Below are 70,493 nucleotides of genomic sequence, written 5' to 3' on the forward strand. Positions count from 1 at the left end.
CACACAGGACGTAGGGTATTACGCCTCCGGGCAGTCTGAACCTGTCTAAATCAACTATCTCAAACTCGTTTCCTTAGGAGAGATTTTTGCGCGGTTTATACCCCTGGCCGAATCTCTAAACGGAGGTTACCAATAATCCCAGCTAGCTGTAATCTTACACCGTCAGGAGGATTTCATGTTCATTTTGAAACACAAATTCGGAGATTCAGATCCAAAATTTCAACTTGAAAGCCTCATTTTTTGAACATTGAAACTTTCAAAGCTCAGATCTTTCGACTTAGAGATGGAAATGTCGAACACAAAAATCTCCAACTTATGACTCAAAGGATGTAAGAATTGCAACATGACTGCTTGGAAAATATTGCATTATTTATTGGTTCTTGGCTGCTAGAAACTAATACTTTAATGGGAACTTGGAGGAAGGACCCAAAGGGATTCTTCATTGATACGGTGCTAGGAGCATGCGACGGAACTGATGTACCAAGAGTATGAATTTGCGTGTCAGCAAGGACTTAAGGGTATTCGCAAAAAAAAAGGGAGTTAAGGGTGTGTTTGGTTGCTCGCGCCTGTTTGCACCGGTTGATCCGTACAAATTAGTAGAGAAAAACATTTGGTTGCCTGCATGATCAGGTGGATACGCCCGAGCTGACCGTCTTCACTCATACAGTCATACATATGTTTCGACTTTCGAGCCAACGCATCAATCTTATGGCCGCACACTCGCACAGCCAACCAAGTGTTTGTTTTCGATTATAATAGGTGTATCGGTGGATATAAACGATAATATCACCAAACATTTCATTTATTTTCATTTATGTGGTAATCCACTTCAGAGATTTGAACTATGAGAACCGAGAAAATCTTCGTTTCTCTCAAACATGCTTAAATTATAAACTAAATGAAAACAAACAAAACAATCATCACAACGACTACCGCATCCGCTGATGCAAGCAACCAACCTACTTTTCACGATTACTGTGTCCACTCAGTTTCCTTCCTCTCATCCACGATATAATGCAGGTCTACAAAATGTTAGGTGAGCATCTAAACACATCCTAAAGGCATGGGCAGATCTAGGGGGTGGGCCGATGTGGTCCAAAGAACTTGGTGTGTTTAGATCTTTTTTTTTTTGAAAAAGAATCTTGCTGCTTCGAAGTAGTACTAAATAAAATTTATTTATAAATTTTTTTTGTACTGATGAGTTGTAAATCGCGAGACGACTCTAATGAGCCTAATTAATTTATTAGTAATATATAATTAGTAGATGGTTACTGTAGCACCACTGTTACAAATCATAAATTAAATAGACTCATTAGATTCATCTCGCAATTTACAATCCATCCGTCCAAACAGTTTTGTAAATAAATTTTATTTAGTACTCCATGTATGTGTCTAAATATTTGATGTGATGTTTTTTTATAAAATTTTGAGATCTAAACAGAACTATATTTTCATCTCAGGTAGTCAGCCCGCACCTCCCACAGTTCATTAATGTTGGACCACCCTAACATCTAGCTCTGGATTCACCACTGAATTAAAGGTACCAAGTGAGGAGGATGGCAAGCGCGGGTTGAAATGCTTCAGCGCCGCAGTACCTGTCACATCGAATTTTCAGACACATACATGCAGTATTAAATATAATTGAAAAATATAATTAATTACACAGTCTAATTGATTAGCACGAGCTAAATCTTTTAAGTCTAATTAGTCCATAATTGAACATTATTTGTCAAATAACAATGAAATATGCTACAATACCAAAACACAAACTTTTTCACCAACTAAACACACCCTGAGATGCGTGCTATCGACTACTATTTAGTATTGACCTATTGTGGACGAGATGCCATCTGCCATGCCTTTCATATGACAATCTTGATACCCACCCCACGTAAATTAGCAGAAATGGAAAATCAAATACGAAAAAAAACTTGCTCAAATAATTGCCGATCTAGACCGCTGCGGAGAACGGTTAAGCTAGCACGACTGCACGAGATGGTGTCTTTCACTGTCCCCTTCACCTCTAGATGCCACTGATCCACTAGGACCACCACCTCCAAGACCACCGAACAAAGTTCTCGTTACATTCCTACTCCCGTCACCGCCCGAACCTGCAAGGCTCGCGAGCCCCAGCAAGCAAGCAAGCATCATCCCCAGACGCAACCTCGCAATTTTGTATTCTATCCGTAGCGGCGGCGGATCAGCGACAGGTGTTTGTTTAGGTGCTCGTTCGTCTACCGAGCCCCCAAATCTCACTTGTTTTCTCCTACCCCAGCAGAGCCCAACAGTTTACTCTTCCGATCCCTGACAGGGCAGTTAGTCTTCAGCAGGCGGGGGGATCAGGACCATGGTGGCCAAGAGCAGGCGACAGGTCGCCAAGCTCGCGTTGCTTGCACTCGCCCTGCTCCTCCTCCTCCTCGCCGCCACCTTGCTGTGCGTCTTCTTGATCCCGCGCCACCACCGGAAGCCGCTGCCGCCGGGCCCGCCGCCGGGGAACGCCTCGAACCCCGACGACAGCATCGTGGCGTTCGACTTCTCCCCGTACCTCATCATGTACAAGAGCGGCCGCGTGCACCGGCTGGACGGCACCGCCCGGTGCGCGGCCGGCGTCGACGGGGACACGGGGGTGGCCTCGAAGGACGTCGTCATCGACGCCGGGACGGGGCTCGCGGCGCGGATGTACCTGCCCCCGGCGCCCAAAGGGAAGAAGGACCTCGGCCGGCTCCCCGTGCTCGTGTTCTACCACGGCGGCGCGTTCGTCATCGAGTCCGCCTTCACGCCGCTGTACCACGCGTACCTGAACGCGGTGGCGGTCAAGGCGCGCGTCGTGGCGGTGTCCGTGGAGTACCGCCTCGCGCCGGAGCACCGGCTGCCGGCGGCGTACGACGACTCGTGGCAGGCGCTCAACTGGGTGGCCAGGAACGCCGGGTCCGGGGGGGCGGAGCCGTGGCTGCGGGACCGGGGCAACCTGTCGCGCCTGTTCGTGGCGGGGGACAGCGCCGGCGCCAACATCGCGCACAACATGGCCATGCGCGCGGGCACGGAAGAAGGGGGCCTGGACGGCGGCGCGGCCATCGCGGGGCTCCTCCTGCTGGACCCGTACTTCTGGGGCAAGAAGCCCGTGGCCGGGGAGACGACGGACCAGGCGACGCGGCGCCAGTACGAGGCGACGTGGTCGTTCATCTGCGGCGGGCGGTACGGCATCGACGACCCGCTGGTGAACCCGCTGTCGGCGGAGCTGCGGAGGCTGGCGTGCTCGCGCGTGGCGGTGACGTCGTCGGGCCTGGACGACTTCCGGCCGCGCGGCCTGGCGTACGCGGCGGCGCTCCGGGACAGCGGGTGGGGCGGGGAGGTCGAGCAGTACGAGACGCCCGGCGAGCGGCACGTCTACTTCCTGGACAGGCCCAAGGACCCCAACTCCGTCAAGGAGCTGGCCTTCGTCACCGGCTTCCTGAGCCGGGAGTAGCCATGAGGGGCCTAGCAGCTAGCGAGGCAGATCAGATCAGGACATCGGCGTAGGTGCGGTCGCCAGGATAGCGCTGCGCTGCGGTATATGATTGATAGTTTGATACTAGTAGATTATTGGCAGAGTAGCATGTTCCTATTGTTTTCTTGCGTTTGGATGTTGAATTTTTGACGGGGATCTCGAGAGGTGATGAACTGATGAGGATCTCGGTAAATTTGGGGATCTCGAAGGTCGGAGCTCCTGCTGTGTCACCGTGACTCCGTGAGCAAAGGTGCCTGCACAGCTGCACTGCGGATGCTTTCCGGAGAATCAGGGGAAGTCGTTGCTGTGCTTGTCTGCTTGGGCAGGAAATGCGCTCCTCCGTGAGGAAATGGAGCTTCACTGCTTCAGTCAGAGCACTGGCCAGAACGGAAAAATCATGTTGTGGGATTTTCATTGGTCAATCTTTGGGTATTCTTTCTGGTACAAGTAGATAGATCCACTGCTACATTTTCCCTCTCAGAAAACCTCGTACCGGGTTAAGGTCAGAAAACCTAGTAGTCAGAGCACTTCGGTTGTTCAATTGTCACCTCTGCCTGTTAAAAACTCGCGACCAACACGAAGTCGGTCAGCTCTTTTGTTTTGGGTCAGCTGGGAACGCGGCCAGCCAGCTGAGAGAGGGGCGAACATTAAGCCCAGCCAGAATCACCCATCCGAACAACATGATTCGCAACCAGACATCTTACTCTTACATCTTCAGACGATCTAGAGAAGCACATTACTAGCACTTCGCTCGGATTATTATGGTATAATTCACTGCACTTCGTGTTCAGGTGCAGAGGACGCGATGGGTAGGGTAGGTAGCTGCCATTGCTTTCGGCTGCAGTAGACGGCGATGCTATGGACTCATACCTTGCAAAGTTGCAAGGTGCTTTTCCTTCACGGCCATGTAATCCAGGATGACAACAGGCGTGAACATGGACTTTTCTGGCACGCGACAGTCGACACACACAAAATTGAACAACTGCCCAGCCAGGCGAAAGTACGACACGAAGACGACATTTCACCACCGTGAAAGATTTTTTTTTTTACCTTTTCCTTTCTTCTTGAGTGGCCTTGCTATCTTAACCAAGAACCTGTCGAGGATAAGGTGCCACACGCACGGCTCTAGAGTGTTTGATGACGAGTACTGCTAGTCTGCCTCTTCGTGATGAGACAATGATTGGCGTATTGGCGACCTGCGAACGCCCGGGCAAGTCCGAATCAGAGACATGTGCCAATAATCGTATGTACTAGAAGCCGGGTCCGTTCAAGTGATTAAAACCCAAGCGGCTAGTGTTCTGAGATCGTACTAAATTATTTTTATTAATCATGCCAAAATAAACGACACCAAACCTCCTCATAGCATGTGAAAACTAAACCACACCACCCATGAAAAACAGAGAGAAAAAGGTGGAGATTCACAAGTAGTGTAGAAATATGCTAGTGGTACCTTTAATCGCTATGTGTTCCTAATGTCTAAGACGATGAGTATGAGTGCATGATTAGTCAAGCAAGCAGAGGACATGCACAACAGCCGCTCAGCGCTATTAGTGTTCCAAACCAAACCAAATCATTTCTCTTGTGAAACCAACCAAACCGGATTAATTGCTAGAGAAACCATTTTCCACCAAATCACCAATGCAAAATCCAAACCGCTGCAACCAGTTTCTATGCAAATCATTAGCAGCTTGAGTTAGAACAATTATTATAGTTTGTGCATATCATCAAGAAGGGTTCTGCTCTTGCGGCTGGAATACCAGCGGAGGACGGCGGCGGCAGACGCTGGTGGACCGGCGGGCGTCGAGCTGCCGCTGCCGGAACCAAGGGCTTTTTTAAAATATTCAATTCAAAATTTTGCAGAAGAACTTTAAATTTGGTCCAAACTAGATGGCATTTTGAAAATATATGAGTGTTTTATAAAAGCACCTTTAAATCGGGTGGTTTTATGGGGCTGTTTGGATTGCAGTCATAACTCGCCACGGCACAAGTTCGACGGCCACATCTACCAAGGCTGATATTTGGTCGACAATTTGTTTTTGGCTGCCACAGCTTTTTCATATTGTGACTCTCGCCAAGCTGTGGCAGCTGATTCGCTCGCCACAACTCCGGTGGCCGTGCCATAGCTCGCGTGGCGAGGTTTACAAACAGCCCCTAAATCGGACGGCGATTCAAACCAGGAGGACTTTTGTAAATATTTAATCCGAAGTTTACAAAAAGATCCCGGATGTGATATGCATCGCGCACGGGGGTGTTCTGCAAATATCCCGGGCGTCGCCAGAGCAGTCGGCGGAGGCTGCGTTGTCGCCGGCGAACTATACTGGCCCCTGCCGCCATGCGTCCTGCGGGAGCCTTCGTCAAGATCTTCTCGCCTACGCCTAGGACTAGCCATTCCAACGGCTCCCCGCGCGCGCTGCTCAGGGTCCAAGCTCCTCCGAAGATGCTGCCCGCGCGGCGGGCGCGCCTGAGGAGCTGGGTGCCCGGAGACAGAGGTCGGCGAGGCGGCTAGCCTGACTCTTCCGTTGTAGCGTTGGCTGCTGGCTGCTTGGATTGGGGGCATCTTACGGCCGAGCGAGCAGAGCAGACCAGGGCCGGGCGGTCAACCTCCACTGGCGCTCGCAACGGAGACGCGCACAAAGGCAGGAGGGGGGTAAGATGGCCATGCGGCCCGTGGCCCGTTGACCCGGTCCAAGCACGGCCAATTTGGTCTGGTCCAAGCACGGCACGGCCCGTTTCCCACCGTGTCCAGGCTAGCCCGGCCCGTGAACAATGCCCGGGCTTGGGCCGCCACCCCAGCCCGTGGGCAGGCACGGCCCGGCACGAGAATAGCAGGCAGGCCCGATGCGGCCCGTTTAACACGGCCCCGCAGCCTGCTAGGCTCCTCCCTCCCTCCGCCCCCTCCTCTCCTCCTCATTTTCCCACCAGCACGGCAGCGCCGCTCACCTCCTCCCCCAACTCCCTCTGCGTCTCCTCCACCGCCGTCCGCCGGTGCCGCTTCCGGCTACCCCTCCTCTCCTCCAGATCTCTACCTCCGGCGCCGCTCCCTCTCCTCTCCTCTACCTCCGACTCCGACGCCGCTCAACCGCTCCACTTGACCGAGCCGCCGCCTCCCTCCCTCGCACTGGTGACCGCCTGACCGGCTCCCTCCCTCTGCGGCTCTGCCCCTTCCTGTGACCGGCGCCGCTCCCCCCCCACTCCTCTCCTCCACCGCCGGTGGCGCTCCCCAAACTCCTCTCCTCCACAGATTTGAGCGGCGGGCGGCTTCACGAGATCTTGCCATCCCGGCAGCGAGCGGGGCCACCAAGCTCGGCCTGCGGGGCGCCGGGGGTGGCGAGCATGGCCAGTGGGTGCAGCATCAGCGGGCATGGATGGGCGGCGGCCGCGGCGTCGGCTGGCGTCGGCAGGCACGAGCACGGTGCCTGCACCGGACCTTTCGGGCCGGCCCGGCACGAAAGTGGCCCGTGGGCAGGCACGGCACGGCCCGCGAAGCAATCGGGCTGGGCTAGGCACGGCCCGTAAAAAATGGGCCAAGGCGGTCCCGGGCGCGGGCCGGGCCGGGCGGCCCGAATGGCCATCTAGGGGGGGCGGAGGACACGAGACAGAAGACCATGCTGGCATGAATTTTCATAAACGAAACTCATGTGCAATCTTGAACGAAATGTAAATATTTTCAAAAAGTTCCTAATATCTGCAAATTCGTGAGTTGTTCAGCATTCGCTTGCGGAAGAAAAAGTTGAGCGAACAAAGTTTGGTTCGTCAAATATTCACAAGAAATTTATACATTTAAAATTTAATTCTCACGTTTGATTGAATTTGACACTCAATCAGTTTGCTTTTTGAAATTTGACATCGGGCAACAAATTCTTTCGATATGGGTGTTTTTTCTCTCTTTGATTTTTTTTAACCCAACCCGGCCCGACCCGATGATTTTTTTTAACCTGACCCGATGATTCCAACGAATGATCAAGTCTACACCATATCATTAAGAGGATTGGACAAGTCTATTGGCTTTTGCGGCAGAAGATAGTTCCACGTACAGACGTCCTCCAGCTTGCAAACTTGCAAGGTGCCCTGTCTTCCCTTCACAAAAGGGAAGATCATGTGATGTAGCAGCCAGCACCTTAGTCATGAAAATGGACCATTTTCTGGCACTCGCTAACAATTGTCCAGCTGGGCCAAAGTACCATACAACAGTTTGCAATTCACCCACCATGGATTCATACTACCAAACTTTTCCTTATTTCTGACTTCTTGGCCTTACCCATCTGAAAAGCAATGGATTCAGTGATAAAAAGAAATGGCGTACCGCAATGACGAGCACCGTTTCCCATCCAATATCCTGAGTCTTTGACCAGCAATCGTGTCTATGCCCGTCAGCCGTGTGTAATCACTTGTGGTGATAGAATTCTGAACGAGCGTTGTTGCAATTTGTGCCTCGTTTTGGTGAGAACACAGAGAATATCCTGATCAAATTTGGTTCATCAAATGTTCAGAAATAGATGCGATTCAACAACAATCAAAGTTTTGAAAGAAAAAAAAAACCGTAGAAGCAAACAACAATAGTGAATTCGCCCTCATGTTTTCAGCCAAATCCGCCGCAAAAGTATTGGAGAATAAATATATCAGGTACAAACCAATCTCTCCATGCAAACTGTGCAAACTCCAATCTGTAATATCATATCAACATTCAAGGGGGCGCAGAAAAGTGTAATTACCCAATTTAAAAGCGGGCGGTTAATTGTAAAATTACCTAATCTCCCTATGATGGATGTTGATTTGGTGGACCAAATTGGAGTTTGCACGATTTGCCCGGAAAGGTGATAGGTTCCAAAGCATTGAGAATACAATTACAAAATCCATGATGATTTACATTTACAGGTTAACAAATCGGGCAATGGTGTCGTCCTGCGCGACGACGGCGTCGGCGCACGCGAAGTCGACGAGGTGGAAGCAGTGGCCCTGCCCGGCCACCTCCAGCACCTCCACCTCCCCGGCCCACCCGCTGGCCCCGAGCCCCTCGGCGTACGCGCGGCCGCGGTCGCGGAGCACGTCCTTCTCCGTGAGGCACATGAGCACGCGCGCGCACGCGAGCCCTTGCATCCCCGGCGCGCCGGCCGCCAGCGGGTTGACCCAGGGGTCGTCCACGCCCGTGGTGCCCGGGCACACCACGCGCCACATGGTCACCACGCTCTGCGCCATCGCGGGATCCGTCTCCTCCGACGCCACCCCGCTGGCGCCCAGGAAGTAAGGGTGGACGATGACGGCGCTGCTGATCCGGGCGCCGCCGGGGAGGGGCTCGGCGCCGGCGCGCATCGCCATGTGGTGCGCGATGTTGGCGCCGGCGCTCTCGCCGCCGACGCTCAGGCGGGAGAAGTCGCCGTGGTCGGCGAGCCAGGGCTCCTCGCCGCCGGATCCGGCGGCGTGGGAGGCCACCCAGCACAGCGCTCGCCAAGAGTCGTCGTAGGCGGCGGGGAGCGGGTGCTCGGGCGCGAGGCGGTACTCGACGGAGACGACGATGGCGCGGGTCCGCGCGGCGAGGGAGGTGAGGTAGGCGTGGAAGACGAAATTGAAGGCGGTGTGGAGGCAGAAGCCGCCGCCGTGGAAGTACACGAGGATTGGGAGCTTCCTCCTGCTCCCACCGTCGGTCTCTTCGGTTGCCGGCGGGAGGTAGAGGCGGACGGCGACGTCGGGGGAGATGGCGCGGTCCTTGGAGGCAACGCCCGTGGCGGCGTCCGTGGAGGCCGGTACGGGGTCGGAGCCGAAGTAGCGCTCCACGCGGCCGCTCTTGTAGACGCGGATGAACTGCGCCATCTCGAAGACGACCTCGTCGTCGCTGGCGCCGGAGCCTGCCATGGTCGGCGGGGTTGTGGTGTCTGGTGTGGGCGCGGCCTAGGCGAGGAGATGGAAGTGCGGTCGCCGCAGGTTACACGTCTTCATTCACCCCAGCGGTTGGTTAGTGTGTGGGTTGAATGCGGAAGGTTTTTGTAGTGCCCCGTCTGGCTATCTGTTTGGACACACGCACGCTCACTCCACACACGCACATCACATACACACCCGTATACAAACAGTCCTACAACTACGTACAGATTTAACACCGTGTCCTTTTTGAGATCACCAGAATCCTTCGACTCCATAGGCGACGGGCACATCACATTCTTTTTTGACTCCACGCGCGAGAGGCAAATACCTGAAATCTATTATATTATTAAAAGAGTGTTAAAAGAAGTCAGCACATTCACCGAGAGAGCCTAGAAATTCCCACATTAATATAAAAAACAGAAAAATTTGCACCGTTGGATTTTATGAAGATCCAATGGTCTATATTATTCACGGTCTGTATTATTCTAAAAATTCATTTCGTATTAAAAATTCATATCACACAAATCCACATTGGATTAGAACTCTATCATGCTACGTATACGGCTAGGATTAAAAAAGTAAGGAAAGGTCACATCATAAACACGTACTAGGACTCTATCATGCATGCTTGGTTTATGGCAAGACGTATATTCTTTATTCTTTTAATATTCTCATAAATATATCCGTTTCTATCATGTATATTCTCACGTTCATCAAAGCTTTGACTCAGGTCCAATACCGACTCTGTCACATAAGTTCGGCGAGAGGGGCTAGAAATTCTCACATTAATCTAAAAAGGAAAAGGATTTGTACCGTTGAATTTTATGAAGATCCAACGGTCTATATTATTCACGGTCTATATTATTCTAAGTATTCATATCGCATTAAAAAATTCATATCACACAAAAAAATCCACATTGGATTAGAACTCTATCATGCTTAGTATACGGCTAGGATTAAAAAAAATAAGGAAAGATCACATCATAAACACGTACTAGGACTCTATCATGCTTAGAATTAGACTTTATTACTTTTTCTAATGTGAAAGGACTCGGACTCCATCTTTCCATAGTCATGTCTCCGGTCAGGTTTAAAGAAAAAAAAAGAAAGTTGACATTATAAAACATGTACGATCCATTCCTAATTAGGCGCAAATAAAAGAGGAAATATTAAAAAAGGACATTCCTGTTTTTTTAGCAAATCAAGGTCAAGTCGATCCGTTCTGATCCCTGACCAACGTTGGACATAAATATGCTCACCCTCATCAATAAATAAATGTTTACTCTATAACTATATTCATTATTTTATACGAAATTATATACAACCAAAGTTGTTTCAGCCGCAGCTGGAGCTTTGCCGAACTAGCTCTAAGTCGATAGCCTACGAATCTACGATACATAACAAATTATTGAAATCAGTCGCTGCAGTTGTTCCTCTTTGCTCAGAAAAAATAGCAAGCTCTGAGGCACAATCTAAACTCAGCAACTGAATTGAACTAAATAGGGAACTTCTCCATTAGGTGCATCGGACGTGAAACACACTAATCGATTCTAAATGTATGGAGGAAAAATTGAAGATGGAGAAATTAGCCGAAATAGCTTGAGAAAATGAAATCAAAGAAAAGAGTTAGAAACAACAGCAGAAGTATCCATGGAACTATAAATCGATGAGAGATCAAAAGTCTAAAGTGGTCCAATTTATGCGGTCAATCAAATAGGCTAAAAATAAATAAGAAATGTACAGTAACCAAAGTGAAAAAATAGCCCTAAATCGATAGCCTACAAATCTGCGATACATAACAAATTATTCAAATCAGTGCCGTTGTTCCTCTTTGCTCAGAAAAAATAGCAAGCTCTGAGGCACAATCTAAACTCAGCAACTGAGTTGAACTAAATAGGGAACTCCATTAGGTGCATCGAACGTGAAACACACTAATCGATTTTAAATATATGGAGGAAAAAATTGAAGATGGAGAAATCAAACGAAATAGCTTGAGAAAATGAAGTCAAAGAAAAGAGTTAGAAACAACAGCAAAGATATGCCCGGAACTATACATCGATGAGAGGACAAAAGTCTGAAGTGGACCAATTTATGCAGGTAATCAAATGTACAATAATCAAAGCGAAAAATACCAATAGGCTCCGCTGAATAAAATATATAGGGGTGCGCTATATAACACGCTGCACGTTGAATTAGTAGTCAATGTGCCCGAGCGTAGCCACTAACCGGAAACGGTGAATCATGACAGAAAACTATTGAAGGGAAAAATATCATGCTACCATGTGCTCCGTCCGAATAAAACTATGTGCTAAAGAAATTTTGGAGCATAGAAAAAAATGGAACTAAGACGAGTAAACCGTGATTTGTATGGTGGCTAGCATCCACTGCACTAAGCGGAAATTGCAAGAGTCGACAAGAATCTATAATAATTTAATGGATATCAACTAATGATTTACCATAATAATTTTGTTAGGCTAGCAACAATATGGTACTAGAATGCATTTGCAAGACTTGGCTGACAATACTGACCTACAAAACTATCCTCAACCAAACTTTCATTGGTTGAGAGAAAACTTGTCTCTAGGATGACTTCCAACCATTTTTGCCATAGAGCATATTCTCATGGAAGTTAACACAAGTAAGGGTGGTGGATAGCCTCAAAATTTAATCTAGATAATCTAGGTGTTAGGCTCAAAAAGGGCCGAGCTCTTATCTTATATAATTTGAGCTCAAAATATAAGGATCATGTTAGACTGTGAAGAGACCACTAGGGCTATAATCTCTTACCACCCACAAGTCCTACTTACCAGTGTACAAACTAACTTATTATACAGATAGCTACAGTGCAGATCACCATTGTGTAATGATGGTCATATACTCGAGTTCTAACCCTAAATAATGATATAAGTATATATGTTCCATTGATAAAAAAGATTTAATTGCAGACTTTTTCATCCTCACACATTAGTAAGTAGCGACTGACCTAGGGTAAAATTTAGAGGGAGCACACCTCATTAAGGGCAGCTAAATTTTAGAATTAAGGATTAAACATTGTAAAAATTTATTTATTACCATAACTTTAAATTAAAATTTTCAAAATAATTTAGTACGCTCATTGTATTGTGGATGCGCAATGGAAGAGAACATTTGCAAAGTTGGACAAAGTGTGTTATGAAAACTTTTTTGGAGGTATGACAACATTGCTAGGGCATAAATGGAGAAGCACAACTTAGAGCAACTCCAAGAGACTCTCTATATTCATTCTAATTGTTAGAAATAGAAATTTTGATGGAAAAATAGCCTCCAAGAGCTTCTCTAAGTAATTATCCAAATATAGCCATCATCTATTCTAGATTTCTCGCTAGCCAAAGATAGATAGCGAAAATGACTCTCTACAGTATAAACAAGATATAGAAAAGCTGTTGGAGAGTAAAGATGTATAGAGAGCGATTTTTATGCACATGACTCTCCAAATGATGATTTAGAGAGTGAAATTTAGAAAGACTCTTAGAGATGGTCTTAATAGCAACAACTTACATGAAACAATCATATAGCAGTATCATAAGTCGATGATCGAGAGCTAAAAAATTTTACAAGTGAGAGAATGATAGATGACAACCATTATGGAGTGTTGTGCGAGATCTAGAACAGATCAACTTGAAAATCGATATTTGACATGCACACTCATCCATTGCATGCCACAGGTAGTGTTCAACAAAACATAATGACATGCAGTCGTGCACTATCAGTGACACATCTTTGATTATCATGATATAGTGTGCAAAGAATTTGGGAGCATAATGGCGGAGATAACTATAACTAAGACAATATGAGAACATGCATCACAGGGCTATATCAATGAGTGGTTGGAGGATAACTAAACTAAAGTAAATTATACTTTTGGTGTGGTATATGTAGTGAACCAGTTAACTAAATATTATTCTTCAAGTCTAAGGGTAATTTGTTTATCATGTACGGTAACTAGAACACTCAAGAAAAAATGCACATCGCAAGTATTTTCTTAAAAAATAATATTTATATTAAATAAATATATATAAATATTTAGTACTTCTAGTGTTTACATAAAAATATTTAATTTTCTCCCAAATTATTATCCAAAAATATACCATAAAATATAATAAGGAGCTTAGAAAAAAAATCTCCGACACACAATCTAAACTACCAACCGAATCGAACTCCATAGAAAACTTTTCTTTTAGGTGTATCAGACACGAAACACAATAATTGATTTCAAATGTGCGGAGGAAGAAAATGACAAGAGAGTGAAATTGGTAAAAATAGCTAGAGAAAATAGAAGTCAAGAAAAGAGTTAGAGATAACAACAAAGACATGTTTGGAACTATCCATTGTCGATATGACACAACTCTGAAGTGAGCCAATTTCTGTAGTTAGGTGGGAGAAAGACAAAAAAAAATGTACATAAACCAAAGTGTGAAAAATACAAATAGGTTAGACCGAATAAAAAACTTATATATATATATTAATGTAGCATATATGTTATATATAATTTTTCTACAGTAGGTGAAAATAAATAAATAAAAATATTTTTGAGAGCCCCAACCTATTTTTTAATATAACTTTTTATTTAATCTATGCCTGTTTTAATTACTGTAATGAGGAGTGAAATCTAGGTTTGTTGGATGCTATCCACATGCTCTAAAAACTAGACCAACTAGGCTTGACATACTTTCGCTTAGTAAAAATCAAATTATTGCAAGGCACAAATCAAAATCCACCATATAAGTTACAAGTTGTAGGCTTCGAAAATAACACTAACACGCACACATATATAAATGTATCTAATAACTACATAAAAAAATAGAAAAAGACAAACATGTATTCAAGGTGACCCTATATTACTATTAATAATCAAACTTAGTATTATGTGGTACAATATGCACCTATATTTATGGTGACCTAATATTCAATTCAATCCTCAAATTCAGATATTGCAAGTTAAAGTATGAAAATATATCAACATGAGATGAACACAATGCAATTTAAAAATTGATGATTGATATGAACACCAATACATGGAAAGCTGCAGGCACTACTCTACGAGAGCGAACCAAAGAAAACTAAAATGCTGAATAGATCTCTTTGGTAAACTGAAAAAATGATAACAAATACTAGCTACCTGCGCTATTAGCGCGGGCCACCTTGCTAGTTATTTAAGAAACTACTGTTCCCCCGGTGGGAAAACCCCGCCCGAGCTGGTGCTCGAACGCGGGGCGCTGGGCGCTGCAGCCAGCCGCTCCACCAACCGAGCTACCGCTCGTTCCCGAACTAGAACATTAAGCGCACTTTGCGCGCCCTAGCATGACTACCATAAATTTTAATAATATAAATAAATTAAAGAGCATCTACTTCTTCAAAAAGTATGTAAAAAATTATATCTGGTATCCCTAATATAGTGTGCTTTGCTAAGCCTATGCTTCCCTTTTCTTATTCTCAATAATCAATTTATTACAATTACTTTAAATAGCATCCGGTAAAAACTTTGATGGAGCTATGATGATGAATAGAAGCTGAGATGATCAGCTATTAATTCTACAAAATAAAGTTGCATGTTCCCAATTAACATCTACTCCATCCGTTCTGAAATATAAATCATTCTGGCATTTTACCAGATTCATTGAATATTCTCTGAATCTAGACAAACTGTATGTCCAGATTCATTGAATATTCTATAAATCTGGACACAATAAAACACTCTCAGAATGACTTATATTTCAGGACGGAGGGAGTACACTATATTAGTGATAAGAATGTAACAAATCTTGTTCTTTTCTATTTATTGTCTTCCTTCGCTTATTTCTCTTGCTCTTTTCTTCTCTTTTCTATTTCTTTCCTTCTATGTCTATTTCCCTTCTTTTTCCCAATCATTTGTATCTATTTATTTATCTATTCTCTCTCTCTCTCTTTCTTTCCTCATTATAAATCTCATGTACATAATCTTTGTTTGAGTATATAATTTATCTTTGTTATAATTTTTATCAACCTTGTTTGTTTCTTTTATAAGATATTAGTAGATCTATACTTACTTACCTTTTACTGTGATCTAAAAAAACTTTTACTATAGTATCAAACTATTTGATCACAATTGAGAATGGGCCATACTTATTTATATTAATTTATTTGTGTTGTGGACTCATAAGTTGGGGTGTGAAATAATTTATTTCCTTTTATGAGTTAAGCTGTTCATCATATGTATATATACTTATAGAATATATTTTTTCAATGTAGATGTATTTGTTCTTCACATAAATTTATTTACCTATGTGTAACTAATGTGTTTACAAATGCACAATCATCTGTTCACTTTGTACCAAAATTTTTTGGACTATTTTCTATTATTTATCAAATGCAATTAAATGTTCGTGATATTTAATATTTTCTTCATAATATATTATTATTTATTTGATATGTTTAATTTTTTAACAAAATATTTATTCCCAATAGCTGAAATTAATTATTTAGTGTAAAAAATGTTTTTTTCAAAATGTCATGCAAACAAAGGTAACTGGGGTCTTGTTTGAAATATTTTGCCATAAGAAAAACAATGGTGCAATCCAAATTTAATTTGGATGCTTGGTTTAATAGTTATAGTTTTTTTAATTTTGAATTTACATGCATGTGGGTCACGCCAGCTAAAATTATCATCCCGCAGTACGCGTGGAAACAGTTCCACAGCTGGGCTGATGATGGCCCATCATAGAATGGAAACAGTTTCGCAGTTGGGCTGATGATTGTCCATCTAATATATCCTTTTTTTATGGGTATCTAATATATCCTCCAAATAATGATAGATGGAAATGTCATCTGAAGTGATATATAACCGCACCCTGAGCCTCATCTATTGCTTTTGCCCATCGCTCCAGGTGGGGTAGTCACAGCTCAGGACCCATCAATCTGTGTGGGTGGAACTTGGGCATACGACATGGATGAATGCTGCCATATTTTTTCCTCCATGTCCGCTCTCATCTGCCAAGCTGAACCTGTTCCGCGCTGACTGTGTGGTCCATCCTTCCGTGTCTAGCACGTTATGGTCCTGATGCCCGGAGCCTCGAAGCTTGTCTAGGCCTCCGCCTGGGGTGTCTACTCATAGCATATGCGACTACTGTCATACCATCGCATAAATCCGTCAAAATTAAAAATATTCCAGAAATACAAATTGTTCCAGAACCAAATAAAATATTCCAAAACAGGATAAAATTATCCCAAAATAGAGAATGTTCCAGAATAAATAAAAGTATTTTTTAAAAAATATCATCTAAATATAATCAAACGTGGTCTAGTTTTGAAGATCTTGCCGTAACAATCATAACGGTGTAATCGAAATTTAATTTGGATAACTAGTTTGTAAAATAGAGTATTTTTAGTTTAGGATGCACGAAAATCAAAATATATGTGTACATCTACTCTTTCCCTTCACCATCACGCACTCAACTTGATGATGTGGCGTGATGCGGAGAGCAACGGCGGGCGTGAAACGCGGAGAAGGCCGGAGGGCGCACCATTTTAAGGTCTGTTTAGTTCCCACCCCATAAATCTCGTAAACAAAAAATATCACATCGAATATTTCGACACATGCATGGAGTACTAAATGAAGTGTATTTATAAAACTTTTTGCATGGATGGGCTGTAAATCTCGAGACGAATCTAATGATGCTAATTAATCTATGGTTAATTCATATTTAGCAGATGATTGCTGTAGCATCACTGTTGCAAATCATACTGTAGCATCACTATTGCAAATTATAGATTAAGTAGACTCATTAGATTCGTCTCGTGATTTACAACTCATCTGTACAAAAATTTTTATAAATAGATTCATTTAGTACTTCAAATTAACAAGATTCTTGCGAAAATTTTTTTGTGTTTCAACTAAACAAGGCCTAACAAACCCGACGCGGAAGGTGTTGACATGACAGATCAGCGGCATAGAGTGGTGGTTGGGCTAGATTGAGCCGGGCCCACGAGGCCCACATTTTCTCGAGAATGATGTGGCCCATATCCAATGCGGAGTTGGTTCTAAGGTCAGCTCCGTCACGTGCTCACGGGCCACGGTTGCGCTGCGGCGGCGGCGGCGGAAGGGGGCGACGCCGATGGGCGATGGGTCGCCGCCGCACGGTGTGCTTAGTCAAGTACAGTAGATCTAAGTCCTGAAGTAGGTAGGCTGCTAGAACCAAAGAGTGAGAGAGCCTTCTGCGATAGAGCTTTCCGATCTCTCCAACGCCATGTCTGACACCGGTGCCGGCGGCGGTGACGAGGTCATCCTCGATGCGCCGGGCTTCATCCGCGTGTACAAGAGCGGCCGCGTCGAGCGCTTCGTAACGGCGGACTTCGCCCCGCCCTCCACCGATGCCGCCACCGGCGTCGCCTCAAAGGACGTCCCCATCCTTCCGGAAGCCGGCGTGTCGGCGCGCATTTACCTCCCGGCGCCCCCCTCCTCCGGAGGCTACAGCGGCAGGCTCCCCGTCCTGGTGCTCTTCCACGGCGGCGGGTTCTGCCTCGGCTCCGCGTTCGACCCCAGGGTGCACGGCCACGCCAACCAGCTCGCCGCGGCGACCGGCGCAATCGTCTTGTCGGTTGATTACCGCCTCGCGCCGGAGCACCCGGTCCCCGCGATCTACGGCGACGCGTGGGCGGCGCTCCAGTGGGTGGCCACGCACGCCGCGGGCCAGGGGCCCGAGCCCTGGTTGACCGCGCACGCGGACCTCGGCCGCGTCCACGTCGGCGGCGAGAGCGCGGGCGCCAACATCGCGCACCACGCCGCGATGCGCGCCGCCGCCGAGGAGCTGGGCCACGGCGTCAAGCTCAGCTCGCTCGTGCTGATCCACCCCTACTTCCTGGGGGGTGACAGCTCCGAGACGGACGAGATGGGCATGGCGTTGCACCGCGAGCTCGTCCGGCTGTGGCCGGTGGTGTGCCCGGGCACGAGCGGGTGTGATGAAGACCCTTTGATCAACCCGATGGCAGAGGGCGCGCCTAACCTCGCTAGCTTGGGGTGCCGGCGCGTGCTGGTTTGCCTTGGGGGAAAGGACCCGATGAGGGGTAGAGGAAGGCTGTATTGTGAGAAGCTGAAGGGAAGTGGTTGGTGCGGGGAGATGGAGGACTGGGAGGCAGATGGCCAGGGGCACGGTTTCCATTTCTTGTATCCAACGAGTGCAGAGGCGGAGGCGCAAGTCGGTGTCATTGCTGAGTTTCTAAGCTATGGATGACATCTCCGTTTATCTACTACTTCACACGGCTATGGTGAATTGTTCTCGAATTTGTATCTGATTACATTTTCAGTTCTGTGTTTTGTTTCAGAACATGCTTTGTTTGATGGTTTTCACATAGATATGTCCAGCCTATACAGACTATATGGGTGCCTTACGTTGGTGTTGAATTATAGTTAGTCTATGATCCTATTCTTATGTACATATGACAAGGTCTATGAAAGTTTGGGGGGTGTGGGTATCATATTCTCAAATTTTAATACAAATGAGGGTCTAGCCAAAATTAACTGAGCTATATTAAATTTACATTAAGGCTAATGTTTACCATCACAAGTCTCTGATTTGTTATGCTATTTGTATTTGCGATGCTTGACTTACATTTATTAAAAATCGTAGTATTGCTAACATTCTCTTCAGTACACCCCTGGTGACCTTGTTGCATGACATGAGCAATCCTAGCACACGTGAGGTTTCTCCCATAGTGAAATCTTCCTGCACAAATGAGAGAGACATCTTTTAGTCTTACCTGCAATAGTCCAGGAGCAGCCACCTCGATGGATCATGACCCAACTGTTGTAAATGGATCAGTGTAACTCTTGGACCAACTTATTTGATGATATCCCTTACGTTGATACACCTTCAGATATCCCAGCCTCCCAGGCATGCAGTTTTGTTTGCCGTACAAGGCATGCATGATGTCTTGGTCAATCTTTCACTTCCATTTCTGCGTCAATGGGGCTTTGAGCAGTGCTTCCTTGACTTGTCCTTTTTGCTTTCATTGACCAAACAAACTTCTCATCTTCCGAAGAGCATGCTGCTTGAGCAAGAAATAAGCTACGTATGAAGATGTTGTGATATGCATGGATGGAATAGCGTTGGTAGAATTTACAGAGAAATTCTATATCAACTTGGTCTGCTGTTGCAGTGTCAACAATGAGTTAGGGTTGACCATGGTGCATATATCTTATCATCTTGGTGTGTTCATTGACTCATGAGGGAAGCAACGATATCGAAAAAGAACTGCTTGAGAAGTTGACTCCAGTGGTGCCAGTAGCCAAATTAGACAGCAAATTGATCTGCAATTAGAATCACTATTCACATAGCTAGTAATTATTATATCGAATTTCTCACATTTGTGAGTTATTTGCAAATCTTATACGATATCTTATAAAGACATATGAGATGAAGTTCAATCAGATATGAATGAATTTCCTTTGAAACCATTGCTTGATTCACATCATGTACCTACCTTTCTTTGTCCTCAAACCATTTAGCAAGTTCCATGGTCCCATGTGAATATTGTTTCACCTAAGTTCGGGCTATTCATCGTACTAAGTTTTAAGTCTTGATGATTCAATCTTTATACAAAAATCACAATGAGTGAGACTAGATAATAGGCTGTCCACTGTGGAAATGGAGTAAATTAGATCTATTTGAATTTTCCTAGCACTTGAGTATTTCTACTAGACACAGAATGTTGCAGACTCATGTAACTTTTTGGGGGCAAAATGGTGCTCTTATGCTAATTACTGGATCTGCAACACTTACTTTGCACAATTATAATTCGTCCTTTTGTTCTTTGGTTCCTTTGAGAAATCAACCATCTATTCTTTCTTTCTTTTTTTTTTCTCGAACACATCACCTTACCTTGGACTACAGTAAGGGATGCCAATGTTTTAGAAAAACAAAATATTACAAGCAACAAGAATTTGGGACCTGACCACCTCTAGACCTCCTTTAACTAGATAAGCCCTTTAGCACCAGAGATTTGCCATAAGTGAAATTCATCCTTAAAGGCCTGGAGAGCTCCCTGCAAATTTGGTGCTGCACCATCGAAGATGCAAGCATTCCTGTGCTTCCAGATGATCCAAGCTCCAAGGATTACAAGAGAATTGAATCCCTTCCGTAACTGCTTCTGTAATTTTTTCCAAGATTTCTTCCACCAATCTACAAGAGAGCTAGATGTGCGACTAGGAATCAAATGAGTTAGGTTCAGTGGCTGGAGAACGCTGAACCAAAATTGCCGTGCAAACACACAAGTAGTGAGTAGATGTTGGATAGTCTCATCTTCTTGGTCACACAGCGGGCAGCAGGCAGGGTGAGGTAGTCCTCTTTTCTGCAGACGATCAGAAGTCCAACATCGGTTACGAATGGCCAACCAAACAAAGGTTTTGCACTTGCTGGGTGCCCAGGATTTCCAGAGCCTCTTCCAAGGTTCAAAGCCAATGGCTCCTTCAAAAAAAGCTCTGTATGCCGATGTAGTAGAGAATTTTCCTGAGGCTTCAAACTTCCAGTGATGAATGTCTTCCGTGTCATTTACAGCAAACTCAGCGAGGGCATCCCAAAGCTCTAAATATTCAGCAAGGCCCTGCCAACTGAGGGCTCCTCTTATGTCTGACACCCAGGAAAGCTCAATCATAGCATCGCTCACAGTTCTAGATTTTCTTAATCTTGGTGGTACAGCCTTGAAGACATTAGGTGCCAGATTCTCAATACTGCAGCCATGTAACCAACGATCAGTCCAAAACAAAGTGTTCCTACCATTGCCCACTGTAGTCACAACTGACACGGCAAACATAGCAGCGGTGTTGGGGTATGTTGGAACTTCCAGACCAGCCCATGGACGGTCCGGTTTAGTCTTCTCAAACCAAAGCCATCGCATTTGCAATGCCCAACCCATAATTTCTAGGTTATGGATTCCTAGCCCCCCAAGATCGAGAGGTCTCATGACCTTTTCCCATGCCACTAAGCAGCTGCCCCCCAAGATCTATTCTTTCTATCTTACTTGTCCAAAGAGTCTTGAACCTTAACCATGAGATGATAGTAACTTGTGACCTTCCTTGATATAATATATCAAATTTGATTACTTTTAGCCTATGGAAACCTGAAAGTCTACAGCTTGTCCCTCATTGAGCCGAGCAAAAAAAATGCCAATTCATTTGATGGGGATAATAGTAAATAGTCATTTGTGCATAAAGGAATGAGCATACCTCACCAATGACGCAACAGCTTTACATTTAATAACAAAAGCTGGCATAAATCAAATTTGATCTGCTATTCTGGTTGTTTTCCGATAGCTGCATGATGTTCAAAGTCAATTTATGCAGCAGCGCAGATTCTTCCTGATTTTAACCTGAAGTAGCTTAATAGCTATACAGGCTGTCTTAGTATTTTAGTCAATCAGCATGAATTTGGTCAACTTTGACAGTGTTGCATAATTGTCGCAAGCAGCAAGCTAGATCAGGTTGAAAACTTGAATTGGAGCACAAAGGCTTGTTTTCTTTAGGTTTCAAACATGGAGAGATGCGATCTTGGTATATTAGTCAATCAGCATGAATTTGGTCACCTTTGACAAGGTTGCATAATTGTCGCAAGCTAAATCAGGTTGAAAACTTGAAATAAAGCACAAAGGCTTGTTTTGTTTTTGTTTCAAACACGGGGTTGCTACAGTGTCCTATTCCTAGCAGTGCCTTCAGGGCATTAGTAGATGCCTTTGCTCAAGGGCAACTGAGAAAGGGATTTCTTCCCTACAAAGAGATACCTGTCTCTCACAAATGCAAACATCTCAGTCATCACAATAAAGAAAACCTTACTTTCCTTTTTAAGAATTCCACATTGTGTGTTTTCTAATAAGAGAAATGCATTTATTAAATTACGGTCATTTTCACATCCAAAACAGAGCTTGGTTCAGTCTCAGCAACTTAACTTGTATTCAATATATCTTACGTGATTTCTAATGTTATAAGCACTAAAAAATTACTTAGCATAGTTCTTAGGTGACTATTTGTGTTTCTTTAAAACACATGATTGAACCGCCCTGAACAATATTTCAAACAATTAACTTGTACGCATGCACTTAGGTTCGGTGTAGGCACCTTCTCATGAATGGAGTATTTGACAGGTTGTCATCCTGGATAAGGTGTTATCCCACGTTTAAGTTGCGCATAATGACTAACTCCTGAATGTATAGACCTTCTTGGAAACATCTCTTTTCTCTTTATATTTAGCCAGTTCCTGTGCCTGGCTACATCTTGAAATTTCTCATCTGGAAGCCTATTAATACTGTTCTGTGCACATATACTTCGCCATCCTGTTGTCCTTGGTGGAGTTCAACTGCTTTAAGCCTACACTTAGAGAGACTCGGAACATGGAGGAAGAAAAATCAATCCAACCACCAACTTATGGCAACCTTGTAACGATTCTTTCCATCGATGGTGGAGGGATTCGAGGAATCATACCAGCTGTTGTTCTCGCCTTTCTTGAATCAGAGTTGCAGGTAAGGCTGTAACTTTTCAATGTTGTTTCATTTATTGTATGATTCCAAGGCAACATTAACATGGTCAGAGATATGATATGATATGATAGATTACAACTCCCTACTGCACATTTACAGTTATTTTTTTTCACATGCTAGTTTAAAGTTCAACACATTTAGAATTGAACCAATTCACAAACTATGCCCCCTTGCAGTCGATTTTTCCGGGGTCAGCTTTGTTAATATATTGCCTTCCATATCTGTGTAAATCTTGAGAGCCTACCGCAATTTGTATTACAGTCAAAATTAGGACTGCTGTCCTGATTTTCAGACACACTAAATGTTCTCTTCTCGCTTCTCATGTAAAACTGTTCTGTTTAATTGATAAAGAAATTTGATGGAGAGGAAGCCCGGTTAGCAGATTACTTCGACGTCATTGCTGGGACCAGCACAGGGGGTCTTGTGACCTCAATGTTGGCTGCACCAAACAAGAAGAATAGACCACTTTTTGCGGCCAAGGATATTCAAGCATTTTATATGAACCACGCTCCCAAGATTTTCCCACAGAAGAGGTGAATACATACCTTATTGTTTTTATTAGTTGGGTTATAAACTTTTCTTGTCAACATTTTTTTTCTCTTCCTTTAGGGGTCCGTTTGGTAGGATAATGAGGATATTCCGATCACTGTCAGGACCTTCTTATGATGGTAAGTACCTTCATGAAGTTGTCAGAAAGAAGTTAGGAACTACCAGGTTGTGTGAGACTTTAACTGATGTGGTAATACCAACTTTCGACATCAAACGGCTGCAACCAATTATTTTCTCGTCCTATGAGGTATACGCCCAACCTCCGCAGTGTTTCATACCTGTAAATATAGTACATTTTCTATGAATACACCATAGAAGTCAGACCAAATAATTCCACTGCTCAGGGAATGTCTGGTACTCAAAAATAAAATTCAACTGTTGTTAGAATAAAGTGAAGGGTAGAGATCAAGAAATGAATAACAGGGGCATCCATTGATCCTCCATGCTTATATGACAATGAGAATTCTTTTTCCATATCCTAGGTTAAGAATGACAAGTGCAACACAATGGATGCTCTACTGTCAGATATTTGTATTAGCACATCAGCTGCTCCAACGTATTTACCTGCGCACTACTTCAAGACAGAAGACTACCATGGGAACACCAAGGAGTTCCATCTTATTGATGGAGGAGTAGCTGCCAATAATCCGGTATGATATTTAACAGTAGTTATGCATTAGTGAATGTCAGAAATTTTGCACTTTAATCATGATGCAAGGTTGATAAATTGTTTCACAGTTCTTCTATGTCTAAAATCTTGCAAAGTATCAACATATTATGTGATTCAGAATTATAATAAGTTTGAATTTTTAAGGAAACCTGATGCATCTTTCTGCTGTTTAGGCTTTAGTTGCCATCGGAGAAGTAACCAAGCAGATATTCAAGGAAAACCCAGATTTCTTCCCAATAAAACCTATGGATTATGGCCGGTTTTTGGTCATTTCACTAGGCACAGGCTCAGCTAAGTTTGAAGCGAACTACAATGCACAAACGGCTAAATCATGGGGTGTCCTAGGTTGGTTGCTTGGTAGTGGATCCACTCCCCTGGTAGATATTTTCACACAAGCAAGTGCAGATATGGTGGATATCCATATCTCTGCTGTTTTCAAAGCTTTGCATTCTGAACAAAACTATCTGAGGATTCAGGTGAGTACAGAAGAAACATTTAATTTTGCAGAGCTAATAAAATAGCTTTGTCTCAAAGAGTGCTGCTTCGAAATAACAGGATGATACTCTACAAGGGACACTGTCCTCAGTTGATGTTGCAACCAAGGAAAACTTGGAGAAACTTGCCAGTATTGGAGATGCACTACTAAAGAAACCTGTCTCACGGGTAAACTTGGAGACTGGTCAGATGGTGCCTGCTTATCGTAGCACAGAGATGACCAATGAAGAAGCTCTAAAGAGGTGAGTTCTAGCTTCTACGTCTGCACCTCCTACCAGTATATGAATTGCATTGTTCATTGGAGCAACCAATTCAAATGTACTTAGCAGTTCTAGAATTTGCAGATTTGCGAAGCTACTATCGGATGAAAGGCGAATTCGCTGGGCAAGATCGCCAAAATGAAGAAAGTCCTGTCCCTTGTGTCCATATCCCGAGAACTCCTGATGACTTCATTCATTTAGAAATTAGTTAATATGGTTTGTTGATACAAAATTCTGCTGTAACACAATACACTATTGTGTAGGTGGCCATACGAACACTATGCATTGACATTATTAGGATCTGCCTGCTTTGTTGGCATGTAAAAAATGTAATCACACTAATATTGCTTTTGAATAAATATCGTCATTTAATTACTTCCACCACTGGTTTGTTAGTATTAATGGTTTTATGTAAGCTAACGAGTTTTGTTAGTATTAATGGTTTTATGTAAGCTAACGAGCGACGAGTGAAGCAAATATTCCAGATTGGCCATGCCACTGAAACATTTGGAGCAAATAGATACCCAGCACTGATGCATGGAACAAGCTATGATGCGCCGATACTCCGCTCACCTAGCATATCCCGTATCCGATACGTATCGGATACGGATACAGCTGGGATACGTCGCGAATACATATCCATCGATTTTTATTATTTTCAGATACTTCTATGCATAGGATACGCGTATGGATACGTATGGGCCACTTTGGATACGGCCCAACATATTTTCTGGCCCATTCAGCCCACAAACAGGTATAACCCTAACTCCCTAAGGCCTCCCACTCTCCCAGTATCGCACGAGCAGCAGCCGCCAGGGGTCAGGGGTGCCCTGCTCCCGCATCCGCCAGGCGCGACCTGTGACGCCGCCCGACGCCGCGGACGCCGGCGACCCCGCGCGACGCCGCCAACGCGCCGGCCACCTGTCCTGCTCCCGCACGGCCTCTCCCCCGCCTCTGCTGCACCCGCACGGCTTCTCCTCCGCCGTCCCTGTTCCCCCACGGCCCCACGACCTCTCCTCCGCCTCTGCTCCTGACTATTGGGTAAGTCCTTCTTCCCTTCCCTTCTATGCTTCTACATTCACCCTCTGATCTGGTAGTGATAGGTTTTTCCTTTGGCTTTGCATTCTCCCAGTAGCACTAGCACCTACTCTAGAAGATGGCTGGACGTGATGAACGTGCTCCGATTCAAATTGATACGCAGCAAATGAACAAGAATCCATTGTGGAATCATGTTGTGCTATTAGAGAGGGCAGGGACCGGAGGAAATGCTAGATGGCGTTGCAAGTATTGCGGGGAAGAATATGGTGGAAGCTACTCTAGAGTAAAGAGTCACTTGCTTCGGGTTCAAGGAGGTGGAATCAAGATATGTGCCAAGGTCACAAAGTCCGTCTTATCTCAGCTGAACAGTGAGGTTGCAAAGGCTAAAGATGAGGCAAGTAAATCAAAGGATAGAGATGTTCCATTGTCCACAGGGAGCACACAAAATATGACAGGCAGCAGCAGCACCGGTTATCCAGTGAAGAAGCGGTTGAGGTGTTCAGCAATTGAGAAGGCATTTGACATGGACACTCGCAATACCATGGATGCTTTGATTGCAAGGCTATTCTACTCTTGTGGACTTTCTTTCAATATTGCAAGAAGTCCATATTATCGGGAAGCCTTCAAATTTTCAGCAAATCACAATCTTAGTGGTTATGTACCTCCTAGTTACAAAAAGTTGAGAACAACTTTGCTTAAGCAAGAAAGGACTCATGTTGAGACTTTGCTGAGTAGGACAAAGAGTGTATGGCAGGAAAAGGGAGTTACCATATGCTCAGATGGATGGACTGATGCACAAAGAAGGCCACTAATCAATTTCATTGCTGTTTCTGAGACTTCACCAATCTATGATTTTGATTGAGTATTCTAAGTTTGCCACATCTTCAGAAGAACTCAATGATTTTGATGCCATTTATGATAGATGGGTGTTGGATCCAGTTAAATGGTGGATAAACCATGGACAGTCTGTTCCTCTATTGCAAAAAATAGCTCTTAAGCTACTCAATCAGCCGGCCTCCTCTTCCTGTTGTGAAAGAAATTGGAGCACTTATAGCTTCATGCATAGCATGAAAAGGAACAAGCTAACTCCTGAGCGAGCTGAAGATCTAGTTTTTGTCCATAGCAATCTAAGGCTTTTATCAAGAAAGGTAGAAGATTACAAAACCGGTCCATCAGCAATGTGGGATGTAGGAGGGGATGCATTTGAATCATTGACCGGTGTTGGAATTCTAGAAGTGGCTGATTTATCTATTGAAGAACCTGTGTTGGAGAGTGTATCTTTTGAAGATGCAGGAACAGGAGATGAAGATGAGATTATGACGGTCGACGAGGATGCGGATTGAAGATCTGTCTAGTCTAGAGGATGCAATTTGCTGTTATGTTATTTACTACTATTATGTTTGCTTGTTTGGAACTATGATTTCAGTTATTTATGACTTATGAGACTATTATGTTTGCTTGTTTGGAACTAAGTTTTAAATTATTTATAAGACTGCAAGTTGCTGTATGTTTTTATTTCTATTAAAAAAAATTGTATCCGTATCCGCGTATTGGTGTTTTTCTTGAAATAGCGTATCCGTGTATCCGATACGTATCGTATCCGATACACGTACCCGTATCCGTGCATCCTAGGGAACAAGTACCTGGTACAGTTTTGCTTCGCTCTCTTTATATAAATAGATTAACCTATCTTTGCTTTGTCTAAGCATGATGAGCTGCTTTTTCAGAAAGGTCGCTCTGCCTGTAGTACTTGCATAATTTCTGTCTTTGGCCTTGGCCGCAAGACATCAATTCCATTGGACTTGGAGTTGGAGTGTAAACAGACTAGACCAATGTATGCAAGGGGTTCATTGGATCAAAGCTGCACATGGCATACTTTTCTGAATGGTTCATCTGTGAGTATTTTTCTTTGGCTTCTGATTGAAGTTTCACCACTTATGTTTGCTAATGATATATAATTTCTGTTAACACTCAGGTGGCCGTGATCATGGTATAGTAACTCTATTCCAAGTTGTATTTCGTTACCATTGCAGTAATCAACGTGGACAACCTAGCTAGTTGCAAGGGTGCTGGAAGCCGCAATTTTGATATGTATACAAACCATCCGTAGCCTTCCAAAACGAGGTAACCATGTGATGCTCTCCAAAACACTCATGAGCTCCTACAACTAGCAGAAAAGGGCATCTTGTATCCATCACCAACCGATCTCGGGGCACCGAAAGATCTTGCAATCTTATGAAGCGTAGGTCTATCATGAAACTTTAGAAATACAATCTGCCATAAACACATCTCTAGTCCTTTGTTATTATAGCTTCTCAGATGAGTGGGCAGAGGCAGTCGGCATTTGGAATCAGAGTGGTGCTCCCTTTGTTTGGATGGCAGCAAAATATACTGCAATTAAGTACAAACTCAGAGCTCCAGACAGCCGACCATGGCAGCATTGGTCACCCCTTGGTGACCCCAGGGCTGGATCTGATCAACCATCGTTCTGGAAAAGTGCATTTGACAAGTATTTCCAGCAATATAGTAATGTCGCTCGACAGGACAGGCCTGAACATTTTTTGGGAGCATGTTATTAGTGGTCTGCGCCGGTTGGGTGACCTAAACCGTTGGTTGGATCCTCAGTTTGTGACTTTACAACGCCATCGCCGGCCATGTTGTGATCTATGTTTATTTTCCCTGGGAACGAAGTAGGCTGGAAGGTGGCAATGATGAAAAAGTGAGCTCCTAGGTCGAGGGAGCCGGGCCGCCAGCTAATGTGCGTGGCCGGTCAAAAGATGGCTGTGTGTTCGACGGAGCAGGATCCAGGCCGGGACACAGATGCATGCCATGGTCGCCCCCCTCTGTTTGGTCAGAGCGCCGAAGATTCCCAGATTGTGCCATGCTAAGATGCAATTGGTGCCAACCCTTTTTGTGAAATCTTTTGATGGCGACATGTTAGTAACTAATATCTTGCAACCTTTTTCCCCCAGTTTTTTTTAACAGTTTACGTGCGCGTGCTGGTATCTTTCACATCAGTATGACAGTATGTTTGAGAAGCTTTTTTTCCCCTTCTTTTCGGAATAACTCGCGCATGCGGCGTGCACATGAACATAGTATTTGACCGTGGGATTTTTACCATGTGATACTAACCTCTGAATCCGGCGAAAATGACACGCAACATGCATGGTGTCACGGGCACGGCGCTGAGTGGGGCTTCCATGGGTTGAGAACTTGAGACCCTTCAAGACACTTGCTTTCTATTGTTTTTCATAGAGCTAGATATCTTTCAGGCTCTGCCTCTCGTATAGATTAGTATTTCTTTTGGTGCCACATTGGCACGAACAGGGCACTTTATCTCCCTATAAATCGTCGCAGAGATCGCCGTCGGAATCAAACTCAAACCCAAGCTGAGAAGCTCAAGAAGAGCACTAGTGCTAGTGCCAGAGCACACAGCTACTGCCACTGCGGGCTGCGGCACTTCCACACAGATACTTAGATGGCCGGCCTCAGGGCGTCGTGCGCGTGCATTCTGATCATCCTGATCGTGTCCAGCGGCGCGGCGTCCACCGGCGCCGAGGCGAGGAGGCTACTGGCGGAAACCCGCGCGGCCGAGGAGGAAGCATGCGGCGTGGGTGGTTGCCGTCGTCTCCCGGCAGCGCAAGGCCGGGCAGGCCTCGCGGCGGCGACGACGACCAAGATGGCGACCACCGACGGCCGGGCCACGAATCCCGGCCACAGCCCCGGGATCGGCAACAAGATAGCAGGGAACACCCGTTGAATGGCGGGGTCGTCAAAACAAGACACCAACAATCTCCAAAGTTTCTTCTTTCGTTTGCTTTGCTTGCACAGATAAAATGTTAAGCCATTGTCGTGGATGTACATTTTCCCCTGTTCGAATAAAGTTGCTCAGGTTTTGTACGGCCTCTGTGTTTTCTGTATAAAGTATACACACGAGTCGTTCATGTATAAGGTTATTATTTTCTGCCGCTTTCGAGCCCAAAAGGCCGAGCATCGCTGAGGTTGGAGATGAAGTGGCCGGCGGCGGCCCATACATGGCAACAGACAACAACGGGCACCAATGTACTCGAGTGCAAATCCTCTTGAAGTCTCCATTAATTTTCTGTCTTGCTTCGGAGAGCAACAAGTTTTTCACAGCCATTGACAAATAACAAATGAATATATGACACAGACACAGTCACACACACACACACAGATTCTAGGTTTAGATATAAAATAGCTTGATGGATTAGTCATTAATTAGTGTGTGTGCATGGCTGCATTGTTGTCGTCCTGTCCACTAAAGAAACCGTACCATGCATGATTCTCAAAGCGTACATACGTGCAGCAACGATTACAATAACCAATCAACGGCCTTTTTTCTTTAACAAGTTCAACATAGCTTGGTGCATGAAGAATCTCAGGACAATATATCTCCGACCTAATAATATCAGGGTACAGTTTGGTATCTCGGTTATGGACTTATGGTAGATCGAAAAGCATACATGTACGAGAGATACTCCCACTTGGAAATAAGCTAGGAGTAACACACTATATGCTTGCAGAGTCACAGGTAATATCTGTGTAATTGTGGCCCTGTTTAGTTCCAGCACAAATTTTTTTGTGTTGGAATCTTAATAATTTGAAGTACTAAATGAAGGCTATTTATAATTTTTTTTACACAGATGGGTTGTAAATCGTGAGACGAATCTAATGATGTTAATTAATCCATGATTAACCAATAATTAGAGGATGGTACTGTAGCATCACTGTTGCAAATCATGGATTAAGTAGGCTCATTAGATTCGTCTCGTGATTTACAGCCCATCTATGCAAAAAGTTTTGTAAATAGACTTCATTTAGTACTCCATGCATGTGTCGAAACATTCGAAGTGACGGTTTTTTTTGCGTTTATGGGGTGGGAACTAAACAGGGCCTGTGTCAAGAATATTCTAAAGTTGCATCAGAGCATTTGCCGGCAGCTAGACTGCCACGACAGTCTTTAATAACTTTATTGGTCTGTGGCAGCTAGACGGCTTTTACTGGGTGTGACTGGATATTGCTTCAGGTGATGGAAACTGAATCCAACACGTGAAGACGACTGACCCTTCTTCCTCTCCCGCATCTCCCACCATCCACCTCGCACCCGTGCTGCCATCTTCCTCAGCTTTGGCGGCTCCGGTGGCGGAGCCGCCACTACCTCCCACCTCCTGCGCTCCCGTCCTCCTCGCCCTAACATCACCCGCCATCCTCCTCGGCTCCAGAGGCTCCTGCCACCAGAGCCGCTACAGCCACCCGCGTTCCTGTCCTCAGCTTTGGCAGCCGACATAGGAGAAACGCCGCTCCACACCGCCTACCCCGCCCACCGGATGTCCTCCACCACCTGTGGATGACGGCCCACAACCTTGGGCCCTCCCTCTATGGCTGGCGGTGAGCAGCCGCCCCCGGCCAGCCCGAACCCCAAACCCCAAAACCCTAACCTAGCATGACAATTAATGAACGAAGCGAGTGGCGGCGTGAGCACAAGGAAGGAGAGGAAGCAGTGGCGCCATGACATAGGCTCAAATGATAATTTGACCGAAATCGTCTAAAAATCGCCTTCAGGCGATGGTATCGCACGAGCGACATATAGCTTATGTGGCCTTTATCAGACATAGCCATGGTTGTTTGCCTGCATCATGCACGTCAAAAAAAAGGAGTAAAGTGCGTCACCGGTCCCTAAACTTGTCCGACTGTGTCATCCCGGTCCATAAACTCGTAAATCGATCATTTAGGTCCTCAAATTTGTTTAGTGGTGTCATTCCGGTCCCTAACTTATAAACCATCCGTTTAGATCCTCAAACTTGTCCAGTCGTGTCATCCCAAGTCTCTAAATTTGGTTTTGAGTCTCATCTAAGTCCAAACCGGACGATCTAAAATCTCTATATCAAAAAATAATTTATAAGTTTTTCATATGAACTCGAATGAAGACAAACTTTATATCAAAATTGTATTTCTCAGCGCGATCTACAACTTTGCAGTTGAAAAGTTTTTGAATTAAAATTGTTAGAGTCCCAAAATTTAATTTTAACTTTTAAATTTTAAAATCTATAAACTTACAACAATATTTTGAGACCCTAAACAGTTTTAATTCAAAAATATTTCAATTGCAAAATTGTAGATTGCGTCGAGGACTAGCATTTTGATATAAAGTTTATCTTCATTCAAGTTCATATAAAAAATTTATGAATTACTTTTTGATATACAGATTTTAGATCGCATTGTTTTGACCCATATGAGACTCAAAATCAAGTTTAGGGACCGGAATGACATAATTGAATAAATTTGAGGACGTAAATGTTTGATTTTCTAGTTTAGGGATCGGGATAACACAATGGAACAAGTTTATGGACCGAGATGACACAGATGGACAAGTTTGATGATCTGAATGGTCGATTTGTGAGTTTAGGGATCGGGATGACACAACGACACAAGTTTAGGGACCGGTGATGGACTTTACTCAAAAAAAAATGTACTCATGCGTTTGTGGCGCACTTGAGCGTAGTATAAAATGAGGTTGAGACAGGCAGGCCATCGGTACAGCTAAAATGCAGTACCCAACCCTCCAATGAGATCTTGTTTTGGAAAATAACGAAAAAGCGACGGCTGAGAGATGTCTAGGTTCTTGACATTCTCCTTAAGTAGCAGTGTTAAATGTTTTTTTAACTCTTTTAGTTCAAAACGCTTACTTGTACACCGGTCAAAACTTCTGCATGGCAAGGCACAAACTAAAATTGAGTTCTCTAGCAGTTTGGACTTGGGAAAAGAGAAGGGCAGGTAGCCGCTACTAGAGAGCCAAAAGGCCCACAAAGTTCAACCAACTCAGGGGCCAACCAACCAAACATAGGAACAGAACAAATCTTTTGAGAGAAAAGGATAAACTCAGTAAATTTAATACTCCTTATAATTCGAATTATTAGTCGTTTTAGCTTTTCTAGATGCATAGAAAAACTATGCACCTAGAAAAGCCAAAATGACTAATATATAGTTTGGAACAGAGGAAGTAGGTTCATTTGGTTTCCAGACACAACTTGCTATTCACGCATAAAGTTATACGAGTCTGAGCAGCTTATATGCATTTGTTCAGTTTTAGTGACCCGTGTGACAAGATTCTATTTTGGAAAACTCGGACTCATTGGTCAATGACTGAAAAATGTGGCATGATTCACTGACCAATTTGATGAAGTTTTTTTTAAAAAAAATATAGCAGATAATGACAACATTAGAATACCAGCTAGAAGGCCCTTAATATTTCCCGTGATTTGGCTCAATAAGAATGATATTGTTTTTAACAAATGTCAACCGAAAACTTTTTTACAGGTTTTATTCAGGGGAACGTATTGGTTATGTCATTGGACGCAGTTGCAGCACAGTGAAGATCAAAAAGAGAGGTTGATTCAGGCATGTCGTTTGCTGGAGATGTCGGCTCTTTGTTTCTTCATATCCCATGGATGGCCTTTTAGTTTACGAACCGGCTTCCAATAAGCATGCTTCATACTTTAATTACGTTGTAAGAATTTGGTGTGATTGCTACTGCTTGTAATAAGGTTGGTTTGATCCCTCCGTGACGAGAAGGGTGAAGCCGGATAATCTTTCCATTATAAAAAAAAACCTATGTGCTATAGACTACTAGTACTTCAAAGTTAATCTGACAATATAACCCGGTACTGATCAGTGGAGTTCAAAAAAATTATTCCTGTGGTTTTGAGTGTAGAAGCATTTCAAACAAAAATTAAGGATTCATCAATTCCTTTTCCGGGGAGAAAGAAGCTGCTCTCCACTGGTACGTTCACACCATTTATTTTGGCGCTATAGTCAGTTGGCTCAGTGCATACTAATAGCTAGGCCACTTTCCCTCCCTATAAATTGTGTTGGAGACTGCGGCTCAAATCAAACTCAAACCCCAAACTAAGAAGCTCTAGCATCATCCTTCCTCTCTCACGCACATCTCGCACATACCCGTGAGCTTAGATGGCCGGTCTCAAGGAGTCGTGGGAGTGCATTATGATCATAACGATCACCATGTCCAGCTGCGCCGCGTCCGGCGGAGCGAGGAGGCTGATGGAGGGGACCTGCACGGGCGGGGAAGCATGCCGGCCGGGTGGTTGCCGTCACTACTACAAAAACGTTGATTTGTCCCGGTTGGGAAACCGCTGTTGTTCCGGTTTCCCAACCGGGAACGCCTGTCCGGGACAAAAGGGGGTGCCCTTTTGTCCCGGGTGTGGCAACCGGGACAAAAGGTACAGCCAGCGCCCACGTGGCTGGCGCACCCTTTTGTCCCGGTTGGTGTTACCAACCGAGACAAAAGGTCTTTTTTTTCATGTTTTTCTTTTCTCAATTCTTTTTCTATTTCAATTATACTTTTGCATTTCAATTAAACTTATGTATTGGAATTCAGTGTGTATGATCTCCACTAATATATACATATATATATATATATATATATATATATATATATTTATTTATATAATATTTGTCCTAGATAGTTTTCATATATAAATTAATTCACTTATATATATATATATATATATGTATACACATATCAATACATGTGAATTCCTTTACATATGAAAATGTCTAGGACCAATATTATATAAATATATATATATATATATACACATATATATTATTGGAGTGCTTATATATATAATACATACATACTCCATCATATTTGCATAGGTATATTCGTTCTTAATTACATAGTAGAATTCGCCTTTTGGAAATTTAATACATACATACATACTCATAAATAGAAATTTAATACATAGATACACATATATATTTACATAGTTATATTCATTCTTAATTACATATATACGCGTATATTGTCATATTTGTTGTGATTGTCAATATTAGATATTCCATCATAGTAGAATTCGCCTTTTGGATCGAGGACTTGCTCAACAATAAATCTGGAGAATTGTTCTTGAATCGCCATAATCTTTTCCTCCGGTATGAGTTTATCGCGCATCTCCCCGACCTATGGAAAAAGGGGATAATTAATTTCGACTAATTAAAATACGAGTTCAAATATTAACAAGTTTTTTTACTTACTTCCTCCTCCCAATCTGTCCAGCCCTTTGGAGGACCTACCAGACCATGGATGTTCTCGCATACATAGTATGCGCACAATACAGTGCCTGGTTTCTGCCTCATACACTTTAAGAGAGAAGAAATTATCAGGTATTTACATGAATATATAATAAAACTAATGAATCGTGCAACGAATCATCCAAGCGCGTACCGGAAAATCTATCTTGATCTTCAATTCCTTGTCAAATTTGCCTGGATGATTTTTAGCGAATTCTTTCCAAACCCTGTGCATGATTAGAACAATTATAGTCAAGTAACAAAGTGATTCAAATTATCGGTCATGGACGGAGTAGTGGTAGAATTACTTTTTCATCATGTTAAGAAGATTTTCGTATTGTTCTGGAGGTCTCCTCAATGAGTCCATAACCACGAGTAGGCTCTTCTCGGGAATTATGACAATTAGGACAAAGTGTTCACTGCAAGATTATACGGAGGCAGTTCTTGGTAGTTAAGGTTTAAACAATTCGATTATAGAATAGAAAGAGTTAGACGGAAGGAATCACTCACACAAAGTTGTAAGGAAATAATATCATTTGCTTGTTGTGATGAACGCTTATGTACTTGAACAAGTTTTGGAATATCTCATCGGGATTGTCACGTAGAAGCCTCCAATTACAAGTAATTGGGTCGATAAAGCCGAGGTGAGAGTATCCCTTTCTTCTGCAAGTATGTATCTCCATTCTACATGATACCGAATAAATCAAGAGATCAGTATGTTGAGATCATGCAAAACAATACGTAAGGAGAGTAAAATACTTACAGAACCCACAAGCCGACCATAGAGATGTCGAGGGCCTCCTGATGGAATAGTTGGTAAATTTCTTCCCAGTTTATCCATATAATGGCCTCCCCCAGTTTATCCATGAAGATGCAATCGGCCATCGCACGCATGTAGTGCTGGTGCAGCTTATACATTTGCGTTGGAAGCACAGACACTACTTCGGGGGTTACAAGAGTTTTGCCGATCTCAAACGTCCATTTGACGACCACATCGGCCTTTGGAATATCTTCTCCCCCTGCAATCTGAGCGGCCGTCAGGTTTGATTCTTTCAGAAATGTAACAAAGTCTTGTTCTTGCGTCGTCTGTCCCACTACGAGAGGCTCTATTGATTGTTTCTTTTGGGCTCCGAGCTGTGGAACGTCGGACGACGACGACTTTGATTGTCTCTTCTTTTTCTCAGTAGTTTTGATAATTGTGCGTTCGTAGTTTGAAGGGGGGTCTCTCGGAATGAATTTTCTCTTATTTGCTTCGCACATTCCCTTAAAAAATTTCAAATCTATCGGATTTATGACTTTCTCGGGCTCCGGCTTTGGCTTTGGCTTGAAGTGCTCCTTAACTCTTTCTTGAGTTATCCGATCGCATTCTTCAAGGCTCATATCCCAAGGTTTAATAGGAGCCTCCTTGGTTTTCTTCTTCTTTTCCTTCTTCTTTGGAGGCTCCCTAGCCGGTGCAGCTACCTTCTTTGCCGGCGGCCGTTTCTGCTTCTTTGCCGGCGGCGGAGGGGGTGACCATGGAGGCGACGGTGACGCTTGAGTGTTCATCGGCGCATGAGATGATGGTGATGGAGAATGTGCCGGTGAACCTTGCCGAGACAGTGCTGCCCTTGGGGAGTTTTGCGGAGATGCTGGTCTTGGAGAGGCACGCTGAGATGCCGGTCTTGGTGTTTGATCATCCGACTTTAGGACAATGTAGCGCTTATCCCATAGGATGTAGCCATGAATGGCTTCTGCTAGTGTCCTCTCCCCATCGCCTCCAGGAATATCAAGCTCGAGCGTCTCCCAACCCTGGCACACCTGCTCCACGCCAACTCTTGTGTATCTAGGCGGAATTTGCTGCCCGTGGTACACGTCGCCTGGTTCGGTTGGCATGGCGGTACCGTACGCAACAGTGAACATTAAGTTCTTAACGGCAGTCTGCAGGTCACAAGGTGTCCGATGGGTGATCTCATCCACTGGAAATCGCTGCGGGGCCGACGCTTCAACTGCGGCCTGGATCCCCGTGGGCTTGGCGGCGGCGACGTCTGTGGAAGCGCAGCTGCTTTTCCGCTGAGACAGGTGATCGGCTGCGACACTAGGCTCTGGAGGCAACGTTTGCGCTTGCTGTTGCTGGCTCATTGCTACGGCCACTTGGCGTTGAACCTCTTCCTCCAGTCTTTGATCGTGTGACATGAGCCGTTCCTCTAGCCTTCGCAAGTGCTCCCGCTCATCATTCTTTCTTCTTTGCCGGCTTCTATATGAATCAATGTAATCCCTGAACCCATACTTCCACGGAACCACGCCTTTGCCTCTTGTGCGGCCCGGATGCTCTGGATTCCCAAGGGCGTAAGTCAGCTCGTCCCTCTCTCTATCCGGCTGGAATGATCCCTCGGCCGCTGCTTGTATGGCCTCCTGTAGTCTCTGGGCTGCTCGCTGGATGTTTGACCCATAGATGCAGTCACCAGTCAATGGGTCCAAGCTTCCCCCGTGACCATAAAACCAGGTCCTTGACCTTTCAGGCCAGTTCATGGTCGCAGGTTGGATGCCTCTGTCAAGCAGATCCTACTCCATCTTCTCCTATTTGGGTACTGCAAGCTTGTAGCCTCCTTGGCCTAGAGTGTGATGGTACACTTTCTTCGAGGCGTTGTCTTTGGCCTTCTGCACCTTCTGAAGCCCAAGCTCTGAAGACTTGTATTCCACAAATGCATCCCAGTGACCCCTGAGCTTTTCGAGCTCGCCGATAAATACGGGTGTGGTCCCGGTCTTGATATATTTCTTCGTCAAAATTTTCTTGAATGATCGCAGCTGTTCGGCCATCTTACTCAGGGTCCAGCGCTTGCATATCTCTTCGGATTCAGCTGGAACCGTGAAGTTTTTCTTAAACTCCCGCCAGCACCATTCTTTTTCTCTTTCGGGTACCGCATCCCGTTCCTCGCTTGGATTGGAAGCTTTCCAGAGCCTGAACCTGATCGGGATGTTGTCCCTGACAATACATCAGGATTGTCTTATGAATTTTTTGGCGGCAGCTTCTGGAGCGATCGGTTCGCCATCTGGACCAACTTCCGTTATAATGAACCGCCCTTCCAGTTTTTTTTTGTTGGGCCTCGCTTCGTCTTTTTCTGCTGCGACGATGATCCAGACGGCTATAAAAAACATTCATAGTATTCATATAGATTCAGATGAAAATATGATTGTCACTACAAATAATTATAGTTGTGATATGTACATTAGCACTTTGTTCAGCAGCAGCGTCATCCTGAATAGATGGTGCCTCAATTCCATCACCAGACATATTCAAATATATGTCGGTATTGCTGCCATCATCAGCTTGTTCAGCGACATCTCCTTGACCTTCGCCAATCATATTCAACAAGAACTGTTCGTCTTCCGCGTCTGTGTGTCGCGGGTCCATCGTAACTAAAATATGAATACAAATAAAACCCTTAAAAAATTATCTAAATAATCCACATATTTGCGAGCATTTGACTAAGTACCGATCGATGGACGAGGTCGAGTAATATTCTCTAAGTAATTCAAGAAATGAACTTGAAATATTCTATCGATAATTTCACTAAGTACCGATCGATGGATGAGGTCGAGAAATATTTCACTAAGTAATTCAAGAAATATACATGAAATATTTAAAAGAAATTTAAACTCACTTTACACATACATACATACATACATTCATACATTTAAAAATTTGTAAATATACTTTTATTTACACAACAAATTATGATTTCACTCTTAACAACAAATTATGATTTCACTCTAAATAACATGAACTCTAAATTATGATTTCAAATTATGAGCATGTCCCAAAGTTACATGAGTGTAGCTTCCTAGCTACTGAAAATGAGCCATAATTGGTCGACGATGTCGATCTCAGTGCTGCAAACACTCGACACACTCTGAAAACTAAAAATTAAAGAACATTGGGGAACTATACAGAGGCAGGAGCTTCCCAACGTAGCGAGAGGTTCTGGGGTTCAATGGAATGGAGAAGGTGTTGAGGGGACTCTCGTAGTAGGACGATCTTTTAGGAGATGAAACCTCGGTGTATGATTCCATCTATTTTTAGGTACAGGTAGCTTTAGTAGTTTATGTACCAGGCTGCATTACTTTTACCTTTTAGGTAACAAATGTATTGTTGAATGATTGATCGCTCTTATACTGGTTTACCATGCTCTTAGTACACAATTCTCGTAATTTTCTAGACCTTCATTGATCCTGTACAATGCTAAATTAACCATATAATTTGCTACTTTCTTTGAATTGTGCCGATTTCATCAGGTTCTTTTGTTGTGGTTGATTTTATGGACTTAGGTCTAAGTAGCACGAAACTAAAAGTTTTTTTATTAGTAAATGTTATAGAAAATTTATGGATCCATGTTACTTACTTGCCAAGAGTTTTCTTTCTAGTAAATCGAAGTCAGCAATTTACGTCAATTAAGTTGGACCCTGAATGTTATTATAGTAAATTCATAGATTCATGTCAATTACTTATCAATAATTTTTCTCTCATGCAGATCATAATTAGAAAGTTATGTTAGTCATTGTTGTGGTACTGTAAGTTTGACAGATGATTTACACGGTGCATTTGTGTCGATCCGTGAGCTTATTTCCTTCCATTACAGTACTCATAATAATAGTTTACCATAGCTTTCCATTTAGTTGCGTAGTAGGAAGCTTAAGTCAGATTCAGGGTGAACACTATAATAGTTTTGTAAAGCCTCATTTCCTATTTGATGACCAAGCATCAATGCACCTACATTTGAGAGCAGCAGACAAGCATGGTGATTATGTTAGTGCTCTGTGTTGGAGGGGACGAGATCGAGCTCTACCTTTGGGTACGCGGCGTGGGCTGGGATGGCCTGTAGCGGCGGGTCGACGGCGAGCAGGGGATGGTGGCGAGGGCGTTACGGCGGCGGCGGTGGCTCTGGGCGGCGGCGTGAGGTCGGGGCTCTGGGCGGCGGCGACGTCGATGGCGGCGGTGCTCGGCTCGCGCGGTGGGGGGAGCAGGACGGCGGCGGCGGTGGCTCTGGGCGGCGGTGTGAGGTCGGGGCTCTGGGCGGCGGCGACGTCGATGGCGGCGGTGCTCGGCTCGCGTGGTGGGGGGAGCAGGACGGCGGCGGCGGTGGCTCTGGGCGGCGGCGTGAGGTCGGGGCTCTGGGCGGCGGCGACGTCGATGGCGGCGGTGCTCGGCTCGCGCGGTGGGGGGAGCAGGACGGCGGCGGCACCAGGCGCAGATGAGAAACCAAGTGTTAGGGGAAGGGCGAAGGAGGAAGGAAATATATGGGGGGCCTTTTGTCCCGGGTGAAGCCACGACCCGGGACAAAAGGTCCTTTTGTCCCGGGTCGTGGCTTCACCCGGGACAAAAGGGGTTTTTGGGCGGGCCGGGAAAATTCCCAGCCCGCGGCCCACCTTTAGTCCCGGGTGGATCTACCACCCGGGACAAAAGGGGCCCGTTTTCCCTCGTTCCCGCCTAATGTTATGTTTGTTTTTGTTTCTTTTTACTTCTCTTTTAAAATTGGCTTTCATTTGTTAATTTAGTTAATAAAATTATGATTCCAAAAATTATGGAACAAAATTTCTTATCTCTATATAAACTTGATACACGCAACAAAAATAATTAATTTTCATTCAAGTGATTGGGTCAATGAAATATCTAACTTTTTTGAAATCATATTTGTTATTTTGGCCATGCAAAAATATATTAGGTGAATTTTTTTTTCAAACTGTTGCTTTTCGACAGAAAGTGGATTCTATCACGATATTAACGTTTAAAAAGTGAATTTTAGGTAAAATTAAGCAATTTCATGATATTAATGAGTAGTGTGTGAGTTTGAGAGATAGTATGTGTTAGTGAGATTGTGTGTGTTAGTGAGAGAGTATAGTGTGTTAATGTGAATGTAATTTCATGAAATAAATAAAATTAGTTGAGTAATCCATTATTGAATGAAAATTATAATTGAGTCTAGTAATTAAGTGAAAAATATATAAAATAATATATATAACACATAAAGTATAATTGTACAGTACATATATAATAAAAGTATTCGAATTGCGATTATGTTTTATACAATAATATAAAATGATTCAAGTACATGAAGGATTAGCGGTAACAGACTTTCTCTTCACAAATGTCCCTTGATTATGATCACGGCGCAAGTATGGAGCATCATCATTGGCTAGCAGGATGCATGGATCAGCATTTACTTCGAAAGGTGGAATAGCAACAAAATTATTATATTCTTCTGAAAAGTCTGTCTTGTCCTCCACTCCAACGATGTTTCTCTTTCCTGATAGAACTATGTGTCGCTTAGGCTCATCCTTTTGCTTGTTTATCCCCTTCTTTGGCTTGCTGGACATGTCCTTAATGTAGAAAACCTGAGCGACATCCTGGGTTAGGACAAATGACTCGTCTCTATACCCAAGATTGTTGAGATCAACTATTGTCATCCCATACTCATCTTTTGTTACCCCTCCTCCAGATAACTTAACCCATTGGCAACGAAATAGAGGCACCTTGAAATTGGGACCGTAATCCAGCTCCCATATCTCTTCAATGTAGCCGTAATATGTGTCTTTTTTTGCATTATTGTCTGTGGCATCCATACGAACACCGCTGTTTTGGTTGGTACTCTTTTTATCTTGGGCTATCGTATAAAATGTGTTTCCATTTATCTCGTACCCTTGATATGTTAAGATATTCCAAGATGGTCCCCTAGCCAATAAGAACAGTTGTTCACTTATATCCATGTTATGCATTAGATGCTTCCGCAACCAGCTGCAGAAAGTGTTCATGTGCTCACGTGTAATCCATGCCTCAGACTTTTCCGGGAAATTGGAGAGCAGAATTTTCTTGTGTTCCTCGATATATGGGTCAACCGAGGATGATTGTTGAAGAACCATATAATGCGCTTTCTTGAATGAGAAATCATCTGTGCAGACATAAGATTTCTTTCCTAATGTACCCTTTCCAGTTAGTCTCCCCTCATATCGCGATTCAGGGACTCCAATCGGTTTAAGGTCATCAATAAAGTCAACACAAAAGTCAATGACCTCCTCAGTTCCGTAGGCACTGGCGATGCTTCTTTTTGGACGAGCTCTATTACGAACACATTTCTTGAGTACCCCCATGAACCTTTCGAATGGGAACATGTTGTGTAGAAATACTGGTCCGAGAATATCAATCTCTTTGACAAGGTGCACTAGAAGATGTGTCATGATGTTGAAGAAAGATGGTGGAAATATCAGCTCAAAGCCAACAAGACATTGCACCACATCGTTTTGCAGCTTTATCAAATTCTCCGGGTCAATTATCTTCTGAGAAACTGCGTTGAGGAAGGCACATATCTTCACAATGGTTAACCGGACGTTATCAGGCAGAATCCCCCGCAGCACAACCGGAAGAAGTTCGGTCATAAGCACATGGCAGTCATGGGACTTGAAATTTGTAAATTTCTTCTCTGCCAAATTTAAGATTCCTTTTATATTGGATGAGTATCCAGATGGAACCTTTATACTGCTCAAGCAGTCAAACATGGTTTCTTTCTCTTCCTTGCTAAGAGTATAGCTGGCAGGACTTAAGTATTGTCGTCCATTATCTCGCTGTTGTGGATGTAAGGCATCTCGTTCTTCCATACGTTGCAATTCTTGACGTGCTTCTACTGTATCTTTTGTCTTTCCGTACACTCCCAAGAATGCTATCAGGTTGACGCAAAAATTCTTCGTGAGGTGCATCACATCAATTGCATGACGAACATCTAAGACTTCCCAATATGGTAGCTCCCAAAATATAGATTTCTTCTTCCACATGGGCGCCATTCCGTTTTCGTTCGGAACAGGTTGGCTACCAGATCCCTTTCCAAAAACAACTTCTAGATCTTTTACCATGTTGAAGACGTCTTTACCACTACGGTGCATCGGTTTTGTTCGGTGGTCCGCTTGGCCTTTGAAATGCTTGCCCTTCTTTCGTACCGCATGCCTGATGGGAAGAAATCGACGATGACCCATGTATACAACCTTCTTACAGTGAGTCAACCATATATTATCGGTATCATCTAAACAGTGTGTGCATGCTTTGTATCCCTTGTTCGAATATCCTGACAAGTTACTAAGAGCAGGCCAGTCATTGATCGTTACGAACAGCAATGCTCGTAGGTTGAAGTTTTCCTGTTTGTATTCATCCCACATCCGTACACCTTCATCGCCCCAGAGCAATAAGAGTTCTTCGACCAATGGTCTTAGGTACACATCAATGTCATTTCCGGGCTGCTTTGGACCCGGGATAAGCACTGGCATCATGATGAACATTTATTTCATGCAGAGCCATGGTGGAAGATTGTACAGACAAAGAGTCACAGGCCAAGTGCTATGGTGCTCATCTCACCAAAAGGATTCATGCCATCCGTACTCAAACCGAACCTTATGTTTCTCGCATCCAAATCAAATTTAGGGTATGTTCTATCTATTTTTCTCCACTGCGACCCATCAGCGGGGTGTCTCAACATCGAGTCTTTCTTGCGTTCCTCTTTGTGCCATCACATCAACTTAGCATTATCTTTATTTCTAAACAGACGCTTCAAACGTGGTATTATAGGCAAATACCACATCACCTTCGCAGGAACTCTCTTCCGGGGAGGCTCCCCCTCGACATCTCCAGGATCATCTTTTCTAATCTTGTAACGCAATGCACTACATACGGGACATGCATCCAAATTCTCGTACTCGCCTCGGTAGAGGATGCAGTCGTTGGGGCATGCATGTATCTTTTGCACTTCCAGTCCCAAAGGGCAAACAAGTTGTTTGGCTTCATACGTTGTGGCAGGCAATTCATTGTCCTTAGGAAGCATTTTTTTAACAAGTTTGAGTAATTCACCAAATCCCTTGTCGGATACACCATTTGTCGCCTTCCATTGCAGCAACTCCAAGGTGGTGCCAAGTTTCTTAAATCCATTTTGACAATCTGGGTACAACAACTTATGGTGGTCCTCTAACAACTTCTGGAACTTCAACCTCTCCGTTTCACTCTCACAGTCTGCCTGTACATTGTGCAATGCCTGCCCTAGATCGTCGCTGGGATCATTTTCTGCTACATCTACTTCAGGCTCTTCCATGTGAATATCGTCATCGAATGCACCGATTCCAGCATTCCCGGGAAAGTGGCCGTCAAAATCTTCTTCATTGTCTTCCATGGTAACCCCCTGTTCTCCGTGCTTCGTCCAACAAACATACTTCTTCATGAAACCATTTGCGAAAATGTGGTTGTGTAGGATTCTTGAAGATGAGTAATCCTTGTTATTGTTGCAATGAACACACGAGCAGCACATAAAACCATTCTGCTTGTTTGCCTCAGCCACAGACAAAAAATAATGCAGGCCATCAATGAATTCTTTCGAACGTCGGTCAGCATTGTACATCCATTGCCGGTCCATCTGCATTTTAAATAAATCGATTTGAATTCTTTACACGTATCGAATAAATAAAATATATCAAACCCTCCAGCTGCTGAAGCCATATTTTACTGAAAAATACCTTTATTTTCCACAAAATTATAAATTCTTACCATTACAATGCAAAAATTATTTACTATTACAATAACAATGATCAGATTAATAACTCTTGCAAATAACAATGAAATCATATAAAAAAGACGAAATGTATCATTAATCCTCAAGAAATCTCTAATTAATTGAAAGAAATCTCTATAACTTCTAATTACTTTGACACCCTTCAGTTCCAGGAGTACACTCTTTTCAATATCCAGAAACCCTCTAGAAGAAAAATAAACCTTTATTTCTGAAAATGTATATGTCAGTAACCTCAACCCTGCGGTGATGACACTGCCTTTCGGGGGGACACGGTGCGGTACAAGGATGTCACCAATCGGCTAGTCGCAGCACCAACATTTACGATTAATAGGCACAGCACTTGGCACAGGCAGCATGCTCGTTGATATGCTCTCAGTACGACAACGGGCATGCTGACTGCGTCAAATGCTGTCTTCTTATCAATCGGAAGTGCTGGTGATGCGACCAACCGATTTGCGACGTCCTTATAGCGCATCGTGTATCCCTGAAAGGTAGTGCCATCACCGTTGGATGGAGATTAACGACGTATACTTGTTTCGAAATAAAGATTTTTTAGCTTCTAGATGGTTTCAATGTGAGCCTGATTAAATACATCACTAGAGTGTCAAAATAATCCATTCATAATACAAAAAATTCTATAATATACTCATTTCATTAATTCATTCATGAATAAAAAAATCAACTATCCACAATATGGTCATATATACAAGTACATCACATGAAGTATCTACACTCATTCTAAAAATTTCTACTATCCATATACTCATCTAAATCTAAAAGAAAATTACACCTACATATGCAATCTAGCTAGCTAAATGTCCAAGAAATGAGCTAGCTACACATTTTCTCTATTTCTAAAGTATGAAATGAGCTATACAAGCCAAGGAAGAAGAGAAAAACAAGCCCCAAACCTTTAGAGCAGATGGATGGACGGGGAATCAAAGATCTTCATAAATGTGGTGAAGAAATGAGCAAGAACTCCTCTATCCCGAGCCAAGAACAGCAAGAAAACAAGTGAACTGAATGGCTCGGGCGGGGGGAGAGGGAAGGGGATAAGGGGCCCAAGGCCTTTTGTCCCGGTTGGAGGAACCAACCGGGACAAAAGGGGGGACTTTTGTCCCGGTTGGTGGTTCCAACCGGGACAAAAGGCTACGCGGGCCTTTTGTCCCGGTTGGAACCACCAACCGGGACAAAAGACTCCCATTTTGTCCCGGTTGGTGTCTCCAACCGGGACAAAAGGCCTCCGTCTCCCCGCTGGCCTGGCTAGCCGTTGGACCCGGGACAAAAGCCACATATTGTCCCGGGCCCAAAGGCTGCCGGGACAAATGGCCAGAAACAAAATCCTGTTTGTTTTGTAGTAGTGCGTCCCCTGGTTGACGAAGGCCTCACGGCGGTGACGACGAAGATGGCGACCATCGACGGCCGGCCCACGGCGCCTGGACACAGCCCAGGGATCGGCAACAAGATTGCAGGGAACACCCGTTAGTTGAATGGATATCGTCATCAAGATATCATCAACAGTCGTTTCTTCATACGATCGCTTCTTGGGATCGGAGTCGACAGAGAAAAAAAACTTCTCATGGACTATGTTCTACACATTACAAATGCAAGTTTCTTTGTGTTTTTTTCTTCTTGTTATGTACTAATGTACACGAGATAGTGCTTATGGCCGTCTGATGGATGCATGTTTCCTGTTCCTTTTGAATAAAGTTATTTAGGTTTTGTGCAGCCTTTGTTCGCATTGTCACCGGGACGACATATACTGACATGATGTACCCGAGACCATACATGAACACAACAAACTAGTAGTTGCACGCGAATTGCACGTTCTGTAATTTGGTGGACTAAACTGATATAACATCGATGCAATTTACTCTTTGTACAGTATAAGTTCTTCTCCATGCTCACGAACGTTAGAGCATCTCCGGGAGTTCCCAATAAACATCTTCCAATAAAATTTTGAGATGTTCTAATACCACTTTCATAGATTATTGAAAGAGATGATTTTACAGTTCCACAATAATCTACTCTTAATACAACTAACATATTAGGAGAGTCAAAATCAATCCTCTCTTTATTTGTGGGGAGTCGGGGTAAAATATTAGGAGAACCCAATAATTATTAGGGAAAGGAAGATATTTTAGAAAATTGCTGGAGTATATCTTCTTTCTAATATTACCAGTTTATTGGAGAAAGAGAGACAGCTGGAGATGCCCTTACGGTCTACTCTATTAGCATGAACGAATAATGAATCCCTGTCCCCCTGTCCACGAAAGAAACCATGCATGATTCTGTCACCGTACGAGCAACAACGATGACGATAGATCCCGATTTTTAACCCCTTCAGTGGTACAGAGTAAACAAGTAAGCTCGGTGCAATGAAGAATCTTGGGATAATATCTCTGAACTTATAGCTTGGCATCTTGTCCCATAGTAGATGGAGAAAGCAGCGCACTGCCTGCGTACATCAGAGATCCTCTCCACTTGTTTTTCTCCGAGGTACTGGCATGAATATTCCAAAAGTTGGGTGCACTGGGAATCTTAGCTTTGTCGTGGACGTCCCGTCTTTGACCCTCCCGCGGGCCATCGGCCGTCGCAGCGTTCTCACCGGCCAGGATTGCATCATGCTCGGTCAAGCCGGCCGTACGAGAAAAGGAAGATCTCTCCACCGGCCGGCCGGCGGCGGCGGCCGCCCCTCTCTGGACCGTCGATCCATTGCCTCCCTGGACCAACTGGACGTATAAAAATGGAGGCAGAAGCAGAGGCAGCTGGCCGTCGTGTAGTACAGCCTGACACCCGTGCCAAAGCCTCCAAGGAAATCTTGCATTGGGAGGAAAAAAAGCGACGGCTCAGAGGTGTCGTCCAAGGTATTTGAATTTCTCCCGAAGTAGCATCGTGAGACTCTTTTTTAATGAACTCCAAAGTTCGCTGAAAAACCATTGGTTTTCAGTTCCGAGTGTGCGTATTGTATGACTAGTACACGAGTCAAAAACTTTGTGCATGCGGCATGCCAAGAATAAATCTGAGTTTTTTTTTCCTCTAGCGGTTTGGAAAAGGAGCACGGGAAAGGAAGGGCAGAGGAAGTTCCACGGCCCCAGGAGCCAACCAAACCAACAAAGCAGAGCAGAGGAACACAAGATTCTTTTGCGCACGAGCTGAGAGCCTGAGAGCACCAAGGACGAGGACGACACGGCGGCAAAGCTAATGCGGCAACCAACCGGATGGCGATGGACACTTCCAAGGCCTCCTCTGTCATGGTAGACCACTGATTCTGAATGTACTGTACTGCATTTCCTAATTGGAACGAGAGAGTAAAGTATGGTACGGTGATGGCCGTGTAAATGTGCTGTTCGCTTGCAGTTGCATGCCTGGAGCTAGCCCTGTTCTGTTGCACAGTTGCCGTGTAAATGCTTCCGTGGCCTGGGCAGGCATGTTTAGATGCTCATTGTAAAATTTTTGAAATAAAATCTTTACAAATTTAAATTATTAAAAATAGACTAATCACAAAACTAATTACAGAACTTGTTTATAAACTATAAGACGAATTTATTAAGATTAATTAATCCGTCATTAGCACATATTTACTATAGATTTACTGTAGCAATTTATTATCTAACCATGATCTGATTAGGCAGGCTCATTAGATTCGTCTCGTAATTTACAAGCAAACTATGCAATTAGTTTTTATTTTGTCTAGATTTAATACTTTACACATGTGCCGCAAGATAGTTTTGAAATTTTGAATTTTGCATTTAAACAAGATCTAGCATGAGCATGTTGACGTACCTAGAGGTAAATCTTTCTGTAATATATGGCACAGTCTGCTGTAGCGCTGTCCATTGGTACATGTGAGAAAGAAAAAGAAACTGAGCGTGGAGAAGGAAGGGCGTTGACGTTGTTGCCGCACAACGAAGGCATTTAAGATGGTTTGGGCTTCAGATTTGGCCCACACACGTAATTACAGTACCAGGCCCACTGCATGGCATTGCCGATCGATGGAAAAACCCTCCGAGGCTCAGACACGGGTAGGGTGTGGACACTACAGCACCCGTGCAGCCTGACCAAAAACAGATTAAAAAAAGAAAAAAAACAGCTCCCTCGTTCCTGTGGCTGCACAGAGGCTCTAACACTGTATTACCACACCATTTACCCTGAAGAATCAATCCTTCCTCCCACCTTCAGAGCTCAGACACCCAGGAGTACACCACCACCCTTGCCGGCCACTCACACTAACTCATCACGGCCCCATGCTTGCTTGCCGCCGCTGCCCTCCCACCCCAAATCATTTGAAGTCCGGAGAACACGGCCACATTGCAACTTGCAAAGCCGCGCTGCCATTCGCTCACACACACACACCCCACATGCCTCGTGTTTGTTTGCTTGCTCGCCTGCCTCCTGCTGGGGCTGGGCGGGCGCCAAGCCGCCAACTACAATGAGATCCTCAGATTCTTTTGCCCGCTCAGCATTCAGCATTCAGCAAGGCTGCGGCCTGCGGCGGCCGTCAGGCGGGCAGCAGGCGACCTGTCCTGATGCCAGCGCAAGCTAAGGGGACTGCACGCGCCGCCTGCCTGCCTGTCCAGCCGAGCAGCTTTGGGCGCTTACTCGCGGCGCCAACGCTGCGCCCAGGCTGCCGGGGGGCGCGGAACGCCCTGACATGTGGTAGCATCCTCGGCCGCCGGGTGTGATCGATTCGTTCTGTGCCTGTTTTCTATACGGCGATGATGGTGATGATAGGTTCTTGTCCGTGGCGCTGGCCGAGCCGGGGCAGAGTGGGCAAGTGCATGCTATGCTAGAGGCTGAATCTGTGGGTGCAGCTTGCGGCCTCTCAGCCGGTCGACGTTTCCTCCGGCGGTAGTAGTGCGCGTGTGGCCCTGACTGCTGCACATCCATGTGTTACCATGGGTATTGATCCCTACCATGTTCAGATGATGTGCAGTGGATTCAGGTCCAGTAAGAGGTTCAGGACCTTTGTCCAATTTTGTCTATGCAGTGTTGTTTTTTTTCTTTTGCGAGATGTCTTCAACTGCAACCCCGATGCTCTAAAATTTGTGGTTTTGAGGTTACAAAAATACCACCATTTTTCTTATCTTGTCTAGTCACGGTACGCTGACTACTAGAAAAAGTGCATGTAGCACCGGTGGCATTTGGTACCGGTTCTTACAACCGGTACTAGACATCCGGAACAAAGGCTAGATTAATACTAGGTGAATGATCTGGTACCAAAGGGATCTTGGCACTGCTTGCGGTGGCCAGAATTCGAACCTGTGACCTCTTACCTCATGTGTATCTCTTTTACCACATCATCTACAAAGCAGTGTGACTAAGGGGAAGATATTTTCCTGTTAAAGTAACATGTGAAGCACTTTAAGTACCGGGTGGTAAACACCACCCCGTATCAAAGGCTAGACATAGGTACCGGGTGGTGTTTTCACCCGATACTAATGTGGGAGGATCCATTAGTACCGGGTGGTAACACCACCCGATACCAATGTCTAGCCTTTGGTACCGGTACTAAAGAATCTCTAGACATTTTCATGCACATCAAAAGTACTGGAATGAAACTGAACCGGTACTAATGCTAAAATTAGTATCAAGTCATCTTAATTCTGGTATTTTTGAGGTGGATGGATAGCCTCTTTCTTAGTAGTCGGTGCCCACTAGAGCGTTGAGCGTCTAGAGCGAACTAGTAGACCTAAAAAGGCATGAAAACTATATATGAATTCTTTTAAAACCCTGGAAACTCTTTTCTTTTTAATGGCGCAGGTTGACTGACAAATCCGACATGCATACGATCTAATAATAGATACTGCATGCCTTGCATGCTCGTCATCTCCAACAGAAAACTTCATTTTCCTACCCAGAATGAAGCCTTTATTTCTTTTCATTTCACTCTGCATGTTTCCTCACTAGAATATATGAAATTAAAAAAATGTGTTTGTTTTTATCGTTATCATCTCGGGCGCTCTCCTGGCTCCATGCCCATCCGGCATCCGCACCCTAATCGAAAGTCAGAAACGACTCTACGTGTAGGCCGCAGGGGCCGGGTCAGGCCGACATCGGCGTGGATCCGGTCAAAATACAGGATCGACGGCCGGCGAGCCGTCCAGCGCCCCATCGGACGGCTGCCGCTCCTCCATATCCTCCGCCGCCGCCTGCTTTATTTAGCCTAGCTTCTCCCTAACCCCTCCCGCGAGCTGCTCCTGCTCCTCCTCTTCTTCCCTCCACTCGCCTCCAAATTTTCTCTCTCTTCCTCGGCAGAACCACACCCCCTCCCTCCCTCTCTCTATCTCTCTCCGGTGCGCGGCTGAAGTGAAGGTCAGGTCAGGACCATGCAGGCGGCGGCGGTGAATGGCGGGGGCGACGTGCAGAAGCCTCAGCAGCAGCCGCAGCCGGTGGTGGTGGGGGCGCCGCATCCGCCGGCGGCAGCCGTGGTGCCGCCCCATTGGGTGGCCATGCCGTTCACGCCGCCGCCTGGGGCCGCGGCCATGGTGATGCCGCCGCACCAGATGGCGCCGGCGCCGCCCCAGTTCGCGCCCGCGCACTTCGTCCCGTTTCACGCCGTCGCGCCGCCGCCGCCGCCGCCGCGGGCGGCGCCCGTGGCCGCCGTCTCCCTGGGCTCCCCCGCGCCGCATCAGGCCGGGCAGGAGGAGAACAAGACCATCTGGGTCGGCGACCTCCATTACTGGATGGACGAGAACTACCTCCACAGCTGCTTCGGCTACACCGGCGAGGTGAGCACGGATGCGCGCGCACGCGCCCTCACAAGCCCAGATCTTGACCACGGCCATGCTGTCCCCGAGCCAGCTCCACAAAAAACCAAAAAAAAACTAAAGTTTCTTTTTACGCTCGCCCATGAATCTTTCTTTTCTTGATGTGACGAGCCTGCGTCTCAGGGAGCTAAAAATGGCATTTTGATGCGTTCGTTCGTTTCCAAAATGTGTTTCGTTTCTTGGGCTGCGCGAGGTAGGAGAGAGAGAGGGATCTTAAGACACACAGGCATAGAAGGTAGTTGCAGCGGGCCAGCGGCAGATGTGGGTACATATGATTGGGTCAGTCCGTCGCTGTGCTGAAAAATGAAACTGCTCAGCAACCGCTGGGCAAACGGCAGGCATGGATCTGCGAGCTGGAACTGGAAATTTGGCAGTGGCCTCAGACCAGACCTCAGCTCGTTAGATTGGCAGCGGGAGGTGGCGCTGCCTTCCTGTACTGGCCTGCGAAAATATTCGGCTCGACGTACAGGTTGGTCATTGGTGGGTCGCGGTTTATGAGCAGAGCATGCCCGTGGCCGTGATGTACCATTACCGTCGCGGTTGCGAAAATATTCGGCAGCCGCGTCCCCTCGCGCGGTCCGACGAAAGCCGGAGCACGCGGCGTACGCGACCACCGCGTGTCCGTCCCCCGCGCAATCTAAGCTTTCTGCAGCGTCCGATCGAACGGCCCGGCCGTGGCGGCACGGCCGCGTTCCCGGTGCAATGGCGGCGCACGTCGCGAGTTAGCGAAGCCATGAGAAGCAGGAGCTCACCGGGGGTTTGAGGGGTTGGACGAAGAGGACGAAGGTCGTAGGTGTCCGACCGCGATGGTGGGCGGAGCTCGCCTTGGCCGGCAAATGGCGCCGCACGATCTGAAATTACCGGTAGGTGTCGGGGAGCGAGCTAGGGAGGTTGTGGTGCTATGGGTAGGGATTGGAGTGATATGGTTGGAGTCGGCCGGATTTTGGCTGCCGCCGGCGGTTCTGCTCGAGCTCGGGATGAACGGAAAGAAAGCTTGAAGAAAGAGAACGGGAGAAAGAGGAACGAAAGGGGATCGGCTGTTCACTTAAGGCTGCATGTTCTGTTGATTGCACGTGAAGGGGGCGTTTTATTTTCCTACGCATATCTTCCATGCGTGTCTGTTGCATGTTCCGTGTTCTTCGATGCAATGGCACAAGAGGGATAACAGGAAAGTGTTTCATCAAATCTAGGGGTAATGTGGTCTTTTCACCTTTCACTTAACAGCGATATAACTGTGTTGTGACCGTAATAGGATGTAAGGATGGAAAATTATAACTGATGGTATTGAAAAGATCATCTAAATTTCAATGGCATAGAGAGGATGGACTGAGCAATAATAACAGCCACAGAACAAATGCTACGGCTTCACTGAACTCTTGCATTTAGCTGACTGAATGAAAAAAATAAACAAATAATGGTGACACATTACCTCAGCCTTGCCTTAAATGTAAGTATGAAGAAACATCGGAATCCTGGAGAAGAGTTTGGTGAAACATGGCAACATTAGGTGTAGATGAACATGTTTATCCTGTACTTGTTTGCTTAGCTGCTGACTAAGACTTAATTCTGGGTTGACTGAAGCGTTTCTTATGAAGCAATTCAACATCCTTTTCTAATTATTTGAATGTCCAAATTCCAAACTTGCACTAATACCTTTTAATACATTGTAGGTTGTGGCCATTAAAGTTATTCGCAATAAGCAGACTGGACAGTCTGAAGGATATGGATTTGTTGAGTTCTACAGCCATGCTGCAGCTGAAAAAGTTCTTGAAGGCTTTTCTGGTCATATAATGCCAAATACTGACCAACCTTTTAGGTTAAATTGGGCATCGTTTAGCATGGGAGATAGGCGCTCGGATGTTGCTTCAGATCATTCCATATTCGTAGGCGATCTTGCTTCTGATGTCAATGATGCCACACTTCTGGAGACTTTCTCCAGCAGGTACTCCTCTGTCAAAGGTGCCAAAGTTGTTATTGATGCTAACACTGGCAGATCCAAGGGCTATGGTTTCGTGAGATTTGGAGATGACAGTGAGAAGACACATGCCATGACTGAGATGAATGGTGTATATTGCTCTTCTAGGCCCATGAGAATTGGCCCTGCAACTCCCAGAAAATCATCAGGTTCAGTTACAAGTTTTTCAGTTATTGTATCTACTAACTTTCGTACCTATTTCTTGGCACTGATGCTCTTTAACAAACCTTCTGTCTTTTTAGTTTCAGAGTTTATGCCTGTTACTGTTTCTTTGTTTTTTCCCGATATAATCTGTTGGGAGTTAAAACTGCATAGAGCATACACGGTTTTTTTTCGTTGTTTCAATGGTCGTTTGGAGAGTATTGAAACCCTCTTGTCACTTTTCACATGTCTTAGATCAAATTTCAATGTTGTCACATATTGAGGTTCTATCGGGAGAGTGGGGAATGGGGATCATATCTATGGTACCTGAATTTGGCTATTGAATTACATTATGTAGCATGGTTCTGCTGACCATTCAGGGATATTAAATGAAACTACCTTTTGACATCAGTCTGCCCTTTAGCATCTCTTTTGCCTTTTATTATAAACTTTCTCATACTCCGACTGTTTTCATTTGTTTGATCAAATTGGCTAGCTTTTTCAGTTTCAACTTTCAACTGCTCACGAAGTATCGCTCTGTTGTCGTTCTTATTATTATGTATACGGTCCTTCCCCATACTTTAATACATCATTTCCACTCAAATAGAAATAAACATCATTTTGACTAAATTGGGCACTTTTTATAATGCTTTGTTCTTTCTTTTTATGGCTGTTTTGTTCTTCTGTTCTTTTCTAGGAATGATATGATCTTGTTCTGGTACCTTAGTTCTGTAAATTCTAATAGAAATGGAGGATATTTATTGAATAAATGAACAGACACTTAGAGATTTTAATCTCATGTACGAAGGATTCATATTTAGCACCTTTTATATTAGAAGAAGATAGGGAAAGGGAATGCTTTGGGAAATTGAGACTAGTTGATATAGGTCATGAGATCAGTCATTTACTTAGACATAAGAATGATGGTTGAGTAAAACCTTAGCCTGTGAATTGCTATAGTTGACATGAATAAAGTTTGCTCTGAGAACCATATACACTCTTTGTATAATGCCATAATGGTGGTACTTTATTTCTGATTTTTCTAAAAATCATGTCGGTTTAGGTACTTCTGGATCAAATGGTTCATCTGCTCGTTCAGATGGAGGAGACTTGACGAACACAACCGTGAGTACATATTCATTCCCTGCAAGCCATGTAGTCAATCTGTTTTCTCTCTTGTCATTACAGTTTTTGAATGTAAATAGGTATTTGTCGGCGGGCTTGACCCAAATGTTAGTGAAGAGGACCTTAGGCAGACCTTCTCCCAGTATGGCGAAATATCTTCCATAAAGATTCCAGTCGGTAAACAATGCGGCTTCGTGCAATTTGCTCAGAGGTATGAGCCCATAAATTTCACATTCAATCCTCAAGATACACCTATTTTGCATCATCCTAATTGCCCCTGTTTCTTATGAGATCTGATCAGTTCTCCCTATCTAATAAAATGCTGCTGTTATTACTATCCCAGAAAGAATGCAGAGGATGCATTGCAAGGACTAAACGGAAGCACCATCGGCAAGCAGACCGTGCGCCTTTCATGGGGCCGCAACCCGGCAAACAAGCAGGTAGGAAAACTAGCTCTGAGCGACAGTTCCAGCAACCATGACGAAGGCAAGAACCTTGACACATCTTCTGTTCACAGTTTAGGGGCGACAACGGGAACCAGTGGAGCAACGGGATGTACTACGCGGCGTCCCCGTTCTACAACGGCTACGGCTACCCTGCGGCGCCGTTCCCTGACCCTGGCATGTACGCCGCTCCGGCCTACGGCGCCTACCCGTTCTACGGCAACCAGCAACAGGTGAGCTGAGCTGCTCGATCTGAACTGAACTGCCGGCGCGTCCCGGCCGAAGCTGGAGCTGGAGGTATTAGGCTGTTTGGTGTAGCAAAGCTCATGGTAGAAGAAGATGAAGAAGAAGGTAGACGATGACGGTTTCTTAGGTGAGCTAGATGCGGTGACTTGCCTGTGTAAAGTGCGTCATTGTTACATGATCTAGCGCCTAGCGCCACCGAGAGTCCGAGACACCTATTGACTGGCCACCACGGTCTGTCGGATTCAGCGGCAAAAAAAGAATTTTTGATGACCTGGAGCTGTATGCGACCTTGAAGCAGAACAATAAGCTAATGAAATCATTGTGTCTGCTATTTCGTTTTGGCTTGAGTTTATTGGTTGCCGGGAAAACCTGCGCCGCGTGGATGCCACGTCCGAGCTATACCCTGCCTGAGCTGTCGCCGTGATCTACCTGGCGCAAGCAAGACGGGCCCGAACCGGCATGGCTGTATCGACGTGGGCGGCCGGCGGCTGTTCCACGGCCGAGGGCCGAGGCAGGTCGAAGCTCGACGGAATGCGGACAACCAGGGCCGGCCCTGACTTTTTGTGATCCGGTGCGGAACAAAAAGATGGAGGCCTGGCAATCTGACATGACAAGCAGTGGGCAAATCGGTGATCTACGGACTGCGGTAGCAATGTGACATCTCGTGAGGAAATCAAGTAGGGCTCGAGGCGTGCAGCTAGGCAGACGGTGCAAAAATTATCGATTGATATTTCTCTCTATTAGGTCTATTTTTTCTATGTAAACTTGCAACTGAGCTTTGTTGGCACTTGCTACTTTTTTTTTATCCCAACACAGCTCGTTGCTTTATTCGTCCAACTGGGCAGACATGTCACGCCTAACAATACGGATTACAAAGTCTGGAAGGAGATCATGCCGAATACTTGGATGATTTGGCTTTTTTTTAACACCTAAACAAACTAATTTATAAGCATAAATATTACTTGTGACTCAGACAAACTAGCAAGGTGACCCGCGCTAATAGCGTGGGTAGCTAGTATTTCTTTAATATTTTTTTATTTTTTTAAATTAACTAAAGAGATGTATTTGTCATTTTATTTATCTTTGGTTCGCTCTCATAGAGTACTACCTGCAGTTTCCATGTATAGGCGTTCATATCAATCATCAATTTTTAAGTTGCTTTGTTTCATATCATGTTGACATATTTTAATACTTCAACTTGCAATATCTAAATTTGAGGATTGAATTGAATATTAGGTCACCATAAGTATAGGTGCATATTGTACCACATAATACTAAATTTGATGATTAATAGTAATATAGGGTCACCTTGAATACATGTTTGTCTTTTTCTAATTTTTATGTAGTTATTAGATACATTTATATATGTGTACGTGTACGTGTTATTTTCAAAGCCTACAACTTGTAACTTAGATGGTGGACTTTGATTTGTGCCTTGCAATAATTTGATTTTTACTAAGCAAAAAGTCAAGCCTAGTTGGTCTAGTTTTTAGAGCATATGGATAGCATCGAACAAACCTAGATTTCACTCCTCATTACAGTAATTAAAACAGGCATAGATTAAATAAAAAGTTATATTAAAAAATAGGTTGGGGTTCTCAAAAATATTATATTTATTTATTTTCACCTACGGTAGAAAAATTATATATAACATATATTCTACATTAATATATATATATATAAGTTTTTTATTCGGTCTAACCTATTTGTATTTTTCACACTTTGGTTTATGTACATTTTTTGTCTTTCACCCACCTAACTACAGAAATTGGCTCACTTCAGAGTTGTGTCATATCGACAATGGATAGTTTCAAACATGTCTTTGTTGTTATCTCTAACTCTTTTCTTGACTTTCATTTTCTCTAGCTATTTTTACCAATTTCACTCTCTGTCATTTTCTTCTTCCACACATTTGAAATCGATTAGGGTGTTTCGTGTCTGATACACCTAAAAGAAAAGTTTCCTGTGGAGTTCGATTCAGTTGGTGAGTTTAGATTGTGTGTCAGAGTTTTTTTCTAAGCTCTTTATTATATTTTATGGTATATTTTTGGATAATAATTTAGGAGAAAATTAAATATTTTTATGTAAACACTGGAAGTACTAAATATTTATATATTTATTTACTATAAATATTATTTTTTAGAAAATACTTGGGATGTACATTTTTTTCTTGATTGTTCTAGTTACCGTACGTGATAAACAAATCACCCTTAGACTTGAAGATTTATATTTAGTTAATTGGTTCAATACATATACCACACCAGAATTATAATTTACTTTATTTTTATTATCCTCCAACCACTCATTGATATAGCCATGTGATGCATGTTCTCATATTATCTTAGTTATAGTTATCTCCCGCCATTATGCTCCCAAATTCTTTGCACGCCATACCACGATAATCAAAGATGCGTCATTGATATTGCACGACTGCACGTCACTATGTTTTGTTGAACACTACCTGTGGCATGCAATGGATGAGTGTGCATGTCATATCGATTTTCAAGTTGATTTGTTCTAGATCTCTCGCAACACTCCACAATGGTTGTCATCTATCATTTTCTCACTTGTAAAATTTTTTAGCTCTCTATCATCAACTTATGATAATGCTATATGGTTGTTTCATGTAAGTTGTGCTTCTCCAGTTATGGCCTAACAATGTTGTCATACCTCCAAAAAAGTTTTCATAACACACTTTGCCCAACTTGGCAAATGTTCTTTTCCATTGCGCATCCACAATACAATGAGCTTACTAAATTTTTTTAAAAATTTTAATTTAAAGTTATGGTAATAAATAAAATTTTATAATGTTTAATCCTTAATTCTAAAATTTAGCTGCCCTTAATGAGGTGTGCTCCCTCTAAATTTTACCCTAGGTCAGTCGAGACTTACTAATGTGTGAGGATGAAGAAGTCTGCAATTAAATCTTCTTTATCATTGGAATATATATGCTTATTAGCTTATATCATTATTTAGGGTTAGAACTCGAGCATGTGACCATCATTACACAATGGTGATCCACACTGTAGCTATCTATATAATAAGTTAGTTTGTGCACTGCACACTGGTAAGTAGGACTTGTGGGTGGTAAGAGATTATAGCCCTATTGGTCTCTTCACAATCTAACATGGTCCTTATATTTTGAGCTCAAATTATATAAGATAAGAGCTCAGCCCTTTTTGAGCATGACACCTAGATTATCTAGATTAAATTTTGAGGCTATCCACCACCCTTACTTGTGTTACCTTCCATGAGAATATGCTCTATGGCAAAAATGGCTGGAGGTCATCTTAGAGACAGGTTTTCTCTCAACCAATGGAAGTTTGGTTGAGGATAGCTTTGTATGTCAGTATTGCCGGCCAAGTCCTACAAATGCATTCTAGTACCATATTGTTGCTAGCATAACAAAATTATTATGGCAAATCATTAGTTGATAATCCAGTAAATTATTATAGATTCTTATCTCCTCTTGCAATTTTCGATTAGTGCAGTGGATGCTGGCCACCATACAAATCACAGTTTACTTGTCATAGTTTCATTTTTCTGCTATGCTCCAATATTTCTTTAGCACATAGCTTTATTCGGACGGAGCACATGATAGCATGATATTTTTTCCCTTCAACAGTTTTCTGTCATGATTCACCATTTCCGGTTAGTGGCTGCGGCATGTTAAATAGCGCACCCCTATATATTTTATTCACCGGAGTCTATTGGTATTTTTCTTTGGTTATTGTACTTTTCTTATTATTTTTGAGCCCATTTAATTATCTGCATAAATTGGTCCACTTCAGACTTTTGTCCTCTCATTGATGTATAGTTCCGGGCATATTTTTGCTGTTGTTTCTAACTCTTTTCTTTGACTTCATTTTCTCGATCTATTTCAGCTGATTTTTCCATCTTCATTTTTTTCCTCCATACATTTAAAATTGATTAGTCTATTTCATGTCTGATGCACCTAATGAGTTCACTATTTAGTTCAACTCAGCTGCTGAGTTTATATTGTGCCTCGGAGCTTGCTATTTTTTCTGAGCAAAGAGGAAGAACGGCACTGATGTGAATAATTTGTTATGTATCGCAGATTCGTAGGCTATCGACTTAGAGCTATTTTTTCACTTTGGTTACTGTACACTTCTTATTTATTTTTAGCCCATTTGATTGACTGTATAAATTGGTCCACTTCAGAGTTTTGTTCTCTCATCGATTTATAGTTCCATGCATATTTTTGCTGTTGTTTCTAACTCTTTTCTTTGACTTCATTTTCTCAAGATATTTCGGCTAATTTCTCCATCTTCAATTTTTTCTTCATACATTAAGAATCGATTAGTGTGTTTCATGTCCGATGCACCTAATGGAGAAGTTCCCTATTTAGTTCAACTCAGTTACTGAGTTTAGATTGTGCCTCAGAGCTTCTTATTTTTTCTGAGCAAAGAGGAACAATTGCAACGACTGATTTGAATAATTTGTTATGTATCGTAGATTCGTAGGCTATCGAGTTAGAGCTAGTTAGGCAGGGCTCCAGCTGCAGCTGAAACAACTTTGGTTATATATAATTTCGTATGAAATAATAAAGTAATGAATATAGTTATAGAGTACACATTTATTTATTGATGAGGGTGAGCATATTTATGTCTAGCGTTGGTCAGGGGTAAGAACTGATTGACCTGACCTTGATTTGCTCAAAAAAACAGGAATGTCCTTTTTTAATGTTTCCTCTTTTATTTGCGCCTAATTAGAAATGGATCAGACATGTTTTATGATGTCAACTTTCCTTTTTTTCTTTAAACCTGAACGGAGACATGACTACGGAAAGATGGAGTCCGAGGCCTTTTCACATTAGAAAAAACTAATAAAGTCTAATTCTAATAGGAAATACCAAATTAATATGGACATACTCTTTGGTGTAATATCCCTCTCCTTTTTAGATTAACGTGGAAGTCAATTAGTGTGCGAGTCATTACTCAAAACTTGACGTGCTATCAGCTGATTGATGCTCTCCAAATTGATATAGGCTCAAAACTTGATGAGCTAGCTGATTGATGCTCTCTAAATACTTGTGATTCAGTTGTGGAATCCCTAGGCCAGTTGTTTGAGAGATCTAGTTGAGAAACGATTGAGAAATTCTTTCGGCTCGAAAAAGTTGTGCAACACAAACTTAACTGTACCAATTGTTTTAGTGTTCTTATTATATATATGTGGTAGAGTCGGTCTTGGACCTGAGCCAAAGCTTTGATGAACGTAAGAATATATGTGATAGAAATGGATATATGCTTTTTTGGCTTCTTTTAACACTCCTTTAATAATATAATACTCCCTCCTTCCCTGTTTATAAGGCATACACGTATATCAAGATTCAAACCTTGTCATTTTTGACCAATAATTTGACTATTAAATTTTTATTTTTATAATGCAAATTTCATATGATTGGATTCATAATCAAATATATTTTACAATGATTATAAGTTTATAATCAAAAGTGATATAATATATGATAAATAAATGGTCAAAGTGTTGTTTAGAAGACCGTGTCATGTTCCACCATGCCTTATAAACGGGGAAGGAGGGAGTAGATCTCTTAGCATAGCAATTTTTGAAGGTCCTAATTTTTTTTTGGCCGCCCGCAGTGACTAAGGGCCGGTCCTGCGGACAACCATCGACCATCCTAAAGATTCGAGGTCCGTTCTTAAAGTATGATGGGACGGCGGCTTGTGGATGTGCTAATATAACACTCTACCCTTACAAGTAACAAGCACGAAACAGGGCTATGTGTAGTTTTTTTTTTCAAAACACAGTAGAGACTCAGTCACCTACAGAAATGCACGTATATTTGACTTTTTATAAATACATGCACACAAACTTACTCAAAGATGATCAAAAGATTTTTTTAAGATTACACAGTACAACTCAGGCATTCATAACATACGCACACTTATCTCTATGAACACACGTATACAAACTATAGATGGCCCAATGGGCTAGGTCAAGTGAGCCGCACCAGGCACGATACGAAAAAAACACGACCCTAACTCAGCCCAGCCCACGACCAATAGGGTCAGGGCTGACCCACCCCGATTCGTGTCCGGTCAAGACTCCGACCCATAACGTTGATCCTGACCCGACACGACTAATGGGGCTGACCCGATCCGACCCGACTAATCTGGTCTAGCTCCAGCAGCTAGCCATTGGCCCGCTAGCCGTTAGGACGGTCAACTAGCCGTTGGGCTAGGCCGCTGGGGGGAGGGGGGCTACGCCGGCTCGCTGGGTATAAAACCCGAGGCGAGAGCCTCCCCACATGCGAAACCCTAGCCCCATGCCGCTCTGCTCCCGAATCGACCCGCTGCTCTCGCGTCTCGACGCCTCTCCTCCCTCGCTCACCTTCCGCCTCCGCCGCCCCCAACGCGCTGGTGCTCCTCGCCCTTCTCCTCTCCGGCCGGCGGGCCTCCGCCGCCGTCGGCCACGGCCACCGATGGCCTGCAGCCCAGGCCATCTCGTCCCCTCCTCCCCTCTCGCCAACCTCCTCTCTTCCTCGTCCCCTCTCTTCTAGATCTAGAACACCCCTTCTTCCTCCTGTGCTGTGTTTTGGTTAAAAAATTTGAACTTATCATTATTTTCTCATCTGAATGAGATATTGTTTGCATTATTATAGTGTCTGGGTCGGCACTAACCCTATGGGTTAGTCATGCCGATGGGTCGGCACGACACGACTAATCCTTAGTCGTGTTGTGTCTGGGTCCGTGGCCAGGCACGCAGTTTCGGCATGGCACGGCAATTAGTCGTACCGTGCCTAATCGTGTTGTGCGTGATAGGGTTAGGGTCGGGTAGTGTTGTGTTAGCCCATTTGGACATCTATAATACAAACCCTACCCCTATAAGTATATTCGAAGACTGAGCCACAAGAAAAGGCAGCAGTCCTGACCGCGGTCGGCAAGAGTGGTGCAGATGACCAAAATGGGCATCCCTGTCATCACCTGGCGCCACCGTGCACAACACGGGCATTGCGCGGGCTGCCGCCACGTGTGTCATTGCTGCCGTGCCACGTGCACCACTGCCGTCGCGGTTGCCAAGGCTGTGGGTGCCGCTGTCGCCATTGCCACGGCCGCCTTCGCAGTGGCTGAGCCATGCGCCGTGCTGTGCGCCGCCGCGACTGGTGTGTCTGTGGCCAGTGGGCACCCTAGTCATGGGCACAGCCGTGCCGCACGCCGCCACCATGGCCGCCTCCACATGGGCCGCCGCAGCCAGTCCATGGGCCTGCCCGCTGCCGAGGCCGAAGGTGACCAATGACGAAACCAGCTTGGAACGATCGGTGGAGTGCGGGTTCGAGCCACCAGCGCGCAGATCCAGCCTCCACAAGAGCGGGTCTGCCTGCCGGCCATTTCTAGGGGCAAGGAGGAAGAAAAAACGGAGGGGATGAAAGAAAGAAGAGAGAGATAGGGAACGAGGGGGAAGATGGCGGCCCTGCCGCCGCCCTCCTCGCTATTCGCCGGTCTTCCGACATGTAGTTCTGACGGTGGCGGAAGCAAAGAGCGGCGGCGGGGGCGAGGTAGGGCGGCGTGACGGGGAGCCGCCTGAGCTGCCCAGGAAGTCGGCGCGGGGGCATTATCATGAAGCAATAGTTTCATAATCTAAAAATTTAAGATTATGCTATTAAGGTCACTCCCTTATCATCATTGCACAAGTTGCTTCCATGCAACTTACCGTATTCATCTTTCTACACACATTAGGTGCTATAAGATAATTCAAAAGATAACTCATCATAAAGGTTCTGTATTAAATTATCTCAATATTATGTGGCAATGCAGATACCGACTTAGGGTAATATCATTGTACCCGCCTTGCTTACTTTAAGCATCGGGTGTATTATTATGTAATCATAAAATTTGTATAACTAACACAACTGACTTGACCGGTGACAGCCTATCAGCCATCACGCCATCCTCATGTTATCCAGCTTTGGTGCTGACTGATGAGCAATCTGCCGTACAAAGTTGCTATAATTCACTATTCTTGTGTAAAAGGTGGGAGCTCCCCTTTGAGGAAATAGTGAAGCAGTATGAGTCCTCTCTCTGGTTGGAAAGATGGAACCATATGCCCAGCGGCCCTCACTGAAACAAATGTGAAACCTCCTGTGTATTGTTGAACATAGCCTCCCACCTGTGGCCATCGTCGAAGTGAATTTTCGAGCAGAGCAAATAGGAACTTTAATACCAAAAAAATTGTTTACAGCAGAGTTCACTTATTAGTTACCTCCATGTTTGCTGTCCATGGACGCCATGGCTTTGTGACCGAGAGGTTCAGATCTTGGATAGTGTACCTTGTTGCTGTGAGTGGGCATATGGCATCGAAATCTCCACTGAAAGTTTGTAGACGCAACAGTTTAGTATAACGACAGGTATCTCATTACATTTTTGATTGTTTTGGAGGCACTGAAGGATTACCTAAACAACCATATGGGCAGCCTATGCTTGATTAGCCATTTGAGAGTTGGGACCATAGAATCTGGCGCATCTTTCCAATCTAGATCTCTATTCACACAAAAGTAGTAGCATCAAGTCCAGAAAAACAAAAATAAATAATAAACAAGTAGTTCTATCTTATAGCTCAGTAAGAAATATTACGTGCAGCCACCCCATTCAGTCTTCCTAGCATGAAAAGCTTCTTGCACCACAGGATCATTGAGGTATGTCCCTGTAGGATAGTAGTCACATGCATTGTACCCTGGTAGCTGGATAGTTTACAGAAAGATGTAAGTATGTCAGCACATGTAGGTAAATGCTGTAATGAGATTATAGCTAGGGTCCTCTTCTCTTACATAGCTGCTGGAATGGTAGGATCCATCAGGTTCGTCGATGCAGATGGGAGCGTATACGTTGTAGGGATCGACGGGGCCGTAGTAAAACCAGTCAGTTGTCCGTGAGCATGCTACAGCATCTGAAGAGTTGAAATTGCAGTGACTGGTGACATTGGCCAAAACCTCATCAGAAAAAAACCCATGGCTATGCAGATACTCGAAGCGCCCCTTCAGATTTTTATAACGATCAAGATATGGGTTGCCAACCTTGAAAGGGAGAAACAAGTTAAATCACAAGAAAAGTGTAAGTTTTTCTTTGAACTTTATTATATGTTATGCATGATCACGACAGAACAAAATGCATACCAGAATGCCCTGAAGGTTTACTATTGTTCTGTTGTGGTACATGTTGTGGCTTAGGATGGTAGCGGCCAGCTGCGGAACATAGTGACCGGCGTAGCTCTCACCGGAGATGTAGAAGGCACGGGTCTTGTACTCGGGGAATCTCTCGAGCCAGTTGACGAGAAAGATGTAGGCGTCCTCTGCTGTTTTTGAGTCCCCGCTCTTATCGTAATCAGAGGATGTGTTTGAGTAGGAGAATCCAACACCAGCAGGCGACTCCAAAAATATCACATTAGCCTCTGCAATTTTCATTACCTTTTGTAACCTCTTACTAGCAAAAAAAACATTTTTTTTTGGAAAAGAGATCAACTCGGCTTTTCTTGAAGAAAAACATGCAGGTTACCTTCGTTCCATGCATGCCTGTTCCTGCTGAGCGTTTTGTTGTCGTTGTTCACCCGGAACGGGCCCAGTTCTAGCATCGCTCCAAACCCAAGGGACGAACATCCAGGCCCTGCACCATTTGAGCAAATGACATGAGAAGAAGCAGAGGTGAGAAGTACAATCACATAAGCAATTAAAGGTGATGTCTTTCTGACCTCCATTAAGCCACAGGAGGAGTGGCTTCGACGACGCATCCTGCGGCGCTTCCACGAAGTAGTAGAAGAGCGCGCGGCCGTTCTTGTCGTCGACGGTCACGTATCCGCCGTACTGGTCGAAGTCGACGCCCTCCGGCTGGCCTGGCAGCGCCGGGATCTTATCGGCCGCCTTCAGGGCACTCTGGTCGGAGCCCGAGTACCCTGCTTGGACTTGGAGGCTGCTCCTGACACTGACACCAGACCACCCATTTAGACTAGCCTCACTGCTGCTAGTTCTAGCTCTTCTGGACAAGATGAATTTCTCGAGCTGAGCTTGCTGTGACGCATGAGCGTGCAACACAGCCAGAGAGACCAGAAGCAAGAAGATAAGGTGTGTCAGGTAAGCATCGATCCTCATCTTAGTGAGGAAACAGAAAATATTATCTTGGATATGTTTCACATGTTGGCAAAGGTTTATATAGGCACACGAGCTCTGAACGCGCAACTGCAAGACAAGCAGATTGTCGGTACCCCAGGACTGGGGTACCCCCTCTTGCTGTGACTAGGCAAGAGCCTTAGTAGTCATCCTTGACTACAACCAAACAGCCGGACCCCTGCAGTCCGAAGTCCTGTCCTCCCGACAAAGGTCCGGACCTGTTCTGCGGCCGGGGAAGGTCTGGGAACGCCACGTGTCCCAGGAAAAACAGGCGCTCAAGCGCAAGCAGCCAGGGCTCCGGACCTCCCAAGGAATCCAGACCCCCGCGGGGTCCCGGACCCCTCATAGGGTCCTGGATAGCAACCGGACCCCTCTCGAAGGGAAAGTTTGGACGCCCCGCCTCAGGGCGGTCCGGGGCCGACACGTGTATGAAGTCCTTGGTCTCCATATTGAGGTCCACCTACCTTCGCATTCATTGCAGTAGGTGGACATCCACTTTGATATAGTGGAAGCCGAGGCGTTTGACTGACCAGGGGGCACTATTGATCGCGTATTACCAAGGCAGTGGAGCCGATGGCGCCGCCCATGCCGCGTCTGCCAGTCTGCCGTAACAGTCGGATACGACGGCTCGGCTTCACCCATTATGACGCTACATAATAGCCTCAGCAGGCCACGCCGCAAGCTACGCTACTCCAACGGGCACCTAGCTGACGGAACAAGAGAAGACCCCTGTGACAGGAGAGCAGCAGTACGCATATCGAAGGAAAGATTCGCTACCACTGTAGCCGCATTCACGTTGGGCCCACCTGTCGGGGCATCGACGTCCTATGTATCCGCTCCCCCTTGATCTATAAAAGGAGGGAGCGCCGCTAGAAAACCTCAGGCTGGGCAAGAGCCAAGACCAGCAGAGGATAGGTTCATTCACACAACCAAGACAACACATCTCCCAGTGGACGTAGGGTATTACGCTCCGGCGGCCCGAACCACTCTAAATCGAGTGTTCTTGAGTCCTTGTCTCAGCGAAGATCCAGCCCCATCGCCTAGTACTTCCCCGAGTACTCCCTCACTGGGAATAGGCGGGTGCGCTCCGCCACCCGGCTGTGGGTACCCCTAAAAATCCCCACAACATTTTGGCGCTGTCCGTGGGGAGGACAGGCGTTGGCTGGATCTTCAGGCCTCTAGGCTGTGTTCTCCCTCTGCAACGGCAAACTTGAAGATGAAGGAAGGCACACTCACTCCGCATGCTATGGCACCGGCACTCCGACGCCCTCGGTGCGGCGGCGCACGGCAGCGGCGCCTGCTGTGTGTCGCCACCGCGACACCTCAGAGCCGGCGTAGCAACGCACAGCGGAGGCGCCGCTGCGCGCCGCTGCTCCTACGTCGACTCAAGGTTTTCTCTCAAGCAACGGCCACGCCTCCTCAGCGGTGGCATGGTGTCGGCTCAAGGCTTTCTCTCAACATGGAGCCTGGAGCCGACGGCCATCCCGGAGGAAGTTGACCGTGTCGCCCCGCCGTCTCCAGCGCCGGAGATCCACCTCAGCGTTGCTCGGTGCTGCTGCAGACAGGACCCCGCCTCCTCGTGCGGGGGCCCCTGGCGCTAGCACCAAGGACAAGCCGGCGAACGACCGCACTTCTCCACGCGTCGCACCGGTCCATCTGCTGCGCAAGGGCTCTGGTTTCCATCGGCAACGGCGACGGCAGGGGGAGGGGGCCTCTTCCATTCAAAGCCAAAGAATTTGTCTCATGCCATGTAAGCATGTGACAGCTCTTAGGCAAGGAGGGGTCCCCCGAGCTCCCGAGGTGATGCTGGATGATGCGGTTCAGGCACGTTCAGGGCGCCTTCACCTCCGAAGAAGAACACGCTGTATAGCATGCAGCCGTAGGTTACTCCTAAAGAAGGAATGAGAGATTTTCTCCTTTGTAATAGCGTGGTGTCTACGTGTGTGTCCAGAGCGGTCAAGGTCCGACCTTGTAAACCCGACCTCTGGCCCTATCACACAAACAGGCAAAAGCGGTCCGGAGCGGTGGAGGTCCGTCCTCGTAATCCCGACCTCCGATGTATACCGTGACAACCACAATAATAAAGGAGATTTTCCTCCTCAGTTTTGCCTAGGCTCCACCCTGATTACATTTATTCGCCTTGGTTTAACTATTCTTTTCTCTTGACCGGAGTTTCCCTTATTGCTAACAATCCAAGTTAAGTTGCTGGCTTGTGGTCAGGTAAAGACACCCCTTCTAGCTGGAAGGCGGTCCGGACCCCTAAGGACCTGCTCTGGAGAAGTGGTATTTGTATCCTGGGGTAGAGAAGCTCCGCGTGGCTTAGCCTGGTAATGTACCCTAAGTTTACGTACTTCACTACCCTGTTACAAGTACTCTAGTATCCAGGAACTGCTGACTTTAGAGGTCCCGGGCTCTCTTCTAGTATAAGGCTTGGTTTCTTTGCACCTTACTATGAGGTCCGGTAACATGCTTCATCGGATTGTCAGCCACGGTCGCTCCAAGTCCACTCCGGTGGCCCGCTCCGGCGGAGACCGCTCGCCACGGTCGCTCCAAGTCCACTCCGGTGGCCCGCTCCGGCGGAGACCGCTCGCCACGGTCGCTCCAAGTCCACTCCGGTGGCCCGCTCCGGCGGAGACCGCTCGCCACGGTCGCTCCAAGTCCACTCCGGTGGCCCGCTCCGGCGGAGACCGCTCGCCACGGTCGCTCCAAGTCCACTCCGGTGGCCCGCTCCGGCGGAGACCGCTCGCCACGGTCGCTCCAAGTCCACTCCGGTGGCCCGCTCCGGCGGAGACCGCTCGCCACGGTCGCTCCAAGTCCACTCCGGTGGCCCGCTCCGGCGGAGACCGCTCGCCACGGTCGCTCCAAGTCCACTCCGGTGGCCCGCTCCGGCGGAGACCGCTCGCCACGGTCGTTCCAAGTCCACTCCGGTGGCCCGCTCCGGCGGAGACCGCTCGCCACGGTCGCTCCAAGTCCACTCCGGTGGCCCGCTCCGGCGGAGACCGCTCGCCACGGTCGTTCCAAGTCCACTCCGGTGGCCCGCTCCGGCGGAGACCGCTCGCCCCGGTCGCTCCAAGTCCACTCCGGTGGCCCGCTCCGGCGGAGACGGTCGACAAAAGCCGGGTCCGGGAAGTAGTGCTACCCCCTGAGCGATCCGAAGTCCGTGTAGCCGCTTAGCTTGGTTCTGTACCCTAAGCCTACGCCTTCGTCGCCCCGTGGAGAGCACTCTAGTACCTAAACCAGGCAACAATCATACCGGCCTCAGGGGTCCGGGATGCCCACTCTCTCCAAGAGCACACCAACGCAATCAAGTTGCGTCGGAACACATCACGGTGGTGGCCCCACCCGCGGGTTCATACCTCTCCCGAGGTGGGCCCGGGGGCCACTGTCGGTACCCCAGGACTGGGGTACCCCCTCTTGCTGTGACTAGGCAAGAGCCTTAGTAGTCATCCTTGACTACAACCAAACAGCCGGACCCCTGCAGTCCGAAGTCCTGTCCTCCCGACAAAGGTCCGGACCTGTTCTGCGGCCGGGGAAGGTCTGGGAACGCCACGTGTCCCAGGAAAAACAGGCGCTCAAGCGCAAGCAGCCAGGGCTCCGGACCTCCCAAGGAATCCAGACCCCCGCGGGGTCCCGGACCCCTCATAGGGTCCTGGATAGCAACCGGACCCCTCTCGAAGGGAAAGTTTGGACGCCCCGCCTCAGGGCGGTCCGGGGCCGACACGTGTATGAAGTCCTTGGTCTCCATATTGAGGTCCACCTACCTTCGCATTCATTGCAGTAGGTGGACATCCACTTTGATATAGTGGAAGCCGAGGCGTTTGACTGACCAGGGGGCACTATTGATCGCGTATTACCAAGGCAGTGGAGCCGATGGCGCCGCCCATGCCGCGTCTGCCAGTCTGCCGTAACAGTCGGATACGACGGCTCGGCTTCACCCATTATGACGCTACATAATAGCCTCAGCAGGCCACGCCGCAAGCTACGCTACTCCAACGGGCACCTAGCTGACGGAACAAGAGAAGACCCCTGTGACAGGAGAGCAGCAGTACGCATATCGAAGGAAAGATTCGCTACCACTGTAGCCGCATTCACGTTGGGCCCACCTGTCGGGGCATCGACGTCCTATGTATCCGCTCCCCCTTGATCTATAAAAGGAGGGAGCGCCGCTAGAAAACCTCAGGCTGGGCAAGAGCCAAGACCAGCAGAGGATAGGTTCATTCACACAACCAAGACAACACATCTCCCAGTGGACGTAGGGTATTACGCTCCGGCGGCCCGAACCACTCTAAATCGAGTGTTCTTGAGTCCTTGTCTCAGCGAAGATCCAGCCCCATCGCCTAGTACTTCCCCGAGTACTCCCTCACTGGGAATAGGCGGGTGCGCTCCGCCACCCGGCTGTGGGTACCCCTAAAAATCCCCACAACACAGATGATGCTTCCCAAAGTATCTTCTGGGTACAGTTTGTGAGTGGTTTGAGCCGGCTCTTGTTGTCATTGTTCTGGCAAACTTTGGAGGAGATAATTGATGCTTCGATGCCTTTCATTTTCGTTGTCTCTGCTGTTGGTCCTGCACGGAATAAGAAGTTTTCGTTGTCATTGTCCTTGCATGGATGCCATAAGCGGCCGTTTGGTTTCCAAAAGCTCCAGTGATTTGGCCGGCTGGACGGACAGAGGTGTGCATTTGGATGTTTGCCATTCGTAGAATTTTTTTAACCTCATCAGGCCATGGTCCGTTTTGAAATAGTTTGAGCCAGGGAATTGTTCACAAAATTATTGGTAAAAGAAAATATATTTAAAATTCTAAGGATTTTTTTACTTATGGATATATAAAACATTGCACATTTAATGATACCTTTCATGAAAAGATTATACATTTAAACAAATTTATAAATGAATGACGTATTTAACTACACATGTATAAAAACTACAAATTTAAATTTTCATCTATCCACTTAAATCTGTACTTTTTTCGATATGCAACTAGCAAGGTGACCCGCGTTTAATAGCGCAGGTAGCTAGTTTGTTTATTGAAAATGATCGGGTGCTCGTAGCCTAAGAGGAGGAGGGGTGAATTAGGCA

General features: G+C 45.2%; 6 protein-coding genes across 9 annotated transcripts; 4 read left to right on the forward strand and 2 right to left on the reverse strand.

The window, feature by feature from the left end:
- Nucleotides 1-2,013: 2,013 nt before the first annotated feature.
- On the forward strand, nucleotides 2,014-3,755 carry LOC120660915 (probable carboxylesterase 12). Of its 3 annotated transcripts, none has more exons than XM_039939574.1 (2): nucleotides 2,014-2,222; nucleotides 2,312-3,755. In XM_039939574.1, the coding sequence occupies exon 2, from the start codon at nucleotides 2,348-2,350 to the stop codon at nucleotides 3,464-3,466; it is 1,119 nt and encodes a 372-aa protein (XP_039795508.1). In that variant the 5' UTR covers nucleotides 2,014-2,222; nucleotides 2,312-2,347; the 3' UTR covers nucleotides 3,467-3,755. The 3 variants fall into 3 exon arrangements, with proteins under 3 accessions (XP_039795508.1, XP_039795509.1, XP_039795507.1); XM_039939575.1 differs by having other exon boundaries at nucleotides 2,317-3,755; XM_039939573.1 differs by having other exon boundaries at nucleotides 2,015-2,202; nucleotides 2,241-3,755.
- Nucleotides 3,756-8,063: 4,308 nt separating this feature from the next.
- LOC120660916 (2-hydroxyisoflavanone dehydratase-like) lies at nucleotides 8,064-9,469 on the reverse strand. Its single transcript, XM_039939576.1, has one exon. It carries the CDS (start codon nucleotides 9,335-9,337, stop codon nucleotides 8,357-8,359), a length of 981 nt encoding a protein of 326 aa, XP_039795510.1. The 5' UTR covers nucleotides 9,338-9,469; the 3' UTR covers nucleotides 8,064-8,356.
- A 7,901-nt stretch (nucleotides 9,470-17,370) lies between these two features.
- On the forward strand, nucleotides 17,371-18,607 carry LOC120660918 (2-hydroxyisoflavanone dehydratase-like). Its single transcript, XM_039939580.1, has one exon. The coding sequence runs from the start codon at nucleotides 17,605-17,607 to the stop codon at nucleotides 18,586-18,588; it is 984 nt and encodes a 327-aa protein (XP_039795514.1). The 5' UTR covers nucleotides 17,371-17,604; the 3' UTR covers nucleotides 18,589-18,607.
- Nucleotides 18,485-25,237, forward strand: LOC120660917 (patatin-like protein 2). 2 transcript variants are annotated; one of them, XM_039939578.1, is made up of 8 exons: nucleotides 18,485-18,622; nucleotides 22,697-22,864; nucleotides 23,234-23,415; nucleotides 23,492-23,678; nucleotides 23,914-24,081; nucleotides 24,275-24,577; nucleotides 24,657-24,838; nucleotides 24,941-25,237. In XM_039939578.1, exons 1-8 carry the CDS (start codon nucleotides 18,581-18,583, stop codon nucleotides 24,996-24,998), a joined length of 1,290 nt encoding a protein of 429 aa, XP_039795512.1. In that variant the 5' UTR covers nucleotides 18,485-18,580; the 3' UTR covers nucleotides 24,999-25,237. The 2 variants fall into 2 exon arrangements, with proteins under 2 accessions (XP_039795512.1, XP_039795513.1); XM_039939579.1 differs by lacking the exon at nucleotides 18,485-18,622 and having other exon boundaries at nucleotides 22,726-22,864; nucleotides 23,265-23,415; nucleotides 24,941-25,230.
- A 25,402-nt stretch (nucleotides 25,238-50,639) lies between these two features.
- Nucleotides 50,640-55,616, forward strand: LOC120660919 (polyadenylate-binding protein RBP47-like). The gene is made up of 6 exons (XM_039939581.1): nucleotides 50,640-51,308; nucleotides 53,018-53,471; nucleotides 54,527-54,588; nucleotides 54,669-54,799; nucleotides 54,932-55,028; nucleotides 55,106-55,616. Exons 1-6 carry the CDS (start codon nucleotides 50,907-50,909, stop codon nucleotides 55,271-55,273), a joined length of 1,314 nt encoding a protein of 437 aa, XP_039795515.1. The 5' UTR covers nucleotides 50,640-50,906; the 3' UTR covers nucleotides 55,274-55,616.
- A 7,409-nt stretch (nucleotides 55,617-63,025) lies between these two features.
- LOC120660920 (serine carboxypeptidase 1-like) lies at nucleotides 63,026-65,439 on the reverse strand. The gene is made up of 8 exons (XM_039939582.1): nucleotides 65,001-65,439; nucleotides 64,808-64,915; nucleotides 64,429-64,703; nucleotides 64,084-64,329; nucleotides 63,890-63,996; nucleotides 63,710-63,796; nucleotides 63,519-63,624; nucleotides 63,026-63,425 (listed from the first exon to the last, which is right to left on the reverse strand). The coding sequence occupies exons 1-8, from the start codon at nucleotides 65,395-65,397 to the stop codon at nucleotides 63,273-63,275; spliced, it is 1,479 nt and encodes a 492-aa protein (XP_039795516.1). The 5' UTR covers nucleotides 65,398-65,439; the 3' UTR covers nucleotides 63,026-63,272.
- Between the last annotated feature and the right edge of the window lie 5,054 nt (nucleotides 65,440-70,493).

Source organism: Panicum virgatum, chromosome 2N (assembly GCF_016808335.1).
Source record: "Panicum virgatum strain AP13 chromosome 2N, P.virgatum_v5, whole genome shotgun sequence".
Classification (NCBI taxonomy): domain Eukaryota; kingdom Viridiplantae; phylum Streptophyta; class Magnoliopsida; order Poales; family Poaceae; genus Panicum; species Panicum virgatum.

Excerpts from the sequence above, each read along its gene's own strand:
- LOC120660915 (XM_039939574.1), top strand. The coding sequence starts at position 2,348 with ATGGTGGCCAAGAGCAGGCGACAGGTCGCCAAGCTCGCGTTGCTTGCA.
- LOC120660916 (XM_039939576.1), bottom strand. The coding sequence starts at position 9,337 with ATGGCAGGCTCCGGCGCCAGCGACGACGAGGTCGTCTTCGAGATGGCG.
- LOC120660917 (XM_039939578.1), top strand. The coding sequence starts at position 18,581 with ATGGATGACATCTCCGTTTATCTACTACTTCACACGGCTATG. Across the intron at positions 23,679-23,913 it reads TTATTTTCTCGTCCTATGAG|GTTAAGAATGACAAGTGCAA; the intron begins GTATACGCCCAA and ends TCCATATCCTAG. Across the intron at positions 24,839-24,940 it reads AATGAAGAAGCTCTAAAGAG|ATTTGCGAAGCTACTATCGG; the intron begins GTGAGTTCTAGC and ends TAGAATTTGCAG.
- LOC120660920 (XM_039939582.1), bottom strand. The coding sequence starts at position 65,397 with ATGAGGATCGATGCTTACCTGACACACCTTATCTTCTTGCTTCTGGTC. Across the intron at positions 64,330-64,428 it reads TAAACCTTCAGGGCATTCTG|GTTGGCAACCCATATCTTGA; the intron begins GTATGCATTTTG and ends CTCCCTTTCAAG. Across the intron at positions 63,625-63,709 it reads CTGCCCATATGGTTGTTTAG|TGGAGATTTCGATGCCATAT; the intron begins GTAATCCTTCAG and ends ACAAACTTTCAG.
- LOC120660918 (XM_039939580.1), top strand. The coding sequence starts at position 17,605 with ATGTCTGACACCGGTGCCGGCGGCGGTGACGAGGTCATCCTCGATGCG.
- LOC120660919 (XM_039939581.1), top strand. The coding sequence starts at position 50,907 with ATGCAGGCGGCGGCGGTGAATGGCGGGGGCGACGTGCAGAAGCCTCAG. Across the intron at positions 54,589-54,668 it reads GAGACTTGACGAACACAACC|GTATTTGTCGGCGGGCTTGA; the intron begins GTGAGTACATAT and ends GAATGTAAATAG. Across the intron at positions 55,029-55,105 it reads GCAACCCGGCAAACAAGCAG|TTTAGGGGCGACAACGGGAA; the intron begins GTAGGAAAACTA and ends TTCTGTTCACAG.